General features: G+C 44.3%; 2 protein-coding genes and 1 long non-coding RNA gene across 8 annotated transcripts in view; 1 reads left to right on the forward strand and 2 right to left on the reverse strand.

Moving 5' to 3' along the window:
- Positions 1–14146: 14146 nt before the first annotated feature.
- Positions 14147–31563, forward strand: LOC144116130 (uncharacterized). 6 transcript variants are annotated; one of them, XR_013311753.1, is made up of 6 exons: positions 14147–14524; positions 19162–19229; positions 21983–22153; positions 24808–24964; positions 26249–26406; positions 31386–31563. XR_013311753.1 is itself a non-coding variant. In XM_077650825.1 (6 exons), exons 2-6 carry the CDS (start codon positions 15922–15924, stop codon positions 31480–31482), a joined length of 561 nt encoding a protein of 186 aa, XP_077506951.1. In that variant the 5' UTR covers positions 14147–14524; positions 15866–15921; the 3' UTR covers positions 31483–31563. The 6 variants fall into 6 exon arrangements, 3 of the variants coding, with proteins under 3 accessions (XP_077506951.1, XP_077506949.1, XP_077506952.1); XR_013311754.1 differs by having other exon boundaries at positions 21983–22142; XM_077650825.1 differs by lacking the exon at positions 26249–26406 and adding an exon at positions 15866–15989.
- Positions 31564–47956: 16393 nt separating this feature from the next.
- Positions 47957–49800, reverse strand: LOC144127964 (histone-lysine N-methyltransferase PRDM9-like). Its single transcript, XM_077660988.1, has 2 exons — positions 49627–49800; positions 47957–48318 (listed from the first exon to the last, which is right to left on the reverse strand). The coding sequence occupies exons 1-2, from the start codon at positions 49798–49800 to the stop codon at positions 48031–48033; spliced, it is 462 nt and encodes a 153-aa protein (XP_077517114.1). The 3' UTR covers positions 47957–48030.
- A 17112-nt stretch (positions 49801–66912) lies between these two features.
- LOC144105895 (uncharacterized) overlaps positions 66913–72089 on the reverse strand; it is a 10735-nt gene continuing 5558 nt past the window's right edge. The window contains exons 2-3 of the long non-coding RNA XR_013308912.1: positions 71873–71922; positions 66913–66972 (exon numbers count right to left, since the gene is read on the reverse strand). This is a non-coding gene — a long non-coding RNA (uncharacterized LOC144105895). The remainder of the gene's footprint in view (positions 66973–71872; positions 71923–72089) is intronic.

A 72089-nucleotide genomic window follows, 5' to 3' on the forward strand; every position in this document is an offset into this window, starting at 1 on the left:
GTCTCGACGGCGATACACACAAGCGTGCTCGGTTGTCACCGGACTGAATGTCTGCAGTTCTTGGCTGTGGTCAATTTAAAGGAGGCATGGAACCTTTGAGATCAAGAAGCAAAAGCAAGTACAACAATCTGCAAAAATGTGGAAGCATTTGTACCTGGCCACGATCAATTGAGATACGTCTGGTCACATCTGGCGTCACAAAGCAACGTGATGAAGCCGCGAGCGGGCGGCTTTGAGTGTCAATGAATAAACAGTGCAGTCTCGAAACAGACTTGAGAAATAACTACGCTTTCCGAGAATCTGAGCCATTTCCGAAAAATTAAGCCTATTCTACGAAATTGACGCAACTGCCAGCAGTTGACATCTTTCCTTCCCTTGCATCTGCAATTCACTGTCGCCCTACTATAATCTTTCTGTCCCGGTTAGCTCAGTTGTTAGAGCAGCTGCTTCGGTGAAGCGGTGGTCTCAGGTTCAAACCCCTGACCGGTACGAACTTAACTGAGAAATTTCTGATTTTACAATAGCCTTCCTTTATAGGCTAAGTTAGCGCTTGGGTGGCGTAATTACTCCCTTATTACCAACATAAGAGGTATTGGAATCAAGATTTTATGCCATACTTTGAACCGCATCGAAATGTAAGTAATGGACAAAAGTCTTGCCAAGGCGACGTCCTCACGCGCATTCTACGCGGCGAAAATGGAGGCTGGTTGGTTAGTGTTCATCGTGCAGGGAACTGTGCAATACCATGAGCACATGAGCGTACAATTATTGTTAATTCGTACGGCTTTTGTTTTTAACCAGTTTGGACGGATTCCCTTTACAACGAGTGCATTCTCTCTACGTGACAGTAAACTGACACCCGAATGAATGCGGCACACTTTACCATACAGGAAGTATGTGGTAGTACGCATCAAGAATGGGCGAGGATGCCACTCGCTTAATTTCAGGGCGAATAGAAACAGCAAAACTGCGGCTTCCTGCCCCACTCAGATAACTGTATAAGTCAGACCTATTACAAGAATTCGATCCAAGAGGAAGAGCAGAATATATCTATTTACATATCTGCGAAAAACATTTAAAAACATTGAAGGCTTGTTTCTTTTACTCCAAAGGCCAGCATCTACCAGGTAATCTATTCACATAAAGACGAGAAAGAAAAAAGTGATGGCTCCTTTTGCTCCAGTAGACCAGAATGAACCAGGACATCAGTAGACCAGAAACTACATTGCATTATGAGCGCATAATCATCACGTCATTACCGTGTGTAGCCAATTCGCAATTAAGCCAAGCCGGAGACTGCTTCCGCAGCGCCGGTAAAGTGATCAAATGTTCAAGTTCACTATAACGCCGACTCAAGCAAGCGACTCGCACGTGCGCGTTGTGGCACGGTGGATAATTCTCAGAAAAGTGAGTGATGCCTTTGTAGATTGTCACCGAAAGTCATGCGCAGAATTTTCGCCGCACAAAGAAGCGACGCGTTGACGTTAGCCTGCAGCTCTGCAGCTCCCTGCGTGTACCGAAGCTACTGCTGATCGAATATCAAAACAGTGCAACCAGCTACACCGTGATGTGTGTGGAACGGAACATTTTGTGCCCGACACTGAGGATGTGCGGAGCCCTGGCCCCAGGAGTGAAGATGCTGAACCTGGTACCTCAACGGTTTTTGTAGATTTAAGCGCTTATTGACATGATCACGACCTTTGTCCTCAGGTTGATCATCATCATCATCATCAGCCCACTGCAGAGAAAATGCCTCGCCCATGCCTTTCCAATTAACCCTGTCCTTTGCCATCTGCATCCACCCTTTGCGCGTAAGCTTCTTAATCTAATCCGCCCACTTGACCTTCTGCCGCCCCCTGGTACGCTTTTTCTCTTAGAACCCACTCCGTTGCCGGTAAGGACCAACGGCTATATTGCCTTCGCATTACATGTCCTGCCCAAGGCTATTTCTTCCTTTTGATTTCGACTAGTATGTCATTAACCCTTGTTTGTTCTCTCACCCACTCTGCCCGCTTCCAGTCTCTTAACGTTACACCTATCATTTTTCTTTCCGTATCTCGCTGCTGTGTCCTTAACTTAGGCTCAACCCTTTTCGTGGGTCTATACGTTTCTGCCCCGGAGGTGAGTACCGGTAAGATGCAGCTGTTGTACACTTCTCTGATTGTGAAGCCGATCATGAAAGCGATGACGAGGACATAGCAACTTTTCGGAGCAGCTTCAAACGTGGGCAATGGAAACTGGGTGTTCGCACTCCGCGGCCACGTCGCTTTTGGAAATGCTCAGTAGCCACAGGTGTTTTTGTTCCCGACGTAGGGCCGAGCAGGAGCCTATGCACAGCCGGGACCGAATTTGAATTCGCTTGCCAAGTGGCCCGCTATCACGTGCGAACACCAGTCGAAGTAAGAACCAATGGCTTTGAGACCTCTATCTAATCACCCACGGACATTGCACCGGCAACCGATGACAAGCTGTATTAATGCGGCTCTGTCTTGGATCCCTCTCCTTTTTGCTCTTGTTAACTTGAGAGCTTAGCGGTGAATAATAACCAATATTTACACACTCGCGTTCAGTGGCCTTCAGCTGGCTCATGGCCTGCTGGATATTGAATGTCAATCAAATCCAGCAAGCCATGAGCCAGCTGGAAGCCACTGAAGGCGGGTGTAGCAACTGCTTGATATTCACCCCGAATATTTGCCACTTGTTTGAGTGCATTGACGCTGCAAAAAGCAAGAACCACACAAGGCGAACGTCTACGTAACAATAAGTATTCTATTGCGTGAAGAATACTTAACTGTTGTGCACTGATTTTATCTATGCAGGTAATGAGCTCATAATGACAATAATTTTTCACTCCATCACTTCGTTTACTCTGCACAACTTTAAAGTGCGTTTTTTCACACTGCACAGCAGTAATTCGGCTTTCGTTGTACATGAAAATAGAATGCCAGGCAGCACAAGGTGAAGGAGCAGGAACACGCAAGCGCGCCGAACTTGTCTGGAGCAGAATACTGGAAGCAATTATGTTATGTTTACAGAGAAAGCCAGTAAAACCACCAAAAGGCCTCTGCAGAGATGTTTCACTCATTGCACACTGTTGTAGCAAGATGGGAATGCTCTTCGACTGATCCAAAACAGCAGGAAAGGTGACTTAGGAGTGCCCACATGTTCAATCTCCAACGCTTCTGAAAACTTTCGAGTCAACAGTTCTGTGCAGCTTCTGAGTGGAGGCTAAGATGACCACTAATCCTTTTCTGTAGCTTTGTCACTGACCTTTTAAACTAGTTTACTGCCCGCTCTTTGCCAACAACTGCCATGCCACAGGACAACTAAACAGCATAAATCTCAAGGAATTTTAAAAAACCTGTAATGAGGCTGCTTTCCAGAGAGATTGCGTGATGGTAATCCCCACAAGTCTACAGATATTTTGGCAAGCTCCTGTGTAACGTAAAATTGTGATCTAACTATGGCTCCTTAGCCCCTTTCTTTTTCAAAGACAGCGAACTGGCCCCAACAACCGGAATTACTCCCTTGCTTCCTTCACGTGTTTGTTCCTGAAGGTCTGCCCTATTTGCTTCACTGATGGCGAATTCCAATCGCAAGCCCGGAGCGGTCTGCACGCTATATGACAGAGTGCCTGAATCCGGCGGAGAGCGCGAGAACTGAAATTGCGATTGCAGTACACTTGCTCTGGCTAGAGCATGTAGGTGGCGCTCGCGAACTGCTGGAGGAAGTGCCCGGCATTCCTAGCGCTTGCCCGCGCTTTTCGCGTGCGTCGTCGTCTGCTTTTGACCGTTGCGGCAAGAGGTGAAGACTACACCCGCTGCCTTTCGAGATGGAGGTGACGCCTGAAATTTATGCTGTGCTGTCAGCCATTTTTGCACAGCCGAGCGTGGACACGCACGGTAAGAGTTCTTTGACACTTTTATTGTAGAAAACAGTCGCGATTTGCCATTTTCATTCTTCCTGAGCAGAGCTGTAACTGCACGACTTTGAGTTTATGATAAGATCGATGCACGTTGCATGTTTTCGCGAGTAGTTTGCACGTAGTCATTCAGTCCACTACATCATTTGTATCAGGAAGTCGTACTACGGTTTCATTAATATTGTTTTGTACATTTCAGCTCACGCAAGCAGCTGTAGTGAGGAGGACAAAAAAGAAGGGCTTCCCAGTCAAGGTAATTTTGGCGCGCTTTTTTAATCAGAAAAACAATATACGCAGTTAAGTTTGCAACTACTCTCTTGCTTCGCACGCGCAATATACGTGTATTGAATTTTTTACAGAAGCGGCTGGGGGAAGTGAAAGAAACAGTAATCGCAGTTAGTATGCACACATTATTTCGCACGAAAAGAAAAGGGTACAAAGCGTTTCCCAGTTACCCTTGGGACCCGTCCTTGAAAGCCGATCCGGTTCTTTTAGGAAAGGTTTCGAAATATGTACATCCTGGTGCAGCTTTTCCTTTATTTCATTCCTTTTTATTGCCCAGCTTGCATTGTTTTCTATTTTCTTGCGGTTGAGCCGCGCTCTTTCCGTGCAGTGTTCGTACAAAGGTGATTCGTTCGTTTCGGGTAAATGAAAATATACGCACAGACTTTATCAACTAATTTAATCAGTGTATATTAGACGTAACAAAACTGTACAGATTGAACTGTAAAAAAAAACTGGGAGGTGCAATATCCTGGCCCGAAGCGACACATAGGCTATAACGGACGCGTAGTGCTGGGCTTGGAATTAATTCTCTGTTTCCGCTTCTGCTTGTACAGGTGGTCGAAATTATTCCGGAGCCCTCCACTACGGCACCTCTTCTTCCTTTCTTCTTTCACTCCCTCCTTTATCCCTTCCCTTACGGCGCGGTTCAGGTGTCCAACGATATATGAGACAGATACTGCGCCATTTCCTTTCCACCAAAAACCAATTATTCTGCTTGATTCAACGTCTCGTACATTTCGCAGTTTTTCACGCATGCATTTTTTATTTTCTTTCCATCTCAAGGTTGCGAGTGGACAAGCGGCGAAACAATATTAATGTTGGATTAATACGAGCAATATTTCCCTCAGATCGGACCTAAGAAAAAATTAAAAAAGGAATGTTTTCTGCCATGGGAAAAAATATTTCAGAAACATTAGGCATAATTCGGACGGGAGAACAGTACTGCACCCGGTACAAAACCATTCTAAAAATAAAAAGTGCGACCAGCCAGCACAGCCGAAAATCCGGAAACTCTCCCTGCGACCTTCCTTTCGAGGATGAGCTCGCGAAAATTAGATGGCTTGATGATAGCTTAGACCCTGAGGAAATTAGAGACAGCAGCGGAATTATCTACAAAAAATTTAAACGAAACGACAGCTCTTCTGAATACCCAGAAAGCCTGTCTACCAAAAATATTTACCTAAGTATAATTAAAAAAATAAGCTTTGAGAAATTATACTCAGGTGACTTATGAACTGATAAAAGCAGTAATCTTATCAGTACACTTATTAAAAATGCATATTTAAAAAATACGAGAAAAAATTATAGATATAATACACGACCGTCTTTGGGGGAAATATCATGCAAAGAGGGTCTCCCACAATGTAAGAAGATTAATGGTTGAACAGCGCAGAAGGACGGGACATGCGGAAAAAAAAACACACAACACAGGCACTGACTCGCAACTGATTTTTATTAGGAGAAACTGCCCTTATAACGTTTTCTTTTTATAACTTTTTCGTTCAAGAAAAAAAACGCACCAAAAGTCAGTGAAAAAAACACTTTTACTCATCATACAAGTTAGGGAAAAAAACAGATTGCTGTGGTGCACCACCACATGAAGTTAGAATGATAAATGATGGTAGTTAGAAAAAAAGATGATCGTTTTAAAATTAGCTGGAAAGTTAGAGTAGATTAAATTTCGCATGGAGTTGCACCGCAGCGATGTGCTCCGTTTTTTGAACGTCATGTATGATGAGTAGTATCATTCCGCCTTGTTTTTTTATATTTGATGTTTGATGTGTTTTTTGCGGAAAGGAAACTTTATAAGGGCAGTTGATCCGAACAAAAATCAGTTGCGAGGCAGCGCTTATGTTGCGTGTCTCTCTTTTATGTGTCCTATCTTTCTGCATGGTTTGACAATGTGTCATTACCAACTCTCCCGAATCGCAGCTTTAAGTATCACGGAAAGATTGTCCAAATCAAAACATCACAACTGAAATCAGCCAAAATACAAAATGGTATTCGTTTTCTGTATGCAAATGACCTAATGAGCAAATTATTACCTCAATAGAATAACTACAGAGATTGGTTAAATCTCTGGTAACTGTACTAATATTGTATCAAACACTAGCTCGTTGAGCAGCACTACACTAAGCAGTCAGGATAGCCATGGTAAAATATGAGAAGGCTAAAGCTCCTCTAACAAATTTTTGCCCCTCAGGAGCAGCTAAAGTGGACTAAATTTAGTTGAAGGCATCACCCTAAGCCTGGAGAACTGCATTTAGGTTGTCAATAATGAACCACATTATAAAGTGAGGATCACTACCAATGAAACATTAAAAATGCCCTATTGCACTTCTTATCCAGTGTCCAAAGCTGCCTTCCAAACGTCATATACATGCTGGAGAGTGCAATACTTAACAATTCTGGCTTGCTATAGAGCTTCTCAAGCGGCACTGCATCAAAACCCCTATAACTTTCCCGCACTATTAACCTGAAATATGATTTTTGATGCCTGTTGCTACAGAGTAGTGTAAAGGTAGGTCTTAACTGTGCAACTCCAATTTTGATAACCTGCTGCCACTTAGCAGAAGGGCCGGTCTCACCATGAGAACACTGCTTCAGAGTGCACATTTTAATTCGCTTCTACCTTTGCAGCATAGGCACCATGGGCCAACAAAGCAACTCGTAATGATCCCTTAACTAGAAGGCTACCATCTAATTTTAGTTTTTAGTAATTGGTGTGCACGGCCTGACAGATCTACGCAAAGGCTGCTACATACTGTACAGTGTGCTGGTGGAGAAGCTTAAAAGACTTGCAGGAACGTTGACACCTACTAATGCGCACTCTTACCGAGATCGAAGGCCACGATAATTATAGTTTTCCTTCTATGATTTTCCTCAGACAATTTGTAAAGACGCTGCTTGTGTACACATCGATACAGCTAACTTAAATGTCTATAGACACCATAAATTTGCTTGTGTGCTTCTTTCTTTGAAATGATGCGTTAGACATTAGTAATCAGAGACCAATCCCTGGTATTCCTGTGTTACCGCCAAATCATTTATGATTGAATTTTTTCTTGATGCTGTTTCAGTTTCAAGAATCGAACAAGGGCTTTGACCTGAAGGGGTGGTCTAAATATCCTGAAGCATAAAAAAATTTAAATACAATCACTACAACCACATCCAACACAAAAACCTCACAGCCATACGTTCGTGAGGCAGGGATTTAGCTACTAATGTGATCTCCTTTTCCCTGCTCCCATTCTCCCATGAACTTTATAAAGATTACTCAACCATCTTATGGTATAGTTTTAATTCACTACAATGATTTGGGCAACCCAATTCAAGAAACGAAATGTGCGAAGCATGTACCTTGCCATGTACGTTAGGGACGACTTTAGCGAAATGATTCAAAAGCTCCCCTGCATACTGCGCTTCACTTTTTGTGCCATTAGGCATTGAAGGAATAATAACACTGAATGGAAATCTATAAAATTTTCAAAGATCTCTGACAGAAGATTTGATTATAGCAGCGCGCGCAACCTTATAGCAAGAAGAAAGCAATCTCTGTGGGCTTCCGCCATTCCACATGTGAGAGACTACGCGGTCTTCTGTTAAATTCACAAAGAACAAACTGTACGTCTTTGACATTTCTCTCTGAGAGTTCCATGCAAACTTTGCTGCCAAGCTTTAAAGCTTTCGGGCCACAGAACCACAACACAAGCAATTTGTGTCCCGCACCTAGGCGAGCGAAGTGCGTGTAATCTAACTGGACATCCCTCACAAGGTCGCTTGGCTGCCCCTCTACAAACTTCAACCAGTATGACACTGCCCCTGCGCCCAAAGTGGTGCTGGAGTACTGTCGAAAATCGGCTGTTCAGTGGCTTCTGGTGGGCAGCTGACTAGATCGGCAATACAATCTCAGCAACTGATCAGGCAGCGAGCATGTGCCAGGCTGCTTGGCTGAAGGCTGGCATCAAAGGTCGGGCCAAACTTCAGCGCTGTCGCAAAGCCAGCCGTCCCTCAAAAAGATTAACACAAACAGATGGCCCGATGTGGAGCCTACATGCACCTCCAGGCTACTTTTGCAACGGCATCTAAACACTGTGCTTTGGTTCCATTCATAGCTGTTACGATACATAAAGTTATTTTCGTGGTTTAACATCGAAGTTTGAAAAACAATTTTTTGCCAGCGCTATTATCAAGCTCTTTCTTCTCGAAGCCATGATCGCAGTTTTTGTGGTTATGGCTCAAGATTAGATGTAGAAAGGCATCCATGCGCCCACCCACCGGAGAAGCGCGCTCGCTTCCGCATGTGCTGCTTTCTCGAATTGTTTCGAGAACTCGACGCCATCGTGCTTCAAGGTGAGTCTGTGCCTGAAAAGAAATAGCGTTTTTGTGCCTGGGTGATAAATGAGCTTGTCAACCATACTAGGTATTCTGATTTTGTTTGTTCTTATCGGTTTCAAAACACTCTGGGATGTTGCAACCATGGCCGATCGCCCGTCGGCGCTTGTGCGCCTCTTGCTTTATTAACACGCACTTCCTTTATTAAAGCGCATTATCTTTTCGAACGGACGCAGCGGTGACATATTACGTCACCGCTTTGAGGGGGTGGCAGTTGTGTACTTAGACTTAGGCGCGCCAGCCAGCATCAGGTGGTACCGGTTTGGGCGCAGAGCAGGTGTTTCTTCTATGACGGCTCCAGCTGCTTGTGTGACATTAGACGATGCGGCGTTGCGCACAAAAACATGGATGTGTTCCCCAGTGCATAGGTGCATTGGATAGGCAGGCGCCGTTGTGTAGTTTGTGCTATCGTGCTGCAGTTGTGCTGCAATGTGTACCCGCAGCTTTGGGGTCAAGCTTGGGGAGCTCGTGTGGCGTGCTATCCAATACTTCAGCTTCTACTTTGGTCTCATCACATCTGAGTGTGAATAGCCCTTTGTGCGTAACTTTCACTCTGTCGTGATTTAAAATACAGGTTGCACATCATCACATTTTGAATTAGCAAGCATAGAATTGATACTAAGTTCTTGCGGGCCGGTCGCCCAGAACCGCTTCAGGCATACACATTGTTATCACTATCTAGGTGCTTTTAAACACGATGCGCTTGCAGGGTGCAAATCTAGCTGACTCAAGCCAATGAATTAAGCCTTTTCTCTTCTGTATGGAGGCAGATTATGAGGTAAATTTGCGCTTGCTAGGTTTATAAAAAGCTCCCTTGATAGCGCTTTTACTAGTGTGTTTCACGGCAACCGTGAAGTCCTATGTAAAGTTCAACCGGCATGAGTTGGTTAAACACTATATATATATATATATATATATATATATATATATATATATATATATATATATATATATATATATATATATATATATATATATGTGTGTGTGTGTGTGTGTGTGTGTGTGTGTGTGTATAGCAGGCCATTAACACATGAAAACCATCTGCACCTGTCTTCAGCCTTTGATATATATCGTATTGTTGGCTGCCAGATTACGGCCGGTAGCTACTGTAGGACTCGTGACTACTGTGCAAATTACTGCACAGTTGAGTGCTTTGTCAGCTGCTGCATTTTTTTACTGCCATTCACGCTCTATGGGCGTTGAAGGAAAGGTTCCCTTACTTGCTTCAGACACGCACTATTGAGGCTCCCCTAGTTTACAACGTATATATCGTTGTTTCCTTACCTAGGCTACTATGCAGATTTCTCATGAAAATATTTTAGTTGCATCGTTCGTCACAAACTGTATTGTCGACTTGTTGGCATGATTATCAGCTGCGCCTGCCCCTTCCAATGTTTGCAATATAGTGTGCCAAAAACATGTGGGCGAATGTAGTGCAATTCTAGGTCTTCAAGGAGCTCAGCAGATGTATTTAAAATAAAAATAGCACCTATGCAAGTGCTGCTTATAGCGACATTTTGATTTGGTTACCTGAATAGAGAATAGATAAAGAGGAATTGTTTTACGGACCGTTTACCAATCGCGAAAACAAAGTTTCTTATTATTTATTGCCACTGAATTTAACTAAGGGCATTGTCTACAGCAACCATCCAATGCTAGCGTTTTCAGCGTTGTAATGTTATCAAGAAGGACACCTACCAGTTATATCCGATGCTTCTCAATAGCAGTCCGTGTCATCGCTTTCTAAGGTCAGGCTGGAACAGTGTAGTCATCTTCAGTCATGCCACGGTATAGCTTCGAGTAGAATAAAAAATATACAACCTTATATTGAAATAAAGGGGCTATTATTCACCCTTCACTTGTAATTTACGTTGCTTCCGATATGTTATTCGGTAGGGAGTCTATTCTAATGGTAGCGAATCTATTCTAATTGTACTCTTCAAGGGAAATGCACTTGCTTTTCCTGATGCTTCGAACACGAACAGTATCAATGTGGCTGAGTGCTGCTTGCAAACGATCACTGTCATGCGTAAGCAGCAACATAGTGCCGTCTTAGGCAAGTATTTCCGATTGCTTTGGTGAGCATCTGTGGCCGCAGCACCGTGTACGTAGCCTCATTCTGTTATTTAACTTCATCAACTAGCAGAAGAGCACACGGCACAAGTGTCATACAACATAGAAATGAAGCGAAGATTTATTTAGAACAGAAGTGTTGTAATGCTTCATCTCGTGAAAATATATTGTTTTGTTGGTGCTATATTCCTAGTCCGAAAGCCGTGCTATTTTAGAGCTGCGGTCGTGGCTGCCATCAAATTCTGGGGTTCTATTTTCTGCACATACTCAGCTATTCTGGACCGAAGGATTTCTGAGCTGGAAACCGTTTATGAACGCAATTTTTAACGCGTTTTTTTCTATTCGAATTTTTCTATAGTATTTTATGGCAGCCTTAACCATTTGATGCTATCGCTGGAGACACTTTAAAAGAAAGATTTTGCTACATATTTGTATAATGGACCATTACCTTAAAAGTTTCCGCGGCTGTGTCTAACAATTTTCAAATTTTCTAAATATTTGCCTAAGAAATTTGGACTTTGTCTGGTCATTCTTTCCATCATCAATACATTTGACAATGGCCAAAGTACTCGACTCGTTAGTGCACTAATCGCAACAAAAATGTAGTCATTTCCATATTGCCTATCTAGGTCATTGAAAGACTAAGGCATGCAGGCTACATCATGAATTAGGGTTGACCAATCTCCAGAACCGAAGACTTTTATTCATGAACGCATATCTAAAAGCGCATATTTATTTCCAGGCTCTAAATGCGCGACTATCATGCAATGACTAAATTTAAAGAGTACAGAGACCTATATAATTTTAGCCGCATGTTTCCTTTTCTTTAATTATGCTAAAATCATTAGAATACATTGTTCACCACGGTGGTTTTTTTTGCCTACAGCCACTAAATAATTAGTAACTAAATTTCTTCTCTCATACTGTTTTGTTTTATCAACCGAACGATGGCTTTGAGGGAAAAGGATATTTTAGTTTATGTGAGGCATGAAAAAAGTTTAATATTGAATATAATCGCTGGTTAGTTTGTTCTCATTTCGGCTCTTGACGCTGGCTTTTCAAAGAATTTTAGTTAATTAAAACTACCAGACTCTTGAGCAATCCCTAATAAATAGACCCCAGTAGCACAAGGTGGCGGGCCCATGCGGGCCCGACATGGGCAATGAGGGCTGGTGGCTGCCCGCAATAAACCTACATGGGTCCCTCGTAGGCTCAATGCTGGCAAAAAAGTTTTGGGTTGCCCATTTTATGCCTGAGTGGGCCCCTCGTCAGCTACGCATGGGCTTAAAAAGAGCGGCCAGCCCACCTGGGTCCTACCACAGAAACATGCGGGCAACAGTGCGGGCTCTATCATGGCGAAGTGTGGGCAGCCCCTCTTGGGGCTGCCCCTGCAGCGCCTTGGGGGAACCACGGTGGTTTTGTGTGGGCAGAGAGATAGTATTCCCGCCTTCGCCCTACATGGGTCCTGTGTGGAAAATACAGGGGCTAAACTTTGGGCTGCACAGCGGCGAAGCGTTGTAGGCATGCACTTTGGGCTGTCTGAGCAACGCCTACATTGGTCCCGCATGGGCTAGGCGTGGGCACATTTGTCATTTCCGCATATTCCCCGCGCCTCTATCCTAAACAGGGTATGAAAGGGCTAAGTATGGGCTGTATGCATGCCACCACAGATACATGCGGGCAACAGTGCGGGCTCTATCATGGTTCAGTGTGGGCAGCCCCTCTTGGGGCTGCCCGTGCAGCGCCTTGAGGGAGCCACGGTGGTTTTGTGTGGGCAGAGAGATAGTATTCCAGCCTTCGGCCTACATGGGTCCTGTGTGGAAAATACAGGGGCTAAACTTTGGGCTGCACAGCGGCGAAGCGTTGTAGGCATGCAGTTTGGGCTGTCTGAGCAACGCCTACGTTGGTCCCGCATGGGCTAGGCGTGGGCACGTTTGCCATTTCCGCATCTTCCCCGCCATTATCCTAACCAGGGTATGGAAGGGCTAAGCATGGGCTGCATGCAGTTCGTGTGCATAAAATATGGGGTTACATAATGGTGAAGTGCGGGCAAACCCAATAGAGGCGGCCCCTGCAGCACCCTCAAGGATCCAAGGAGGCTAGCTGCGTGTGGCCAAACATACAATATTCCCTCCTACAGCCTACAAAGGCACTGCGTAGAAAATACGTGGACGGCGCATGGGCCTATATCAGCCATTCCCACACATTCCCTACATATCTGGTAGAAAAGCGCTATGTGTGGACTAGGCAGTGGCAAAATGTGTGTGCGTGAACCTGGGCTATACGACGGTGAATTGCGGGCAACCGCGACGGGGGCTTGCCGTGCATCACTCTGACGACACTGTGTGTGGAAGCAGGAGTATATTTCAGCCTGTAGCCTTCGTAAGTCCTGCGTCGATTATTCTGGTGTTTGCGGTGCAGAAACATCACGCGTAATGTTACCGATCGTTGCCCGGCGACACCTATGGACATGTAGTTCCACTTACATTAGCCTGGCTGCATATCCTACATTACATGTAAAAGGGCTGCATGGGTACCACAGCGATGGAGCATGGGCGCATGGGTGAAGTGCAGGCATATATATATATATATATATATATATATATATATATATATATATATATATATATATATATATATATATATATATATATATATATATATATATATATATATGCTCAGTATATGGGCTGCCACTCAGCACGTTGAGGAAGCCAGACGAATGTGGGCAAATAGCTTGCATTCCCGCCTTCAAGCTAAATATATTCTGCATAGAATATGCAATTAAGCATGTAATTTAAGTTATATGCGCTTCAAAATGGCAAAGCATATAGGTAGACGAATTCCGGCTGCCAGCAATAACTGAGGCGGTGCCCTCTTCCGACCTATACCCTGGTACAAATGGTTCTTGTCAGTTTTGTTGGAGGTCATTTGATAATTTGAACTTTTTATGGTTCCTTGGTGTTCGATTTAATGAGATTTTGCAGTAATACACATTTTGTTGAAATCTACAATAGCACCTTTGAGATTAACCTTTTTTTTTGAAGTTGAGTAAAGCAGACTTGTTCTGCAGATCATATCTTTGTAGCATAAGGCGAAATGTGGTTTACGAGAAACTTAGTGCTGTGCTAAAAAATATGCAGTGAAAGCTCTTTAATCCGGTCGGCAAAAGACCAGAAAGAAAAGAGAAAAGCTAAGAAAACAATTTGTAAAGTTGTTCTGCAAGAAGCTGAAACATTGTCGCTTGCTTTTGACATGAAAACTGCACGGCAATGATGCACGGAGGCGCGGAGCGCCTTAGTCTAGCTGCAATTTTGTAACAGTTTGCAGTATATATTTACCATGACGCCACGCTAATAGCCACGCGCCAGCGCCTAGCGTGCTTCCCAACGCCGTTCAAATCCAGCGCGCTGCTGCCAGGTCACGTGGCAGGACGCAGCACACCCTCTTCCCCTCCTCTCCCTCGGTGCATTTCCAGAGTGATATCCGGCTAGGCCTTACGCCGCGCCGTGCCGTGCTCCGTGCTGCTGCTGTTCGTGTGCTGTTTGTGTCTGATTTCAAAATCGTTCCTTCAAACTTCCGTTTGGATTTTTTGCTTATAGTAGCTTGCGCCGCGTGTCAGCAATGCAGCCGTTCGCGTACTTTGTGAAAAGTGACCACGCCGAGAAGCATGGAGCCGTTTCATACAACACGTTCGGCTTCAACCGTAGCAACCGCGAAGCAAGAGAAGAAAGCGGTTACTGGAATGCGTCGAGTCCTCGTTTCCACAACACGTTCGACTTCAACCATAGCAGCCGCAAAGCAAGAGAAGAAAGCGGTTACTGGAATTCGTAGAGTCTTCGTTTCCAGGTGAGACCCATATTGTAGCGCAAGAGTGCGTGCAATTTGTGACCGCGAAAATAAACGAGCGAGCGCAAAGGCGAGAAGGAGCGGAAGGGACGAGGCTCGTCAGCTCTGTCCTGTTCGTTTCCCTTCGGCATTGCGCGTGAGTCACTGGTTGTTTCCGCGGCAGCAAAGTGCATTCCACATCGAATCATCAATATTATTAATTAATTATTGGTTTTGGGGGAAAGGAAATGGCGCAGTATCTGTCTCATATATCGTTGGACACCTGAACCGCGCCGTAAGGAAAGGGATAAAGGAGGGAGTGAAAGAAGAAAGGAAGAAGAGGTGCCGTAGTGGAGGGCTCCGGAATAATTTCGACCACCTGGGGATCTTTAACGTGCACTGACATCGCACAGCACACGGGCGCCTTAGTGTTTTTCCTCCATAAAAACGCAGCCGCCGCGGTCGGGTTCGAACCCGGGAACTCCGGATCAGTAGTCGAGCGCCCTAACCACTGAGCCACCGCGGCGGGGCAAACTGCTGGTCCGTCAGTGTTCACAGTGTATGCGTTGCGACGCGAGCGCCGAGGTGTATGCATAGATGCGTTTGCTGAATGGCAGGCGCGCGTAGGAGTCCTAAATGTAAATGTGGCAATTGTATACCGCCCAGCAAGGCGCGTGACTATGTTTTGGGCTTTCGTTAAGGTGGTTGCCCGACTTCCTGTTCATTATTCGACGTGGGGCGTGATCGTGCACTGCCTGCACGCGTGTTTTTGACGCCAGTATCGGCCCGTTGCGAACTGCCGATAGCGTGCGCCGCTCGGTCTGTTTAGCGTTCTGTTATTCGCTACGCGTATGTGCGTCTTTATAGTAATCTGATGTGGCGTCTTAAGGTTATAACACACCTCTACGAGCCGATTACACCAGCTGTCAAGCTCAGAGTGGGAGGGGTGTGACGCGTCAAGCCATGCAAGCGACTGAGTGAATTGAAGCGACGTGTCACTGCGATACCACAACAGGTAGCTGCCTGCTCGATCACTTTTGTAACATTGGTACCGTTGCCTGCAGCTGTAAAGTTCTTTTAGTTGCTGGCGGCCGTGAATAAAAGTCATTGCTAAATGATGACGAAGAAGTAGCCATAGAAAAAGAGCGCTTTGTAACCCTTTCAAATTAAGTTGTTTTGAATAATCTAAGTAGTACAGAGCTGATCATAAAAACTAGTGTGGGCAAGTGGCGTTATGTATTTGAAGTTTGGCTGTTTAAACATTTTCTTGTGGTTGTGTGAAATGCCAGCAATACAAATAATTATCAGGAAGTGCCAGGCATTGTGGGTGCAAAATACACAGCTGGAAATTATGTTATGCAGGTGAAGTGCCTTCTCTTCAGTAATGAAGAGGTCTGAAAAGAGCTTCATCGGAGAAGATGTCTCCACTGTCGAGATTTGGAGCTGTTCTTGTCTGTGCCTGTTCAGCATACATTGCAGAGCACAAGTATGTGTCGAGTTTTCTCAGATCTGTTTTTTTTCACCTCTGCATTGAGATCAGTGTGTTGCAATGTCTGCTTTGGACCAGAACGTTGATGGCATGTATTGGCATTCCCCTATTCAAAATAACGTGTGTGTCTCTTCTCAATAGGTCATCATCAGATAGTGCCAGTTTCATGCTCAGAAAGAAGCAGTGCTTATATACAGGGGTGTCTCGGCTGGCCTCGGAACCCTTACGGAACTAACGAGGAATCTGAGACTTCCTGTACTAGAATGCTTATAAGGAGCGTATGAATCCGAAGCAATCAACCAATTTTCTTTTTCTTGTTAGTGGTGGTTGGAACATTTCTCCTGTCATTTCTAAAATTTCGTGGTGATTTTTAGCAAGAATCATTAACACGTTTTCTTATAGCCAAAACGCAAAAAATGCAACGTTGACAGCACAACACACAGGGTGGAAGAAAAAGGGTAACCCGCACCCTCATACCACGATTGAGTCCAGAGCTGGCTGCTCAACTCCAAGGCTACAAAGCAACAGCGAGCACAATGGCATAGCCTCAGCTCAGCCGCTTTCTCTCTCTCCCTCTAGTTCCCTCCCCACCCGTTCTCGAGTCACTAGAGGCCCCCTTCAATGCAGCCAGGCTTTAAGAAATGCGAATATGAAGTAATGGGCTACAGGGCAGCATTCTAAGGTGATATTACAGCATGAGAACAATGCTTTTATTCTTTTTTCCTCTAGTATCCATCTCCCATGGCACTCCTCATAGACACTCATAGTAGAAGGATAACCATGTCAAGCTTCTGCAGTAATGCCGGTGTCGCATGGCACTCCTCAGAGACTGGTCCAGCAAATACGTTTTATTTCACTTGATGAAAAGAATATGAATGGTGTTATATAGTGCAGCTATGAATGCACCTCAAAGATGAGAAACATTAATTGGACTTGAAGCTTGGCAGCTTCTCTTCTGTGGCCTCTCACTGTATAACGAAAGTAAAAACAGCGCTAATTTTTACACAAACCACACAGAAAGAACAGACAGGACAGCGCCCGTCCTGTCTGTTCTTTCTGTGTTGTTTATGTAAACATTAGCGCTGTTTTTACTTTTGTTACACAATGTTACACCAACTAGTCCAGCAAGAGGTACTGTTAAATGAACGTTTCACTGTAGTTGCAATATTTTTACTGCCTCTAGATCTGACTGGAAAATAAGCACCGTCTACTGCAAACTACTTCAAGGTCTGTTGAATTATAGCCTGTGCACAAAAAAGCTAAAAGTGCTAAATGAAAAAAGGTGAATGTTCACCATAAATTGTTACCTCTGTGATTATCTTGGTCAGTTCTGATTTTTTTTTGCCATTTCACTTCCTTGGTGATGACACTGTGCAAGTTCAGTGAATATACTTGCTCTGTTACACTTACAGGAAATTAGGAGCTTGTAGTGACCTGTTTGACTCAGCCTTTCGGCATGCTACCTGATATCATAGTTCAACAAAGCTTGAAAGAAACTGCATATACTATGGACACCAGATGTTTGCTTGCGTCTTTTTTCAAGTGCCTTAGACATTAATGTGCAGGCGCGGACAGAAGTAAACGAAGCGCGCCGCACAAGAAAGAACTGCTTTTCAGCGCCGCCTAGCAAAACCACACGTAAGCTCAAAATCGCGACACGCATATGCAGGCCCCCTACCAGCGCAACTCTCATTGCTCCGCTCGCCTCTCATTCGGCCATAGTCAGGGTCACGCTGATGATGGTTATGATCAGATGGTTGCGCCCTTAGTAGCGAGCGGGCATTTCGGAGCGCACAGACCGCTGCCTTGAAGCCAAAAATCCCGCGGGGGCGACGCTATCATTATGTCGTTTCATCTGTGACAGCTGTGGCGCGTTTCCATTGCAAATAGCGCGCGTCCTTCGAACTTTAGTTGCTTCTGGGATTCATTTCCATCTCGCTATAGACCAAATAAACTCAAAAGCACTCGATCCACCACCGCAGTTTCGGGATCTTTTATACAGTTACCGTTCATTTTCGGCTTGCTCCTACGAGGAACCGACGGAGCGGCAAAGCATGCGCCCTGTGTGTCTGTACTGCACCACAGTGCTCCTGCATTGGAACCTCGCCTAGGAGGTCAGCTTAAAAGGAGATGAAACAGCCGCTCTTGGCGCTTTTTGCAGCGCGATCCAGCGTCTCAAGGATAGTGACTGCTTCCAAATGTGCTGGATGCAGCTGTTGGGTTTTCACACCTATATTCTCAAACAGACCAATGTCTATATGTAACCGGTAGCTGTGAAGTAATACAGCTCGTACAGAAGAGTTTGGATCACTTGCTGGGTTCTGTCGTGGCTCATACTCTGATTAGTGGGCGATCACGGATACTTACATACCGAATTTTGCACGCGGGGCACGCAACAGTGACGCACTGCTGCCGCGGCATTCATGTGGGTGAGACAGCGGGTGCTTGTAGTCATCCTAAGATCCAAAGGTGCATGCAAAGTGATTACCATGAGCTCTGCTTCGCACATGACAGCGCGATACGCAGCGCACTGTCTCATTGGTGATAAGAGCAGGATCCATTATAGGGGCAGTTTGTTTCGGGGGAGACAGGCAGGGTGCATACACTAGCGCTGCGTCAGCGCCTGGTAGGAACAAGGCGAATCATCAGTGATAACTGTAGAAAATTAACACAAAACGGCGGCAGTATGCCGAGTGTTTCGAGCGCGTTTGCTTGCGAGTGAGACGCAGCAGAGTCCCAGCGGCAGCAAAAGTTCGAAACATGCGGGTTGTTTGCGGCGCAAACATGCCTCCAGCTGTCTCAAACGAAGCGGCTTAATGGTAGAGCTGTCCCCGCGCAATTTGCCTTATCAAGACAGCGGTCTTTGTTTTCCGAAATGTTCGCTAGCTACACAGAGCACGACCATCCAATCATGATCATCATCAGCACGACACAGACGCCGGACGAATGTGAGGCAAGCGGAGCATTGAGAGGGTCGCGCCGGAAGCGGGCCTGCACATGCGCGTGGCGATTTCCAGCTCTCGCCTGGTTTGGCTGGGCGGCGCTGACACGCAGTTCTTGTGTGGCACGCTCTGTTTACTTCTGTCCGCACCTGTACATGGACCACCCCGTGATATTTGCTCTATGACTGGTAAATAATTTATAATTGTCTTTCTCTTTGTTGTTTCAGTATTATCAACCGAACGATGGCTGCGACGTGTAGTTGGTTTTCAGGTCACGGCAAAAGCAAGAAAACTGGTAATATAACTGCTGCTATGGCATTTGTTGTCATTCCAGCTTTTGAAACAGGCTGTTTTAGGTGTTGTAGTGAATTAAAACTGCATATCAACATTTATATTGTAGCCTTTTCCATGCCTCAGCAGACCTAAAGGCCAACTAGGCATCACAGCCATCAATTGGCTGATCAAGCCTAAACAACATCAGCGAAGGAAATGGAATTATAAATTATTTAATGATAGGCAAATACCATTTGGGGATTCGTGTATTCTAATGTGTAATGCAGCGTTTAAAAAAATATGTGACCAAAGTTGCATTTTTATAGTCCTTGAAACTTATTTTTTAGGTGTTTTCTATTTCACTGCTCTCAATTTGCAGAGGCAGCAGTGTTCAGTACTGCTTACCTTCTTTTTGTTGTTCTCTTTTCATTCATTGGTTGGGCCCTGTTTTCCTGTGTTATTTTGTGTTCTGTAATCGCATAGTGCATTCCTTCTTTTTTGTTTGTGCACCGCTTCAGTTCAGTGTTTTTTTGTGGCAGGCCTCATGACAGCTGGCCGCTTTCCTTTCATTTTTGCCTTCTCCTCTGACGGTGCTCATGGTACTAGACAAAATATAGTTTACTGAAAGGCTGAATTCTAAATTTTACAACATCATTAAGGTGCCCTCTTCCTTTTTAGCACATGCCATTAATGGTGATGCCTACTGTTGCCAAGAATCTTACATTGACAAAAATTTGTTTCACAAGTGCAGGGCATGCTTTGCTCTCATGTAGAGTTTGTGAATTTACAGTGTATAGCTTGTACATTGTCTCTTAGTTGGTGACTGACAGAGTGGCCTCATTGGTTGGCTTTTAAATTATTATGAAGGTTAGAATTTGTTTTTCTCACTGCTGATGAGCTTTACAGGAGCTTATGATGCCTTCAACAGTCATGTCTTTTTTATTGCTTTAGTTAGGATACTGAGGCTCAAATGAGCGAGCATCTGAGACCAAAATACCAGTATAACTTCGCGCCGTTTGTCAGCTTTCTTTATGATGTGCATAACTGTTCAAATAGGAAATAATTTCAGGTCTTAGTGGTCCTTCATTTTCTTTTGCTTTTCAGCCTTTATGCCAGATGTCAGATTTTGGAGGATAGTTTGTCACATCCTTCATCGTTGAAGTAGGTAGCACAATGTACCAGCCGTGGCAATTGGTCATTATAACTAAGCACCCCACCTTCCCTTTATGAGCACACCAAAGCTGAGATCTGATGGCAACTTTGATGAGTATTTACACCTGAAGTTGTCTTGTTACAAGCATAATGTTACGGACCACTTTAAAATTTCCTTAAGCTATTAGGTTCAAATCATGTTTTTGCTTGCTGTCAAACTCGCTCAACGGCACTTTCATTGTGAAAATTAGTATAACACTTGGAAAAGGCAGCCAGGTCCTTCATTGAATGTGAGTGGTGCACACTGGAATCCTGCTCCTGCAGCAAATCATGTGGGTCATATTGGAGGTTGTGTTAAAAAGTAATGAAGCATAGATATGAAAATGGTGATACACAGTTATTACCATTTTGTGGCCCTTGACCAATTTCTGTCTTTTAAAGGCACTGTACTAAAAAGAAACTGAAGTGCACTGGAGCCGCTGGAAACCTTTTGTGTGAAGAAAAGGCATAATGACTCTGCTCATGACAATTTCATGATTGTGCAAAATTTCAAAATGACCATTTTACTACTTCTTTATGAATATGTACTCTCTAGTGTCACATAAGGTGTAATGACAGAACTTGTCTCTAATTTTTCGTTGCACTTCAGTTTTGTTTCTATTTATATTTTGTATTTCTTACCATGAACAGCACAGGCCATGCACTCCTGTATTACTTTGTATAAGGAAACAGTGGCAAGTCAAGTGTCTGCGTGTGGGCCCCTCGTTGAACACTATTCTAAGGCACTAAGTTGTTTGCCTTGGACTCAATAGTTCATGCGCTTCTAGCTGAAAAAATAAGTAATGTTTCGTTCAATTTTGACTACAAGAACTTTGCTAACTAGGCAGCATGTTGAGGATACATTAGATTTACTGCAGGTCAACCGGCATTAGTGCCTTGCTTGACAAGGGCATGGGCAAGAACTGCAATTAGAAAATTGCTCTTAGCAGTCACTGCGAAGCCGCCGCGGTGGCTGAGTGGTTATGGCACTCGGCTGCTGGCCCGAAAGACGTGAATTCAATCCCGGCCGCAGCGGTCAAATTTCGATGGAGGCGAAATTATTGAGGCCCGTGTACTGTGCGGTGTCAGAGCACTCTAAAGAACCCCAGGTGGTCGATACTTCTGGAGCCCTTCATTACGGTGTCCCTCATAGCCTGAGTCGCTTTGGGACGTTAAACCCATATAAACCAAACCAGTCACTGCGTGTTGATTTAAACACTGGCAGTGCTCCTATTTTTATTTTCAGTATTTGCTACCACACATACTAATCTGCGATTTTCAAGGATGAAGTCAATTCCTTTTCAATAATTGTGCAGTTAAAGTTGCATGTTCTAAAATTCGAAGCAAGCAGTTGCCTTTTGTACTTCACACTCATATCAGAACTCACCACTATTGCATGACACCATCAACATCAAGGTGCAAGTCTTGTGTTGGTAATAAACGAAATGGTTTCTACTTTCTTGTTTCAACAGGCGTTAAAGCATACTGCTGTTGTTGCTGTGAAGCATACAAATACAATTATTATCATATTCCTGGCTGCAAATATGGCTAAGAATTTTTATATGCGGTTTCTTTTTCCTTTAGGTGCATCTGAATTCAAGGTAGAGAAGGCAATGTATGACACCGTGAAGGGAATCCCAATTTATGCAGTATTTCACAAGAGAACTGCCATTCCCATCTGGTCAACAGAAGCAGTTGTACTCTGCAGTTCCAGTGGCAAGTGCTCAGGAGGTGACAGCGGAAGGCAAGGAAAAGGTTCTCCACAAGGCTCAGAATAGAGGGCTGGGATAGTCGGTTCTGGGAAGAATTATGAGACATCATTCCAGCGCACAAAAATTATGTCCGGTGTCCGTGGTGTCTATCCTCTTCGTTCGTGTATTTTTGTGCGCTGTAGTGTGAAAATGGATGCACTGAGAGGTAATTGCTAGCTGTAGCTGGATTTATCTCAGGGGCATATACTCACTCCATCAGTGTATGTGAGAATTACGACTCAGGTTTGTTAGTGGTTTATAATATGAAAGCGCCAAACAAAGGATAATGCCAGACATACAAGACGTGATCAAATAATTGTAGATGTCTTCATGTGAAAGTTTATTTACAGGAGGTTAATTGATGCGTTCAGTTAGCTCGTGTGAGGATAAAAGCAGCTTAAAAGCCTAGGCTCTATGTTCAGTGCGGCAGTGCATAATCAGTGAAATTACTCATAATGAACAACTTTTAGTGAATATGTACTTCTCATGCCATGGAAACAGAAGATGGACGGTACTTAGCAGTCATTTGCCCTGAAGCTTGGATTTTAGCTACTGAAGCCTAAGTGATGCTGATTCAGTATAGGCATACGTGGGTGCCGCCACATTTGCTATCATGAATCCTCTGGTTGCCTCTACTTAACAACGAAAATTTGTATGTTATAACTTGTAGCCATCACTGAAAGCATTTTGCATGAAAATAAGCTTGAATTGAATGCTAGCTGGCCTATTGTTTAACAGTCAGATGCCATGATGGAAGTGACTGTTAGAGTCCATCATGTAGCCCATAATGAACCCCTGTTTGCCCTTACCTTCTCTGCTCTCTTGTCGAGCTGTTATGCATACAGTTTTACAAGTCATGTTCTAACTTCAGCTACTTCATTTTACATGTAAAAAGATTTTGGCTACTTTTTACTCAAGCATAGGTGTGCTTGAGCACTCTTTTGCTAGCATTGCTGCATGCTTTGTAAAAATAGTTTGTAGCATTGAATATGACAAAGCATATCTTAGCCACTTTTTTTCACACTTAGCAGGGATGGCCAGCGGGGCCTGTAGAGATGGCTCGAAGCGGTTGCAATATTTTGTTGCATACATGTTGGGAGGAATCATGCGACTAGTGAGTTACGTATATGTGTGGCAGTAAACATTGCTACTTTGGAAAAGGTGCCGGTCTGCCATACAATGTCAGCGAAGCTTAACGAACCCCACTTGGTCTAAACTAATTTGGAGCCCTGCACTACAGTGTCCTGAAGCCATTATTGTTTTCTGCCTTGCTGTGAGAAGCGGATCTTGCAAGTTATCTGCCTGCTTAGAACCAGTCAACTTGTTAAGCTTATTCACTTAACTCATAATCAACTCAGACATTTTTTATAACTGGAAGCTTAATGCTTGGATGCACCAAAAGAAGTGCATCTCACTGGAAGACAGGGCGTGCTAGGCACTATAGTGGGCAATGCACAGTACGCAGAATCTAGTGTGGGTTTTGTATGTGTGCAAGTGTCTGCAGGTACTCTGCAGTCAACTGCACCAGAGGCTCAGGATGTGCATAGCAAGCTATACCTAAACAAAACTCGTGCGCTCAGGCAGCTTTGGTTTTAATACATTCAGCAGGAAAAATAATCTGGCAGCTTTTTTTTGCGCTTCTGTTGGGGTTTTACCGGTGCCAGAGTTCATCGCATCTTGTTTAGGATTTCCTTTCGAATCATTAACATTCCACCCTTGTCATTTTGTATGTGGCATTCAGCTGAAAATAAATTTCCGCAGTCGGCTTTTTATGATTTTCTGCCACTTTTTTGGAAGAAATTAAGAGGAATGGTCTTCTAAATAGATGCAGCCAGCCATGCAGGGCTTTACAGTTCTGCACCCTGTGCGCATAAAGTCTCAAAACATGGATTTTGTCACCCTGAAATATACTCGCATCAGATATTTTTTTTAGTCGAACTACATCTTGTCTCCTTTTGTGCCCATCTTTATGGGCATCTTGTAATCATTGCTGTAATTCCTTAATTTCTCTTATTTTTGTTTTCTGCAGCAGTAGAATTTCCATATCAATTTATTTCTCTAGGCTACCAAGTATTAGTATCTCTGAGCCTGGTAATGAATCAAATTACCGGAGATGCTAGAGTGCTGTTGATTGTCTCAGAAAGCCTGACTGTGTTGGAAGGACTGTCATGCTCAATATCAGCTGCAATGCCAAAATATGACGAATTCAGATTATGATGCAGGCATACCCAACTGTATTGTAAATATATGCAGTTAGCTATGAATACAAAAGAAAAACACAACGCAATAATTCACACTTTCATTCACACAGCATGATGATGAACAGGGGCAAGGGAGGAGGGACCTCAAAGTGTTTTTCGGTGTCTTCCCCCTTGTCCATGTTGTACTGTGTGAATGAAAGTGTGAAATACTTGCTCATCCAGATACTGATTTCAAGCAAATTAATGCAAGTGGGCTGCTTTATGTGAGTAGCATTGATTTACTATAAAGCAGAAGTCAGTTGATTTACTGTAGAGGCATTGCGAGTCGTATTGAATGTGTACTGTATAATTGCACCACTGAGCTAAATTTAATAGCAGTATTTGCTGGTTGTCTTTGCACCGTGATTATTATAGTGTATTTCACACAAATTCGTGATTTTGTTCTGTTGTTCTTCAGGCATTGTGGCTACACAGCTGGAGTCAAGCTGCTATCAGGGAAATTCAACCTATTCGACTTTGCCAGAAAAGACGCACGCTATGATGCTTGGGGCCTCCATCTTGACTATACTGCCAATTTTGTCTACCAATGAAGCTAAGGACGCTTTTGTGCAAATGTGAGCATTTTTTCTTTCTTTACGATACGTGCTTGCTCTTCGGCAAGAACAGAAATGATGTGGTTATGTGCATGCTCCAGTGTACAATCATGTGAAAAAATTATGACGCTGCGAGTGTGTGCCATACTATGCCTAACTGCGTGCAGGTGCCATCTGATGAAATGCTCGTGCCATCAAGGCCGGCGCAGCGAGATTGATGGATGTTAGTGCACCTGACTCGACATCAGGAGTGCTTGCTGTTTTACACCATTTGGCATGCATTCGCTGGGATCTCTTAATTTTTCTCACGATAGTATGTCCAAACTCACAGCATCTCATTCAAGACATTCTACGGTATACCAAACACACCAAATCGAATGGTACATCGACCACACCAGGAAACACCAAACGAAACCACACCAGAGCCGGTATTAGACAACCGGGTCACAGCACAGAAAACCAGACCAGAACACACTAAAGCACACCTCACTACGCCACATCAGGACCCGTGTCTGAAAATCCTGGTCTGGTCGGAACACCAGACACGGTCACACCAGAACCCGTGTCTAAAAAAGCCAATTTGGTGTAAACACCAGAAACGGGCGGGTGTTTTTTTTCGACTGGGTATATGGCATTTCTTTCAATTGTGCCTATGAACTACTGGCAACGTATTGATTCCTTTCAATATAATTTTGATGCATAGTGTTTTGTTCAGCTGTAGGTTAATTTGAGCCCTCTACATATGGTGAGTCCACTTCAGATTAAGTCGGGACTTCGAAATTGCCTCATGTTGCATTTGGATTTGTAGACCTGAAAGCTTCATTTTGTACAAGTGTATTTGAAAGAGAATTTGCTGTATATAATATCTAGCCTACTACAAGAAATTAGCACAAGCGTTAGCCTTGCTGTTCATTGTGGCAGCTGACGGTTATGTTCTTACATCACTCATTTAGCTACAGACTACAGTTTTGCCATGGTTCAAGGTGGCCTTAAAGTAATGGCTTCACTTTTTCCCCCTTGTCCTATTGTTTGGGAAGTGTATGCCATTGAGTCGTGCATAAAAGGAAGTTAATATGATGATGCAAAGATGGGCATTTCGAAGACAACAGAGAATTCTGTTATCATTAAGCTGAGTCACACCACTGTGATCATAGGTTTCAGAGTCCTCTGTATTATCCTGTTCTACATCCTTCTGATTTTTTGTTGACTTGCACATGGTTCCTCGAAGAGGGACTCTTATGAATGGTTCAATGTATGGTTTTCGTGGCATAGTTCACTTTGTATAATCTGTATAATCTATTTCAGATCAAAAAGCTAGCACTCATTGGGAGTGAGCCAGCTGATGAGGCTACAAAACTTATTATGAAGACTAGTGAAGACTCCTGTGGCCCTTATGTACACATTGAAGAGGCGGGGCGGAAAAGAAGCGTTTAAGAACCTACGGCTGTACAGCGCAATTTTTGGTGAGTACATGCGAATCTTCTGAAGGTTATAGACACTTTGTGAACACACCATCTAATTTCAGGAAAAAGCTACTTTCAATCTGTCTGGTGTGGTTTTCAGCACTTCCGTTATCAATTACTGAGTAGCCATCCAAATATAAAGGACTATAGGTACCAAATTTTTGCTTGTGCGTTTTTTTCTTTCAAACCATGCGTTAGACATTCTATACATGTACGACCACGAAATAATTTATTATTTAATTGCATAGTGGTGGTTCAAAAGTGCCAACACACACGGACCAAGAGACGAGACACACAAATCAGCACTGATCTTACAACTGATTTTTTTTATTAGGAAGAAGCACGTCATATATATACACACGGAAAAACAGCGCACATGTGCGATGTCAACAAGACTCCTAGTGCTAGTAAAAGGCAAAAACCGCTTTAAAAGCGTGTGTGTATCTGCAGAACCGCTACCCACTATGTAGCATATTGACTTCTCGAAGCGATAATATAACAGATGATGTACTCACGCACCCATTACTTTTTCTGATAATATGAAACGCCTCAGCTACTTCTCTAGTGGGCTGGTCAGAATGAGCGAACAAGACATCAGTATCGGTGCTAGAAATTTTCTTTAGTGCTAAGATGCACAAGCTTAAAGTGCGTTTCCGGGCAAGCGTATCTGAGCACAATTCTTGGCAGTTGTTTGTGTCTATCTATCTTCGCAAACATTTGTCGTCACTTCGCGTAAAGGATCCGTTTCTCGTACCTACAGTGGACTCCTCTTAAACGGAACTTGAAGGGGATTCAAAGTGTTCCATTTATCAGAAGTTTCATTTAAGCAAAGCACATATATTTCATGTAGAAATATTTATTTACACTGCACCAGCCCTTACTGACCTGGGCGTGAAGAAAAAAAGGAATCAGATTGTGGTCTGTTTTACATTCTTCAGTTGCTTTTTAACAAAGTAACTGTGCATATTTGAAAGGCTTTGCGAAAATTCTGCGCTCCCTTCACGTTCAAAGTACTGTAGCAAAAGCGCAACTGCATTCCTAGCTGCGCTGTCTGGCACCGCACTGGGCACAGGGTCCTCGCACTCATCACTGGAGGAAGAGTGGTCCTCGGCTTGCACTTCTGCAATAATTTCTTCAATGCTTTCCTCGCGACAGGTGCATACATTTGCATCTATGTCCTCATAGTCTTGTCGTCAGAAAGGGGCAGAGGGCACTATTTGATTAAGTATAGTGTCTGCTTCTTCATCAGCAGTACCTGCCTCTTCATGGGCTATTGGATCGTGTGCTTCGAAGCCTGCATGGTGGAAGCACTTCTGCACTGTTGTTGCCTGAACTTGTTCCCAGGCACGGGCCAATATGTGGATAGCAGACAGCAAGTCAATGACATAATCCTTTCCACTGTCAGCACAAAGCAGCATGCGGTGAAGCAGTTGGCGGCGGTAGTGAACCTTGACGTTCTGGATGAATCCTTGGCCCATTGGTTGGATGACAGCAGTTGCATTGGCAGGGAGGAATTCAAGGCTGATGGACTTCAGCCCTCCGTCCTGGCCACGGGCAGGGCAATTATCTACGATGAAGACAACTTTCCTGCCCTGTCTCGTAAACCTTGCGTCCTCCTCCCGCAGCCAATTTTCGAAAATTGCTGTTGTCATCCACGCTCTCCCATTTGCAGTGTAGGCCATAGGTAGATTTCAAATGCCCTTGAAGCAACGTGGGTGTCTCGATTTTCCTACCACCAGCAGCTTTAAGTTTTCATCGCCTGCCATATTAGCGCCCACCAGCACGGTAATGCGCTCTTTGTTGCGCTTCCCACCTGTACAGGCTTCGCCTCTGTAGGCGAGAGTCTTCGATGGAAGCTTCTTGTAGAAGAGGCCCATCTCGTCGACGTTGAATACGTCTCGTGGCTCATAGCTGTTTAAAATCTCCTGCAGCCGTCCGCGTTGCCAGTCAGCGCAGACTTCTCTATTCACTGCATTACTTTCTCCTGAGATGGTTTTGAAGACTAGACCATGGCGCTTTTTAAATCTGCTAAGCCATCCGTCGCTGACGCAGGAATTCTCAACCCCATTTGCAGGGCTATCTCCCGCGCCTTTTGCTCCAAAATTGGTCCACTTATGGGAAAACTGGCACTCCGCGCACGCTTAAACCACAGAAAAAGAACCTTTTCAAGTTCTTCATACGGTGTCGTCCTCATACGCATCCGGTTGGAAGCGAAGGTCCCAGACTTGACAGCTCCTTGAATGACGTCTTTGTTTTTCATGATCTGCGAAAGCGTCGACTTCGGGATGTCGAACTTCTTCGCAACTTCTGTTCTTGAAAGGGAAATTCGAACAAGCTCCTGCAGAATTTGTAACTTCTTTTCAAGCAAGAGCGCTTTGTGCGGCCGCTTCTTAACGCTTTCCATCACGTCGACGCACCGACAACACCGGTCGCACGTAGGCCTAACGCAGAACGACAACAAAAACAAGATTATCAAGCGACTTACTGGATTGGCTTGTCCCGGCTATAGCGTTGGCTGCGAAGAATTTGTTCATGGTTGCGAGACTGCCGCTGACATATGCGAGCACAAATACGCTCGGGAGGATTCAAAATTTTTAACTTTTGTGCCGTTTAGCCGAGGGTAACACGTTAGTGGTGTTCCAATTATCCGAAGAATTTTACTGCTGCAGATATACGAAACCAACCAAGTAACCCTGCTTAATTTTGTTTATCCGTAAGTTTCATTTAACCGAGTTTCGTTTATTGGGCGTCCACTGTAATTCTGAGGCAGTAGCGGATTTCCTCTGAAATCAGAGGCGGGCACTATGTGATGGTTTTAGTGTAGATGTGGTTGATTTGTTTTATTCTCTTCCACACTTTGAACTAATCCAGTATGTTCAGCATTGTATTACGGATGAGAGCGATGAATGCGTGTTCCAAAATGAGTGTGGAATCACAATGGGATTCTTTCTTTAACTCTTATCTTACTACCTGAGTAACACGTTTGTTGAGTGGGATGGTCATCTTTATATGCAAAAATGGGGTGTGTGCATAGGTGCCAAGGTAGCTCCCATTCTCAGTAACATTTATCTAAGCAGGGTTGATATGAAAGTTGAGACTGATCTAGCCGGTTATTGCATATGCATTTTCTGTTATGTGGATGATTACCTGGTGCTGGCTAGGTCCGTGAATCCCGAATTTGTGTCAAATGTTCATAGTTTTGCATGTAATTGGTTGGAGCTGAGGTTCACACATGAAGTCCTTCAAGAAAGAGTCCTGCAGTTCCTTAATTAAAATTCTCTTTCGAACCCAACCATGTCTGTTGGCAGTATTCCCCTAGAAGTGAAAAGTCCCTTTCGAATTACAGGTCCTTTCATTCAAAGCTTGCAAAAAGTGGCATCGTTACGGGATGCTTAGGCATGGCAGTAAAGAAATCTTATCATAAAATGATGTCCTGTCTCTTAGCCCAAATAGACAGATGTAGGTAAGCTGGTTTCTGGGACTCAGTTCTCGTTTCAAGTGCAGACAGTCCTCCATGAGCTGAAATCGTCTGCAAGTACCTCAGGGCTGGAAAAGAGTTCGGAAGAAGGGAGAAGAAAGGTAGTGGGTTATGCCATATGTCCACACGCTATCGCACCGGATTAAAAAGAGTGGGAAGCAAGCATGGGGCAAAGGTTCTGTTCCCTGCACATAACAAGCTAGAGAGTGGGGGCAGCAGTTCAAAGAAAGCATGAAGGGCGCAGAAGAAATGCTTGCAACATAAATCATGAAAATAGATGGCGTAGAAGAGAAGACTGGCGTAGCATATCAAATCCCTCAGTCCTGTGGCCTTACCTACATAGGTCGAATTGGCCGCTGCGTTAACGTGCGGCTCATGGAGCACGCTAATTCTTTAGGAAAGAAACTAACCTAGCTAAGCATTGTTTCACGTGCAAACGTACGCCATTTTTTTTACGATACTGATGTCTTGTTCACTCATTCTGACCAGCGCACTAGAGAAGTAGCTGAGGCGTTTCATATTATCAGAAAAAGTAATGGGTGCGTGAGTACATCATCTGTTACATTATCGCTTCGAGAAGTCATTATGCTACATAGTGGGTAGCGGTTCTGCAGATACACACATGCTTTTAAAGCGGTTTTTGCCTTTTACTAGCACTAGGAGTCTTGTTGACATCGCACATGTGCGCTGTTTTTTTCGTGTGTGTATATATGACGTGCTTCTTCCTAATAAAAAATCTGTAGTAAGTTCAGCGCTGGTTTGTGTGTCTCGTCTTACATTGTCCGTGTGTGTTTGCGCTTTTGTATGGATCAACACCAACTAGCGCAATGTGCAGTTTTTCTGCAATTTAATTTCTTCTTGACGCTGTTTCGGTTTCATCAGTCGAATGATGACTGTGACATGTAGATGGTGGTTAATTCACATGAAGCATAAAAAATCGGTTATTTTATTGCCGACAGGTCATTTTTGTCATTCCAGGTCTTGGAAGAGGCTGGATTAAATGTCGTAGTCAATTAAAGCTACATATCAGTGATTGTATTAGTTTTTCTAGTTGCATCATGTGACTAAAACATCAACTTGACGACAGTCAGTCGGCGTTCGGTCGATGAAACCAAAACAGCATGAGAGAAGAAATTCGATTATAAATTATTTAGCGGGGTTGTAGGCAAGTACTACCTGGTAATCCATGTATTTTATTATCTAACGCATCATTGGACAGAAGAAAGCACGCAATAAATTTAGGTGTCTATATTCCTTTAATGGCTCATGCACCTTTCGGTTATTCTTATTATGGATATTTATGTTTAATATGGTTACGGATATTAACAGCAAACGAAATCTGCTGATATTTCAAGCATTGCACATTGTAGCATTGCATACGGCTTTGAAGCATTTCCTGAAAGATGTGACTATAATACTTTGGAAAGTGATTTTTATCCACCATACTGAATATCAATTTGATGTGTGTGTTTATTTGTTCACTTTTACATCTGCTATGCAGCGCAGAATCCCAACAGCCACCATGGAAGGCAACAACAGAGTGGCTGCGTTCGTGCTGGGGGCGAGAGACTGGGATGGTGGTCGAAAAGTTCGGATGAAGGGGCAGACCCTTCACCCCAGTAATTGGGGCTTTGTATGCAAGAATGCCCAAAATGTCTTGCAAAAACAAATAAATAAATAAGAAGTATTCTTACTTGCATTGTGATTTCAGTAGTAACATGTACACAAAAAATACTGATGAAGTGAAGAAAGCCTCTCTGGGTTGGCAAGGTGGGCCTTAAGTCTAATTGGGTCGGTGGGCCCAAAGGCATACAGCTATTGGTTTTATATGGGTTACCTTTGTTGACTTCCCGCAAGGTATCACCTAAGAAGCCCACTGGGACCAGAACGGCTAAACCACAGGGGCCCAGTACGGGCTTGCCCACGGGTGCCCAGTACGGGCTAGCCCACGGAGGCCCGACACGGGCCAGCCCACAAAGTCCCGACACGGGCCAGCCCACAAAGGCCCGGCACGGGCCAGCCCACAAAGGCCCGGCATGGGCTAGCCCACAGAAGCCCGGCACGGGCTAGCCCACGGAGGCCCGGCACGGGCCTGTTCAAGGGGATCCAGCGCGGAGCCTTGTGGGGCTATGCAGTAAGCCAACTGGGCAGCCCTTGAGGGTCCCCCCTGATGCCGAGTTGCAAATCCCGCACATATCCCACGTCGGGCCCCTATGGGCAGCCCGTGCTGGGCCCACAAGGGCCCGCAGTTCAGAGCCCCATTTGTGCTACTGGGGGAGCTGCTACAGTGCCTGTTCATTGGAGAGTGGGAGTAAGCAAAAGGAGATCGCATTAGGAAGTAAATTCCTGCCTCATGACCGTATCTCCTGTTCACGACCATAGCTTTTGTTCGGTTGTTGAAACCGAAACCGGATCACGATTAAATTGAGATATGAATAATTTAATGGTTACACTGGAAAACCAGGAAATAGTTCCTACATACTGATGTCTAAACATTCATTTAAAAGACGGAAACACACGACCAAGATTTTGGTGTCTGTAGACCTTTTAGTTAGTTGTATCAATATGTACTCGAGCAGAGTCATTACTACTTGTGCCAGGATAGCATTACTATCATAGTATTTCATCTTTGTAAGAGTACACATTAGCAAGTGTCAGAAACTCAATGTTCCTGCAAGTCTGCTATGCTTCTTCCATCACACACTGTACTCTCTGCAGCACCCATTGTGTACAGCTGTGAAACAGTGCACACCAATTGTTAAAACTGAGATTAGACAGTAGTCTTCTAGTTAAGGGATCATGATCATTACGACTTGCTTTGTTGGTCTAAGCTGCTTTACTTCTGCGCAATCGTTTCCTGTAGAATCTAGCAGCTTGAGTGAGGGTTCACTTTGTTTGCAGGGCAATGTGCTGCTTGAACGTTGTACCCCAGAGTGATGTAGATTGTACATGTTGCTGTCGCTCAGCTGGGTAAATTTTATGGGAGCTAGTTTCTGGCGCTGTTTTTCTCTGCTGTTGCTTTACTTACAGATATCAGTTAATTATCATTGACCCTGTGAGTAAGATGGCCTTACAAAACATTTCTCAGTTACCTTCTTCAGGCATGCTGCTACACAAGAGAAATCTGGATGCTCAGGAGCCTCAAGACAGTTTTAATCCAGAAGGCTCCACACCCAGCACCTAGCACTTAGGATTGGCAAATTAGGTAGAATGTAGTCAAAATGTGCGCTCTGAAGTAGTGTTCACATCATGAGCCTAGTCCTTCTGCTGTGGCAGCAGGTTATCAAATGTTTAGTTGGACAATAACGACCTACCTTTACACTACTGTGTACCAACAAGCTATTTCATGTTAATAGTGCGGAAAAATTACAAGAGTAGTGAGAAAATATTGCCTGACAAACTAGAGGAAGCCAGATCTGTTAAGTGTTGCAGTCTCCAGCATGCATATCACTTATAAAATCATAAAGTTGAATGCCACAAAGGAACAAACACAGGAAGACACTGAGACAAAATGAGCGAGCGCCTTTCTGTCTCTTCTGGGTGTCTTCCTGTGTTTCTTCCGTTGCGCCGTTCAACATTGTGATGAACCAACCAGCCCACCAGCAAGTAATTTTGAAAGGCAACGTTTGACACTGGACAAGAACCGCAACAGGGCATGCCGGCAAGTAAATTTAAATTTGTATTTTTTTGCACTCTTTTCAAAGCTGCTTGTTACTGTGGTACTGACCTCTATTGGATTTCTGTTAGCCTACTTTGAAAGTAACTTGCCTCTCACTACAGCATTTATAAAGTTTCAATTGGTAGTGATCCTCGCTACTGTGCTTCATTACTGAGATCTCAAGCTTAAAGGCACTTGTCTGGTCTGACATTCATGCCTTCAAGTAAATTTTGCCCACTTTAGAAGCTCCTATGTGGCCAAACTTTGTTAAAGAATCTTAGGATTGCTGTGTTTTCACATGTCTATCTTGACTGCTTAGTCGAGTGTCGCTCAATAAGCTAGTGTTTGACAGAATATTCGTACTGTTTGCAGATATATACAATCAATTTTTAGTTATTCTAATGATCTAGCTAAGTTAATAATTTGCTCATTAGGCTGAGTTCATAGAGACAACTAACGTTATTTTGTCTTTTGGACGTCTTTATTTGTGATATTTTGACAGGTTACTTAAAGCTGCGATTTGGGAAGTTGGTAATGATTTATTGTTAAATACCGCCGAAAGATACGACATGTGAAAGAAAGACGCGCAACACAGGCACTGCCTCGGAACTGATTTTTGATCGGGAAACTCTCCTTATAAATTTCTCTTTCCAGAAAAGAACGCAGGAAGCACCAAACCTAAAGATGCAAAACAAGTAAAAACAATCCTACTAATCATACATGACTAAAAAAACACCGCCACGTCGCCTTGGTGCAGCTGCATGTGAAAGTAATCTTTCACCTAACTTTCTGACTAACTTTTTAACAAGAACCTTTCTTTCTGCTATCACCTAGCATTCTACATTCATGTGTGCTTGCACAACAGCGGTGTTTTTTCACTGTCTTTTATGAAGAGTCCTGTTGTTTACTTCTTTGCTTTTACGAACGATGTGTTTTTTCTGTAAAGGAAAACTTATAGGGACAGTTTCTCTCATTGAAAATCAGTTGCGAGTCAGCATATGTATTGGTTGTCTTTCTTTCATATTTCCCGTCTTCCTGCGCTGTGTAAAAACGAATCTTCCTTTCTTGTGGGAGCATCCTCTCCGTGATATTTGTGCCCCTAATAGGTCCTCTTCTATGCTTATTTTTCCTCATATTTTCTTAAAAACTCCTTTCTTAATAACTGTACTGTTAGGATTGCTGATTTTGCTAGATTCTGTCACCCTATAATTTCTAAAGCTTATTTATTTATTTTGAAGTAAAAATGTTTGGTAGACAGGCTACTTGGTTATTCAGAACAGTTTGGAGAGGGCAGAGTTTTATTATGACAGAGATAAGCTATGTTTGATCTGAAATTTGTTTTGTTTGTAATAGTAAAGAATCGTTTCTTGTGAATAAGCTGTGTTTTACGTGTAGAGTTCCAGAGTTGTTTGAAGACGCGAGAAGTAATGTTATATTTTATGCCAGATTTATTGCCTCAGGGCATAAATGATGGGCGAAGGTGTAATGAAAGATGTAGTAATGATTTATTTTTATTGAAAAAAACACTAGCTCATTTTATGAAGTTCAGTAGAGAGCGATGGTATGGTCCCTGCGTCCATGCAATTTATGAAGCAGGGTTGCTCGGTTAAAGACCCACTACCTTCAGGTGCCGGATTCTTGTAGGCTTTTGAGCAGGGCAGTCCCACAAAAAAGTGGTGAATGTCGGCTTCAATGTCCTCGAGTTTACATATCGGACACCCAGTCCGAGCAAAGAAATCTCGGTACTGAGATGACTTCCAAATGACGGCAGGTGTCAGGGCAGCCCCGACCCGGATCCTCGAAAGCACAACCTCCTCTGCACGGGCAAAACCACGGGGGAGGTTTACCGCACACGGAGAGACGAGAGCACGTGTGCGGCACCAGAGGAGTTCCTTTCTTGATTAAAGGAGGGATAAATTGTTCAAATGAACGCGTCGAGACATTGATAAGCTTGGTGTCCCGAGGCGGGTCGTTAAATCTGCCTGGCTTCGAGATGTCAGAAGAACCCGTGAGACCCACTCAATACGTACCGGCTGCGGGATGCGTTCTGCGAGCCGGTGAATTTCCTGACACATCTTTGGACCGCGGCAAACACGTCGTAGCAACCGGGCTACTTGAAGGGCGCCAGTGCGGATGACAACGTGGGCCACAGGCAGCATAGCTGTGGCGGCCACGGAGCCGAGTGCTTCTTGAACTGCAACGAGCTCAGCACAAAAGGACGAAGCGGGTTCCGTAAGCTGAAACCCAGCGGTTTGATTCAGGGCAGGTCTGCAGGGGCAGTAGATTGCTGTTGTTGCTTCGCAAGCCTGAATGCTTCCGTCTTCGTAGAAAACAATGGATTCTTAAGGCAGGCAGGCATCTTGTTTTCAAATTTCTGGCGAAGCAACGATGCTGAATTAGCACACATTGGTCAGCAATTCTCTGTTGGCTTTTTGTAGCTGAGCCATACAAACTTCCATGGTTGAGGAACTTGCGTTGGCGGCTGAACAATGGAGTGTGACGTTGCGTAAGTCCCCAGTGCATGCGTGGAGTGCGATAGACTGTACTTAGGGCAGCGCGCATCACGGCGCTGCTGCACCAGCTCATCAATGGTATTGAGCTGCGTATTCTCGTGTAAAGCTATGACCGGTGTGATGCGTGGAAGGCACGTAATGGTCCTCATAACCTCTCGGTTCACTGATTCAAGGCGATCCCATTGGGCTCTTGTTAGATGTTTAAACTGGGCTTGACAAACAACACGTGGCTGAAGAACTGCCCTCACCAATAGCCCTGCAAAAAACGAGCCTGCACAACTCGTTTTAGGAGCTATTCTTCTGATCAACCCCAAAGTCTAAAAAAATAGTTTGCCTTTTTTGCCTGAGAAAGCCATGCAGTCGCTGATCCTGATTGGTGAATCATTAAGCCAAGGATTTTCACACTCGGACTTTAATGTAGTGGGGTGCCTGATAGACAAAGACGCATTGGTCTTATAGCAAGTTTACGGCGTCCCCAGTGGTTGGCGACCGACGTGTATGTTGTTTTATGCACGGAAAGCTGAAGTCCGAAGGATGATGCGTAATTAGAGGTAACATCCAAGGCAGATTGAAGGTAAGCCTCTTGAGTACGCAGATCTTGGTGAGTACTCCACACTATCATGTCATCAGCGTACTGCAGAAATTTTATGTGACGATTGTCATGTAAGCGCCAAGCCAGTGGGATGAAAGTACTATTAAATAACGTCGGCGACAATAGTGATCCCTTGGGCGCGCCACAGAGAGGAACAAATGATCCAACCGCTTCACCGCTGACGCATATTGCAAATTTCAAAAAACGGTTCGATAAAGCTACGCACTCTCAGCGGGAGATAAAACCTGCCAATGTAGTTCAGAACGGCTGCGTGACTGATGTTTTTTAATTGGTTTTGGGGGCAAAGGAAAATGGCGCAGTATCCGTCTCATATATCGTTGGACACCTGAACCGCGCCGTAAGGCAATGGTAAAGGAGGGAGTGAAAGAAGAAAGGAAGAGAGAGGTGCCGTAGTGGAGGGCTCCGGAATAATTTCCGACCACCTGGGGATCTTTAAAGTGCACTGACATCGCACAGCACACGGGCGCCTTAGCGTGACTGATGTTGTCATATGCATTTTCAACGTTCTTTGCTTAAACGGTACTCACATATTGGCTGCGTGTAGATGACAAAATTGCAGATGCCAAGACAGCCAACCCGTCCTTTGTACCAATAAATGGACAAAATCCACTTTGTGCTCGGTGATAAAAACCATGCTGCTCTAGCCATCACAACAATCGTGTGGCTAGCATTTTTTTCTACTAGCCTGCACAGCATAGGAGTTAAGTTTATCGGTGGTAAGATTGCAAGGACCGTCGGAGGTTTTGCTGTTTTCGGAATAGGAATCGCGACAGCTGATTTCCAGCTCTCAAGCACGATGTCTTCCAGCCACTTTGTTTAAATTGTCTAGTAGTTAAGGGAGTGCAAACCTACTAAAGTTCTAGTACACCTCGTACTGAATACTAAGGTTTCACTACTCTTTGTGCTATTTTTTTAGGTTTTGCAGCGTCAGTGAGCATTTTAGGTTTTAAAAGGGTGTCAATTTTTTGTCAATGCGGTTTTTTATTGGTGTGTTTGATATTTCGGCACAATCACCACTGGAGCTAAAATTAAATGAAAAGCAGATACCCTCTTTGGTGCACTTTTAACCTAATGTTCATCATTTTTCTGCAAGGAGTAAGTGATTCCTAACGAAGCGTGCAGAAATAATGCGGCTGATATCACGAAAAGCGAAATGATGTTGTTGGCAGTCTGTGAACAAAATGTGTTTTTTTTAAACTGGTGTTATTATTGCAGTTCCTTAAGTGAAGGCCTCCATGTGAAGGATGTTGCACAAGTGATTTTTAGTCGCTAATGATTAGCTGTCAGTTCGCCGAAACGCGCCACGCCTCAGATTAAGGGAACTACAATAGAGCCCTTTAAGGACATCTAACAAATCAACAGTGCTGTTGTTTACCAGAAGTCTATATCGTGCTACCTAACTTTCGCTAGCCTGCGTATGCTTAAAAACCGTTTCGGGGAGGACGATGCTCTTCTGCCCATTTGCCTCTCGCACGTTTTCGCATTTACCTCCTGCAGCAGCTCGATGCCTTTGGCCACCGAACCCAATCTCGCGATATCAAATCCTGGCAGGTGCAGCGCCAATTTGGTGGTGGTGGTGATGGTAAAACTTTATTGGATGCACTGGGACCGGTTATAGAGGAGAGTGGACGGTTTGACCGCTCCCTTGCCTGGTCCTCATTCCCGGACACCTTTGGCGGTAGCCGCTGCCAGCGCTTTTTGAACCATAGCCCTCTGAGACTCCAGGTCCCAACAGCTGGACAAGGTCGCATCCCAGTCCTTTCTCGTTCAATGATTTACTCTCTTTATTTGGGGATTTTTCTGGCAGCCCCGTATCTTAAGACATGTGTCTGCCCACATCTGACATGATTTACAGTACCCTGAAAAAGGTGGGTCAATGATTTTGAGAATAGCAGCGCTCAGAAACGACCGTGTTTTAAGCCTTCTGATGTGTCGTTTGCTCAGTTCTATCATGGCCCTTGGCGTGCTCTGGGAACGTCTGGCTACTGAGGTGTAGATATGCGGTAATGTCCGCATATACGGTAAGCGGATTCGGTACACGATTCCAGACAGAGTCTTGGAATTCAGTGGAACTCCGGGAGGGAGACGCTCGAGTGGCTATGTGAGCAGCAGCGTTCCCTTCTATTCCCTTGTTTCCGGGCACCATACCAATTGTTCTGTTCACTGCACTGACCTATGTTGCGCGTTTGTTAAAATTTTGCTGGCAAGTGGCGCTATTCTTCCGCTTATATAATTCCGACAGGCATGTGGACAATAAGAAAATTGTGCGAGGCGCCGGAGTGAGTGGCTGCCAGTGCTATCGGCACTTCCTCGGCTACCCCAACTTAACTAGTTTTCACCGAGAGTCAATCCACTTGCTTCCCCTCGTGATGACCACAACGAAGCAGTTGCCCTCTTGCGTAGGGTTCCGCCACGTCTACATATTACGTGCCATTTTTGCTGCCGCAATACTTCTCTATAGTTCTAACTCTGGCTTCTCACCTACCTTGATTGTTCTAGGCATGCATGTTTTTTACACTGATTTAACTAGTAGTTTATCTCTAAAGTCCTTGGGAATACCCCTTCTGTCTTCTGTTGCTGTTGGCAGCGCTTATTGCAGATCCTCAAGGAGTCGTGTATTAAATTTGTCGTTGATAATCGCAATATTTGGCTTGTTTGGCGACCTTCGAATAGTTCTTCCTGTGCGTTATGCATTCCTAGGTGGAGAAGGTGCTCAGTGGACGTCTTGGAGGGGAGTCGAAAAGCCTTCTTGGCGGCTAAATACATAAGCACTCGTGTGCTGTGCAACTCATATTCCACGTTAAATATCCAGAGGTAGAGGTAAATAACTAGAGGTAGAACGGCTAACCTGGAGCCGTCCATTCCTGCATTCCACACAGATGACATGCAGGAGCACAGTTTAACCAAACTAATCCGAAGCCCTCCGCTGCACCTTGACAAAAAGCGGTCATGCAGCTTCGGGCTGTTAAACTCTATTTGCCAATCATCTTACTTTCTACATTTAACTACAGGAGGGGACTTCATTGGCAAGATTCCTCAAGAGGCTGCGTATGTTCATACTGATACATTTTCACGGAGGAAAATATGCTCACGAATCTCAGTGAAGCAAACAGGGCAGACCTTAAGGAACAAACACATGAAGCAAACAAAGGAGCAACTACTCCTTTGTTTTCTCCGTACGTTGGCGCCACTTCGCAGTTTTGAAAAATGAAGGGGCTAAGGAGCTGTAGTTACACCAAAATTTTCCGCTCCATGGGGGCTTGCCAAACAATATGTAGACTAGTGAGGGTTACCATTCCTCAATCTCTCTCGCAAGCAGCACCATTACAGGTGTTTAAAATTTCTTGAGATTTATACTGTGTAGTTATCCTGTGACATGGCAGATGTTAGGAAACACCGGGCAGTAAAACTATTTTAAGAGATCAGTGACACAGCGAAAGAAAATTATTTATTGTGATCTTGGCCTCCACTCAGAAGCTGCATAGAGCTGTTGACTCGAAAGTTTTCAGCAGCGTTGGAGATTGAACATGTGGGCACTCTTAAGTCAGCTTTCCCGCGGTTTTCGATTGAACAAAGAGCATTCCCACCTTGCTGCAAAAGTGTGCAATGTGTGAAGCATCTGTGCAGAGGCCTTTTGGTGCTTTTACTGGCTTTCTCTTTAAACATAAAATAATTGCTCCCAGAATTCTGCTCCTGGCAAGATCGGCGCGTTCGCATGTGCCTGCTTTTTCGCCTTGTGCTGTCTAGCATTCTATTTTCATGTACAACGAACGCCAAATATTCATTGTGCAGTATGAAAAATCTCACTTGAAAGTTGTAAATAGTTAACTAAGTGATAGTGTGAAAGATGATCGCCAATATTATTTCATTACCTGTATAAACAAAAGCAGTGCACACCAGTGATGTATTCTTCATGAAATAAAACTTTTTATGGCTACATAGACGTTCGCCCTGCGTAGTTCTTGCTTTTTCCAGCGCCTATGCACTCAAACAAGTGGCAAAGATTCGGGGCGAATATTAAGCAGTTGCTACACCAGCGTCCAGTGGCTTCCAGCTGGCTCATGGCTTGCTGGATTTGATTGACATTCAATATCGAGCAAGCCATGAGCAAGCTGCAGGCCATTGGACGCGGGTGTGTAAATTCTGGTCAATATTCTCCAGGAAGCTCTCAGGTTTACGAGAGTAAAAAGGAGAGGAATCCGAGACAAAGCCGCATTATTACAGCATGCCATTGGTTACTGTTTACTGTCATATAGAGAGAATGCACATCGTTCTACATGAAATGCATCTAAATTGGTTAAAAACGATGACCGCACAAATTATTGTATGTTCATGTGTTCATCGTATTGCAAGCAGTCTACCACAATTCCCTGTACAATGAACTTTAACCAACCTGCCCCATTCTCGCCGTGTAGAATGCGCGTGACGATGCCGCTTCGGGAAGACCTTTGTTCTTTACTAACATTGCGATACGGTAATGTATGGCATAAAATCAAGATTCTCATGCCTTTTAGGTTGGTAATAAGGGAGTAATTACTCATTTGCATCCAGCCACGCTCAACCATACGGCTCTAAAAGAAGGCTATTGCACAACTTTTTTAGAAACTTCCCAGTTAAGTTCGTCCCGGTCGGGGGTTTGAGCCTGGGACCACCGCTTCACCGGAACAGTCGCTCTGAAAATTGAGCCAACCGGCACGGAAAGCTTATGGTAAAGAGAAAGTGAATAGTAGATGAATTACAAGAAAAACGTAAACTGTTGCCAGCTGCGCTAATTTCGGCGAATAGTCTTAATTTCTCGGAAATGGCTCAGGTCCTCTGAAAGCGTAGGCCGCTTTCGACTCTTGTTTCGCCTCCAAGGCAAGGTCCGCGGAGGTATCGCTAGAATCCGCCCAGCTTTCTTTCCCAGCGGAGCGGAATTTACGAAGTCGAAACCCGCCCTTCTTAAGCGGTGAAATAGGGACCTTTCTGGAAATGATATCGGTGAAAGAAGCGCCAACGTATAACTATAGAAAGGCAAGAAAAAAAAATTTTATTAAAACGAAGTCGCTAGGCAGGTCTTGTGTCAAGATGATTCCGTAGATGACGCCAGCTACCCCACCGACGGGCTGTAGCTATCGAGCATACAAGCGCAGAAAGGGGCCAGGCGGCCAGGCGAACCGTCTTATGGACGAATTATCTGATGGGGTGTCGGATTTACGGAGCCTCTAGGGACCCCGAAACATGGGTGTCAAGGAGGGCACTCACCCCGCCCCCCAACATATTTGTAGAGGGGGAAGCGCCTGCCTGCCCCCTGCCTCCAATTTCTTCCACTTGGAGCAGATTTCTGACAATTGAAACACTTCTGTTCTAGGACTCTTTTCATGGAAAGCGCAGTGGGGCTGAGCTATTTTGTTTCGTAGCCTGTTGCGAACATTTCGTATATGAATAAGCTAAAGCAGTGATGTCCCAAGAGAAGTCGACTGTCTGTCCCATGTATATTATATAATTAGCAGAGATTAAACTTTGCACAAATTTTTCTAATGCAGTTGATCAGTCCTCGTGTGCGAAGCTTCCAGTCTATAAAGCTTCCATTCCAATTCATTTTATATTGCCATGAGTATTTGCACTGTTTGTTCGTTCGCACTCAAAACCACTGGCACGCGGCTTTATCATTTTGAATTGTGGCCCCAGATGCAACCAGACTTATCTCCATTGATGGTGGCTAGGTGCGAATGCTTCCACATTTTTCCATGTTGTTGTAGATTGTTTTGGTTCTTTATCTCGAAGGTTCTTTGTCTCCTTTAAATTGAGCGCGGCCAAGAGCTGCAAGCATTCAGTTCGATGACCGCCGAGCACGCTTGTGTGTAGCCGCCATCAAGTCATTCAGTTCTTTGTGGGCGCGAGTCAACCCTTAAACAGTTTTTTCAAAGCTTTTTCTTTGTCTTTCTGACTGCTGCAGTGTCGTCCCCACATCATGACAGTTTGCATCAAAATTTGAACATTGAAAAATATTTATTTCCAAAAATTTTGTAAATGAGCAAAAAATACCTAACAAAATAAGCTCCAAGTCTTGCCCCCCTCAAAAACAAGTTAGGGAGTCCTAAGAAAGCTCCACATTTAACCTTCCCTTCATTGTCAAGACAAGCTGTCATTGGGTGTGATCACAATCCGGGGCCTTGTCTATGGCTTTGTCTTTTGCATTAACGTTTGAGTTGACTTCCTTTTGCCTTTCAGTTGAGGAAAGAAGTCGTAAAGTGTATTTGACAAAAAGGTTGTTTATTCAGGACAGAACGCTATATGTCGCTACATCTCGCTATATCGCCCACGCATATTGCGCTGCCTCTTTACGTGGTCGACCTTGACCTTGCTACACTCCTTGCTGCGGTAGTGGAACTCGTGTAAGCTTTTACGCTCTCGGCGCTGACGCATCTTGCGTTACTGCTTTACGTGGTCGACCTCGGCCCCTCTTCACTCCTCCTTGCAGCGGCGTACCCTCCGTTGTGTTTTGCGGTCGTACCTTTGGCGACGTTCCGTCTGCCCTTAAGCGTGGCCGTCCTCGGCACCGCTTCAATCCTTCTTTATCCTCCGTGGTGCCAAGCGGCTTGCAGGTGTGGTGCCTGAGCTTGAAGACGTCCTCGGCACCAGCCCCGCACCTCTGGCAGGTCAGCGGGTACCGGCGGAAGTGTATGACCTCCTCGTGGCTCCTTGCATGGACGCGTTGCCTGAATCTCTTGCCACACTGGCCACACTCGTAGGGCTTCTCGCCACTGTGGATCATCATGTGAACCTTGAGATGGTCCGGCTTGGAGAACCTCTTCTTACACACATGGCACATGGACTTTCGCTTGTCAACATGGGTACGCGCGTGCCTGATGATATCAGCCCTGCGTACATGAAGGGTAAGAATAAGCAGAATAAGAGACGACTAAGAATTTCTGCTCCGGATGCCTCCGTAAGTAAGCACCTTTAGCATATCATGTACCATGTTACCGTTATCGGTACCGTACCATTGCACCGGACCAATCAGCGTGCATTCACAGGCGGTAGGCGGCCTGGCGGTACTTCGATAACGATAACGCTGTACTTGGTAGGCGAAAGTTGTCTAGTTATGTCTGCACATCTCTTTCAAGGCTATGATTTCGCCAATGATTTTCACACCTTCCACCTCTATCACTGCCGCGGGTGTTAGGCGCATCTTTGCCTGTCCCTGACGCAGCTCTTCCGCGTGAACGATTGTCTCACGCTGACACTCTTTCCGCTACTGTTGACATTTCCTTCCTATTTCCTTGCTAAGAGAACCTCGCTTGACCCATACTTCGGTTGTAATGTGTGCGACTCAGCAGTAATGCTAATTAGGCTTATTGAGGACTTTCTGAGGCACCACAGCTCAGTTCAGCTCTGCAAGTTCTCAACACGCATGCACAATATCACCCTCAATTCTCTAGCGTCCAGTAAAGATCAGCGCTTATGAGGGGCTGGCCACGAGGCGACCATATTTCGCGGGCGGCTCGTAGACTTGCGCCAGTCCTCGTGAGAGGCCTCTACAACAAGCACCAGCCGGGCCATTTCGTACACAGGAGATTTGATCAATTTTGACACCGAAACAGCGGCTTCAGACTAGGAATTTTTATACGGAGGGGGTCGGCGATCAACCAATAATAGCGATTAGAGAAGTTTGAATAGCAATCACTTGGCGTGTCTCGCTTGCCTAGCAGATCACGGGGCAAGCGTTACCAGCCCAATCTGCTCTTCACAATCTGCGCTGCCACGGTGAGTACAAAACACCCAGACAGACTGTGCAGTTGATACGTTCTGCGCGTACTTGCGCCAGCTTCACAGCCGCATGGACCCAGGCATGGCAGATGACTGTGACGCACGAGTAGTTTGCGGCAACGTGTCGTTATTGGGAAGCTGGCCGGACCGGGTGATTTCGTTAACACCAACATCAATGAGCCACGAACTGATGAAGCATTGTTAGTAAAGTACGAGCACTCCCAGACTGTCAGGAACATTATGAAGATCACGAAGCCGAAGACGACCTATTGCCTCAACCTTTATTAGGTATGTCACACCCTAAAGCAGATTGCTGGCGACAAGGTTCTCGGTGGGGAGAACATGACCACCGTGGACAGCTTGGAAAGCACCTTGATAGGGCTTGCTTTCAAGTATCAGATGCACGTAACTCCCAAACAGACTATATGTACTTTTTATCTGCTTTTTATAACATGGGTGTAATATTAGAAGTTCACATACAACGAAATTCGGATACAACGAACACAAACAGTACAACCGTCAGGCTCGTTTGGACTGTAACTGTTAGCTTCCTGGAAAAAAGTGGGCAGTTTCTTGATGGAATAGAACACAAAACGCGCCACACAAGTGCGAAGAGACACTTTCGAGTGTGCTACTGCTACTAATCATGCTGATGGCTGCATCCTGCTGTGCCCGAAAATCCTGTCGTTCAGGCATTCATTGTGCACTGGTACGGGGACTTCACGATTTGTGCTTTCTAACATATTTATGGCTTGAAAAAGTGGCTAGTCAGCAGAAAGCACAGTTTCCGAGTTGACTAGCCATGATGGTGTCAAGCAAGGAACGGCACTGTAAAACAGTTTCAGGCCTACTTGTGACTGCGCTTGTTGGGGCAATGCGTGCCACGGCGGATTCCCTCCGTCTTATGCCAGTGTTTCCGCCGGGTATGCGTTTCCGACTTGTACTGCGTAGAGAAGAGGTCACCGCACTTCTCACAGGCATGAAGCAGGCTCTGCAAAGGAACGATATTGACGTCCTCTGAAAAAGAACAGAGCAGTGCGAGGAGCGAATGAGCACATGTAAAGTGAAGAACTGCCCAGAGAATTCAGTGTTCTTAATGTGTACCGTGGCAGTGAGGAAAATGCCAGCCGTAGTACTTTTTCACATCAGCTCCTTAGTATCAATTCGGTGCATGGTAGTTTCCTTAAAATAGTAATAAAATAGTACAAAGGCAGTGTGACGGTACTAACCCGCACAGATCTGTCAATACGTATTATAACCATTCATTCTAAAAAGACGGTGCCTTTTCTGGAAGCGCTATCGACCAGCTTCGTGTCGGTACACACACATCAAATGAGGAGTTCTCTCACAAGGTTGAGGTCCTTTTCATGCACTACGAATATATACATAAAAAGCAAGCATCCATTATCTTTTATCCACAATTTAATCTTCCTGCTTATTAGGCAATGTTGCACTGTTCCTTCACCAATTCGACCAGATGCCCTCACACAAAAAGGTCCGCCATCCCTGCTGACATTCAAAGTGTTCATAATCAAGCATAATTGAATTAGCTTAGACTTGACGAGGTAACGGAAGAAGCTAGTGAAGAGGAAGTCCATTAATGAGTTAGCAGTAAGAAGAAAATTCAGGATATCGCTGCCAAACAGATATTTACCTTTAACTGATGAAGACGATCTTAATGTACATAGAGTGGACGATAATCTGACAGCTTTCATTACGGAGTGCACAGTAGAAGTAGGCAGTAGGTGAGTTCAACAGGATACCAGCAAGCTTTCTCAAGAAAAAAAAAGTTTTATTAGGAAACGCCAAATCATGAGGGTGCCTTACTCACCGACAGAATAGAACTAGCAGAACAATCGAAGTTAATAAATGAGTGCAAGGGGTTGTAGCCGACATAAGGAAATTTATTATGCAGAAAATCGAGCATGCTCTGAAGAACGGAGGAAGTCTAAACTTCGTGAAGAGGGAGCTAGGCATGAGTAAAAACCATATGTATGCGTAAAGAGACAAGGAGGGAAATGACGTCAACAAATTGGATAAGATAATAAAATTAGCAGAAAAGTCCTATACAAATTATAAAGTAGCCAATATAATCACGACAATAATGAGAGAGACAGTAGCCTGCACCAATGCGTCATCTCGCCAAAAATGAAAGAGGCAGAAAAGAAAGCCTTAGGAGGGATGCAAAGGGGAAAAGAAACAGCTGGGGATCACGTAACTGCAGATCTGTTGAAACACGGAAGGGAGATTGTGCTAGAAAACCAACCAACCTGTATACGCAATGCCTTATGACCTCGACCGTACCAGAATTTTGGAAGAACGAAAATATCTCCATTTATAAGAAAAGAGATGCCAAGGACTTCAAAATTTACAGGCTGCTGAGCTACTCTCTGCTGCATACAAGGTATTTATAAAGGTATTTACCTCAATTAACCAAATGGTCAGGCAGGTTTTCGTAAATGATACTCCACAATAGATCATATTCACCTTAATGTTCAGGTGTTAGAAAAATGCGCGAAATATAACCAACGAATATAAGTAGCCTTCATTGATTACGTGAAAGCGCTTTGACTCAATGGAAATCTCAGCAGTCATACGGCATTGCGTAATGATGGTGTAGAAGTGCCTTATGTCAAAATACTTTTACCTCAATTAACCAAATGGTCAGGCAGGTTTTCGTAAATGATACTCCACAATAGATCATATTCACCTTAATGTTCAGGTGTTAGAAAAATGCGCGAAATATAACCAACCAATATAAGTAGCCTTCATTGATTACGTGAAAGCGTTTTGACTCAATGGAAATCTCAGCAGTCATACGGCATTGCGTAATGATGGTGTAGAAGTGCCTCATGTCAAAATACTGGAAGAGCTATGTAGCATCTGCACGGCTACCATAGTCCTCCACAAAGTCAGCGAGAAAATTCTACTAAGCACGGGTGCCAGGCAAGGACACACGAGTTTGCCAATGTTATTCACCGCCCGTTTGCAAAAGGTATTGCAGCTGATCCGGATCATAAGAGGGAAATAACTAGAAGGAAAATGATGGGGTGGAGCGCATGTTGCAGGTTCTTTATATCAGGAATGGCAGTTTACCAATATCTCTCAAGAGAAAAGTGTACAACAGCTGTATCTTACCGGCACTCATCTATGGGGCAGAAACTCGGTGGCTAACGAAAAGAGTACAGCTTAACTTAAGGACAATGCAGCGAGCCATGGAATGAAAAATGGTAGGTGTAACGTTATGAGACCGCAAGCGGGCGCAGTTGGTGCGGGAAGAAACGCGCGTGAATGATATCTTTGTCGAAATCAAGACAAAGAAGTGGGTTTGGGCAGGGCATGTAATGCGAAGCCAATATAACTGCTGGTCATTAAAGGTAACGGAGTGGATTCCAAGAGAAGGCAAGCGTAGCAGGGGTCAGCAGAAGGTTAGGTGGGCATATGAGATTAAGAAGATGGAAGCTATAGGCTGGACACAGCAGGCAAATGACAGGGTTAATTGGAAAGACGTGGGCGAGGCCTTTGTGCTGCAGTGGGTGTAGTCAGGCTGTTGGTGATGATGATGATGAATCAGGCATATCCGCAACTTGCATACGCTATCAACCGATTATTATCTAGCAGCTAAGGAATGCAGGATAAGTTTCTCCTCACCTCCGTTCAACGCCCCTGGTTCTCTTGGGTTCCCCAGCAAACTTTTGGCGAATGACGTTGAATATCTAACGAGCATTTCTTCGCCTGGGCCGACGTTCTTTAGCGTTCGGTAGTAGATGTCTCCGTTCACGAACAAGGCCACGAGGTTATGTCTACGCTTGCTGGGAGAGTAGTTCACGTCGTTCATCCAGTGGTTGCGCTGTTGCGGGCGGCCGTCTACCACGAAGAACTCTCCACATCGGCGCACCTGCACAACACAACGTTTCAACCGTCTAAATGTTCAAGTCAAATTCTTTCGCAACCGTGCTCACGGGAAATAATGGACGCAAAAAAACTTGGCGTGAGTTTTATGTGTGCGGAAAAGGGCCAGTATTTCGTGTTCTAATCTTATACCTCTCTCAGGTGGGCATTTCGAAGGCCCTCGAACCGACCAGTGTACGCACTCTAACGTTACTGAGCGCTGTTACACGGACTGTTTCTGTGGCCATCAAGGCACTGTCAGCACACCGTGTACCCTGGTACCATTACTGAAGTACCAGAAACTGCCACCGCCTGCGAGCACGTTGGCCCGAATGCTGCAGACACGCGCGCAGCTTACCGGGCGCCATCTGGTACCCCTCTAGGGAGATTTTTGTCAATATGGAACTAACAAATATACAGCCTATTTTGATGATCATGATTCTGACTGAAAACGTTCATGGCGCAAGGGCTCTGAGGCCAAAGTACACTATGGAACAATGTATTTTGGTCTACTGACAATGAATTTGGCGGAAAAAAAAGGACAGCCCATGCCACCAAACACTGCAGTCCGTATAGTGACATTGTCAACGATATAAAAAAACCAAAATCAGCTTCCTTAAAAGTGCATGAATGCTACTGCATTCAGCTTGTCCAAGATAGTGGAGTTCCTTTCAAGATTATTAATAATGTTCAAGTAAATAAATTTTTTTCAACCTTTTAGCTTAGCCTTCAGCTTATGCTAAAGCTTCCAGCTTTGCTTGGGAGTGCGACTCTTGTACTGTACGCGGGACGGTTTAGGGTGCACCAGCACTGGTAGCCATACCTGAGATTTCGGGAAATTTTTTCAGGAAAATAAAAAAGACCTTAATGGTGGAACTGGTGACTCAGCGATGTCGCAGGGTTATGTCTCTCTTTTCGCGTGCCATAGAAGTTTGGCAGAAGGTTGAGGCACTGAAAACCATATGTTAACATGCTTACACATTTTTTCTCTTTTTCCTCTAGCATTATAATAACTCGGCCCGTAAGTGCAGGCGTACAGTATAATACAATGACATTGGAAAGCGCGCATGTTCGTTCAATCCTATATATGCGGTTTGCAACTGTAATCATCCACTGCAATCTTTCCCTATCACACAACAAAGGCACGTTTTCCAGCATTATCTGTCCCAAAGAAAAAACTCACCTCGAATGCACTTGTAAGTCCGGGATAGAGTAACAATGCGAGCAGCGTAGTGCTCAGGTGTTTCGAACATTTTCTATAATAGCCTTAACAACCCGAGTCTGAGTGTTCTACACATTGGCCGAGCAAGCTTACCGGCCAGGTGCAGCCGCCATTTTCGATGTCGTCCACCTTTACTCCCTGATACGGGCCGAAGTGCAGTCCCTTGGGCAGCGCCTTCAACGTGAACACTCCCACAGGGCAACCATTGACTGTGGACTTGCCCAAGGTCAGTAACTCGGGGCAAGCTCTCACCGACGAGACTGGCATCTTGTGATCTCACCTGCGTATATAATTCCGTTGCGTTTACCAGCCGCTCCACTGCAAACTGGGGGCTGGGGTATACAGGTTAAATTTTACAGCGCTGATTGTTAAAGCTAGGTCGTCGTCGTCATCCCGATGCGAATTTGCGATTTAATGTCCGGTAGCCGCCTACCCCCTCTTTCAACTCCCCCATCAAAATAAACGTACGCGTGAAAATGGGTTAGTCGGGCAGCCCGCCATAAGAGTGAAATTGGCGCTTCTGAAGTTTGGTAGAGATAGCTGCACCGGCCGAAGCTTGTGCCCACCAAAAACGCATGAAAATGTGTACACGGAGGGACGATTAAGTATATATAAAACATAAATTACCAGGCACTATGATTTGGCGAGTGATCTGATACGCACATTAGGTGATCAATTTTTGTACTGAGTATTGAGTTCAAGCAGGTTTCGCTACGTTTTTGAAATGTACTTGACATTTTTTTCAAGATTTATCCGATTTATATCGTGCTTATCTAGAAAAAGCTATCAAAATGCAGTCGAACCTCGTTAAAACGAAAGAGTTGTCAACGAAACAAAGGATATAACGAAGCAAAGATGTTCCCATTGGATCTTCGGTCAACACGTTCTATAACAAATCTATGTCTATAGCGAAGTGACTGCCGAGCCTTTCAACGTCGTTATAACGAGGGTAAGCTGTATGCCTTACGAAAAGCTCTTCCTACCGTAAGGAAAGGAGGCAGCGGCGGCCGCACTAAGCAATGCCAATTGCAGCTAACAACTACAGTGAAACTTAACAACAATCAGGAAATTTTATAAAATAACGGCAGTTGATAATTCATCGCGCTCGTTCCATGACGTGCGCCAGCGTAGCCGGCATGACTGCGTATATGCGATCTGTATATCTCACAACACTTTTTTTTTTCAAGTCAATTACTTTACCCCGAGTAACGAGTAGTGAGCATTGTCTCTTCTCTCGTCCGCAAGGCCGACTGGCACATTTAATTCGTGCACGAGTTTTCCGCTCCGCACAAATGCGCAGGCCGGAACTCCGGTTTGTCTGAAGACGGTCGCTGCCTCACCAGTCACACTGACGATCGAAAACAGTCTAAGGGCATTTAAGATTAGCGCGCAGAATCTGCAGGTGCAGCAGCAAACATTTGGCGATGAATATGGCGCTGCCACGCATTTGCTACGGTGCCAGAAGGCAGACCAAAGATCACGAGATTGTGTCATGCAGCGTGTACCGCCTTAAGGAAACTGATGAAGTTCAAGACGCCCATCCGCCGAAATTTTGGTGCAACATATTGAAGCCTAAGTGTTCAAAGTTAATCCAGAAGTTCAAACTGGACGCCCTCATACCTGATGATATTTGTATGACCCACACAATTTCCTAAGCGCCCCCCGCGGTGGCTTACTGGTTATGGCGCTCAGCTGCTGACCTGAAAGACGCGGGCTCGATCCCGGCCGCAGAAATTGAATTTCAAAGGAGACGATACTGTAGAGGCCCGTGAACTGCGCGATATAAGTGCATGTTAAAGAACACCAGGCGGTGCAAATTTCTGCAGCCTTTCATTATGGTGCCCCTGATATACCCTTACTCTCTTTGGACGTTCAACCCCAATATAAACAAAGTAAAACAAATTTATTAAGCCTTTAAAAAGAGCTCAGGCCATCATGTTTGACTATGCAGTGCAGATCAAGGCAAAAAGGGCAGTGTGAAGATGGAATGCTGTCCTCACCTCATTGGGCTCGACAACCATAGGTTCCTCTTCTCCAGTGCGGACACCTTGGACGAAATGCATGAGGACATGAATAAGGTGTGGCAAAAACCGCAGGCGTAAATGCTAAATGTGGGATGCTTAAACGAAGCCGCTTTGCACAACATACACCCATGTATTTATCAGCTGTAATGAGAGAATTCGGCCCATCATGTTACACACGCATCAAGCGCACCACCAGCTCTTATGGGGTCCATGTCGTTGCAAGTTTATGGAGCCTGATCTGTCATTCCTACATCGCGGACATTGCAGCTGTATTTGTTAGTTGCCTAAACGTGTTTTCTTGGGGCAATTCTTAATGCGGTAATATTGGCAGCCTAATCAGAGACAAAAATGCGTCTTCGGTCTTAAAATTCGCTGAACGTCAGGAGAAAAGTGATGTCACCAGGACAGATATTGGCATTGGCGGGAGAGAAGTGACGTCACCACTCTGGAAATTACACCACTGCCGGTAAAGGCATTATTAGCGCCTTTCTAACGCTGTCGCAGTACCAACACTATGTGATTAGGGGCCGCTGTGCAATATTTCTCTGCATAATGCTGCAGACATCTTAACCGCGTTCAGGAAGGAAGGGCGCAGAACAGAAAAAATTGTTTACATCTGCCATTACAGCAAGCCTTCGAGTAACGGTAAAAAGACCCTGTTACGCAATGTGAAAGAGAAGGCGACAATAAAACACGCACAAAAAATTTTACATATAAATATTTACTTGATGACCTGAAGAATCCTCTCATCACTAAACTTTTACAACGAAAATATTCTACTCGTTAAGCCTGCATGGAAAACAGCGAAATGAATGATTTATTTGGGCAAAATATGATGCTGTGCTGTAATTGAGCTGATGGCAAGCGCTGTGCATTATTAAAAACTGAATTGAGTGGGGGACGTTTGTAGTTTACCGTTTATTAGCTGATAGCAGGCCAGCTTTACGCAAACACTAATAGGCCTGATTTTGAGCTTTTGCCATTCATAAATTTGGAGATTAGGTTCGTTTGTACTTGGTTACTATCAACCTTACAGCGCGCCGCTGTACGTTTCCCAGTTGAGCTGTTCCCATCTTCTATAAAAATGCAAATCATATATAGCCAGAATTTAGCCAGCCAATATTCTCGGAGCTTTTTCCTAGAGTGCCAGGTGCCCCTTTTTGGTTGAAATAAAGACTGATTTTATCTGATACTTCTCAATTTAATAGCAGCGTATTCAATTTCAGAGCCTGTAATTATGCCAAAAGACGTCCTCCTCCCTCACCAGCTCCGCTTTTTAGAAGGGAGGTCTCCACGGAACTACGTCTCAGAGAAAACCAAAACAAACCGCGATAACCCTTCACGTCTTTGTCCTTCGATGTACTGTCGTCTCGTAACTATTGTCACGTGGTTGGCACGACAGCGAGGACGCAGGTGCGGATGTAATTAGACAAAAGTCTCTCGGTAAACACGAAATGTTTATGAGGTGAACTAGCACTGGCAAATACAACTTGCTGACGGTGAAGAGCAGCAGGTGTGCTCGAAGGTCGACGAAGGTGAGGATAATCATCGCTCTAGGCAGCGCTGAAATTAAAAAGGTTACTAGGAACCTTCGAGATAAGGTCCCTGAATAGCTTAGTACAATTTTGAACATAATGAAAACACCTTTGTGCGACTACAGTTATTTCAGGTGAACCTTTCTACTCTAGGCTGCGCTGAAATTAAAGAGGTTACTACGAATCTTTGAGATAAGGTTCCTGAAAAGTTAAGGACAATTTTCAACATAATGAAAACACCTTCGAGCGACTACAGTCAATTCTGGCGAACTTCTCTCTAGGCTGCGCTGAAATTAAAGAGGTTACAACGAACCTTCGAGATGAGGTCTTTAAAAAGTTTAGCACAATCACCAACTTAATGAAAACACCTTCGTGTGACTACAGTTATTTCAGGCGAACCTCGTCAAGTCTCGTGTAACAGAAAAAGACAGGAGCGCGTGCTCGTGGCTGTGTGCACGGATCATGAACAACCACCGCATTTCTATCGTGCTCGCACTGCATTAACCTTCCAGTGAGCGTACCATAAACGCGAAAAATGTGGCGCCTTCCCGTTGCACTGTTCGAATATCTTTTGATCGCACTTTTACTTGGGTGGCAAGAAAGGCCGACACCATCTGGAAGACGTTGAAGTAATGAGCGTTAGTTGTTTTGTTTACTAGCCGAAGAAAGCGAAGAAGAACGCTCCACTCGTCTCGAGAAACGGAATGTAATGCCCTTTGAAACGAGGTGGAAATCCACCATGGTAGGCTACACGTGCACGCACAAAGCCAAGCTGACCTATCGCCGCCTAGCGCCATCTATCAGAGTAATTACGGTGCACGTGTACTCATTGCCGAGTTACATTCCTCAAGATACTTAAAAAACGGAATTTGCTCCTTTGGGGGGTCAAGGTGGGCCTAGAGTTCGGCTTGCGGTGCGATATGGTAACACTTCAATTAGTAATTGCATCTATACAGTGTTTATCGATCATTTAATTGGGGTTTTCTTTCTATCCTACAACCCATAGAGTTTTATTTGCCTATCAAATTCGGTATACAACTGTCCCCAGATGGGTGCCAGTTGTCGGAGCAGAACGAATGTATACATGTATAGCGGTCCTGTAGCAAGACAGTTTTCCTACCTGCTTTAGGATATTTTTTGGTAAAGCATGAAAAAGGGATGAGAGGAAACAACCAATTTTAATGGCCGCCATCTTAGATTCGAGAAAGGAAAACTATGCCGCCAATTCACCCCCTGACTTCATACTCATATATTTGCAACTCTATCCACCATATTGCACCATGACGTCACCATTAGCACGCAGCAGGTGGTTGTTTCTATCACGCTATTGGAGATGGCGCTACAGGTCTCAATGCGAGAAGAGCTGTTTTCTAGTTGCAGCAACAGATAGTGCTTTGATCTTACAGTGGTAGGAGAGCTCATGAATTCTCGAAACGTGATGAGTCGTTTCTGCCACAGATGACGGTGTGATCAAGAGTGGTAGCAGACCCCACGAAATCTCGAAACCTGATGAGTGAAAGCTTACGCTCTTAAAAATGGCAATGGTTTCACTTGGCAAAGCCAGGAATTCAGCGAAAAGCAAGCAGGCTTGCTAAGCGTCTGACGCTTGTCCACGGCAGCTCCGCTACATGCTCGTGACAGCCGTTCTATATATAACCACACAACCACGTGGCTATGTCGTGGTATCACGTGGACTTACGCCGCCCCCTAATAGGTTGCCATCACATGCTTCACATCCTCCATCGGACTTTCTTAAAGTCAACGGTCAACCCAAAGATCACCCATTGCCACAGGTCAACTCAAGCTTAGAGGTCAGCGCAACTAAGGTTCTAGCAGCGATCAGAAATTGTAAATTACATGTTTTAACTTTTAAAACGAGTACAAACTTACCTTTCCTTTCCTTTGTTGATGCATCTTTGTCGACGTTCCCGTAGCGCTTCTTGATGTCTTCAGGGAGTTTACGCCATGTTTCGTCCGAGAAGTATACAGGCTTCAAGCTATAGTGTCCTTTGGTGGTCATTTCTGCTAACAATATAAATAGAAAAGGAATAGCATTGATAAATGTCGCACATAAGATTAAGTATTAATATACATTTTAAAAAATACGTGCTCAATGTGTTTCTGATGATAAGCCATGCTACTGCTTCCTGGCATCTACAGCTTCTCAGTCAACAGTGAAGCGATGCTGCTGCAGTGAAGCAGGGTAGAGTCCGAGCGGCAGTCTCTATTGAATATCCAAGCAAATGCAGCATCGCTCGTATGGCAAACGCCGTTGCTTATATATCGCCATGCACGACCAAATGCTTTAAAGGACACAAGCTCACATGACAGTTCCCGCAATGAAGTCGACAGCAGCACGGTAAGGAGTTCCCTGAGGAGAGGAGGTTACGAACGAAGGCAAGCCGTTTTAATCGCGGGCACCTGCGTCTACTCTGTGAACGTTCCACAAAAAAGTATTCAAGAATGGAGCGCCACAATATTTGCGAAAATCAAAAATCATCCACACCTTAGGACGTGTCGTGAAAACGCTCGCACCGTCATCTTTCAAGTGGCTGCTGTCAACACACAAAAATGTGGATCGTAAATGGCGTCAATTGGATCTAGCTGCAATGATGTATATTTCAGAGATAAAGTATACCCCCTGTGCACTGTTTACAACTAAGGAAGCTCTCTTTTGATGCACGAAGTGGGAATTGTAATAAATCAACAGGCCTCGTGGAGAAAAAAGTAATTCTAGACATCACACTTCTAAAAATTCGGACTTCAATGGACGCTACAAAAGCCCCTGTACAGAGAATGAAAGCAGAATTCCTGTACTCTATATTTTTGTAAAAGGCTGTACCGTTATCGGCACCACATTGCCACCGTGACATCGCCGCTTGCTCGCGCCCGCGCTGGTTTCTTTTGCAATTCGCCCTTTAGATTAAATATATTTCAAACCTGGCGTTCGTCTTATTCGGCTCGAGCGCCGATGCCCTAGACTCGCCTATAGAAACCAAGTGTAGCCTCTCACATACCTAATGTGTGGTGCATGTCCGTAACTTTCCTTATAAGCTTGTGCTGAACACAACCAAGGGAGGAAAAACGGAGAGGACAATAGAAACAAGTGCCCCACGTTTGCCACATGCCGTGAGCTACCGGGAGCAGATTTTTCGAGAACCAGACAAAGCGTTGATATCGGTGTGTACAATGATTACTAATGTCAATAAATATCATGAAGATAACAGTACCACTGGATCATGATGACATGTAATAATAGATGAGTACCAGTGCAAAGAGGCTCAGAAGGAGATTTCGCAGCAATAGCTTTTAGTGCCAATTCTCTCATTTCGTGGCATGTGGAAGTGTCCACATAACAAGGCATATGAAATCATTTAGAAGGCGGCATTACTGTTCGAGGTGCGACACACGCCATGTGCAACGATATGAAGGCAAGCTTTAACTGCCCATCATCTAATGTTACTGACATGCTTCGACGCTCCTCTTGTCCGAAAATGTATAGCTAGTAAACCGGGAAATCAATGAGGGCCAGATTAAATGGTCGCCGAGCACACAGAAAGGAGCCTACAGAAGGCAAAGGCAGCACAATTTATGCATCATCATCATCATCAGTCTGATTACACCGACTAAAGGACAAAGACCTCTCCCATGTCCCTCCAATTAACCCTGCAAATTACCAGCTGTATCCACTCCTTGCCTGCAAAATTCTTAAACTTATTCGCCAACCTTACCTTCTGCCACCCCCTGCTATGCTCAGTTTCTCTTCGAATTCACTCCGTTAACCTTAAAGGGACACTGAGAAGAACTCTATCATTTTTTTTATTAGCAAAATCTGATAGTTCGGCATTTCATGACTTTGTTGCCGCTTGTCCTGGCGCGAAAGATGCATTTATTTCAAAGAAATTTGGATTCGAAGATGAAAAAGTTTTTCCCGCCGCTCTGATTCAAACTTAGGGATTTCTTATGACGCCACGGCCACTCTTATGACGTCTCAGAAAGGAGTGACATGAAACGTGACGTTAACGCAGACTCCGTGATTTCTGACGGCTAGCGGTGCGGTGCGCAACCTTCCTTTGCCAGCCTCAGAGATTCGTGGCTACCATGAGGTAAGGAAAATTCCTCCAAGGTGACGCCTCTTGTCCTATGAAGTCATCACGCTTGTTCTTGCGAGATTGGCCTGTGGCGGCGACACCTGTTTTTTGGTTCATGCTATTTTCTACATTACAAGAACTTTGTTTTCAGTAAGAGTGGTGTTTTTGTGATCAGGAGCTGCTATTCTATCGATACAAGCCAACTTCAATTTCTCCTCAGTGTCCCTTTAAGGACCAGCGGGTATCTTGCCTTCGCCTTACATGACCTGCCCAAGCCCATTTCTTGCTGCCTATTTCGACTAGAATGTCATTACCTCGCGTTTGTTTCCTCGCCCACTCTCCCTGCTTCCGGTCTCTTACCGTTACAACGGTCATTTTTCATTCCATGGCTCGCTGCATTGTCCTTTAGTTAAGCTGAGCCCTTTTCGTTAGCCGCTGCGTTTCTGCCCTGTAGGTGAGTACCAGTAAGATACAGTTGTTGTACACTTTACTCTTGAGGGATATTGGTAAACTCCCATTCCTGATCTGAAAGAACCTGCCATATGCGCTCCATTCCAATCTTTTCCTTCTACTTATTTCCCTTTCATGATCCGGTTCAGCGGTCACTACCTGCCCTAAGAATTCCTTTGCCACTTCATGCGCCTCGCTGCCAATTGTGAACTCCTGTTCCCTTGCTAGAATGTTGACATTACTTTGGTTTTCTGCATGTTAATTTTTAGACCCAGCGTTCTGCTCTGCCTGTCTAACTCATTGGTCATGATTTGCAGTCCACCTCCTCAGTGACTCACCAAGGCAATATCATAAGGGAATCACAGATTGTTTAGGTATTTTTCATTACCTCTTATTCCCAACTGTTCCCAAGTCATGCTTCAAACATCTCCTGTAAACAGGCGGTGAATAGGAATGGCGAGATGCGTCTCCTTGCCTGATGCCTTTCCTTATTGGAATTTTGTCGCTCACTTTTTGCATGACTATTGTAGCTATGTAGCTGATATATATATATTCTCCAGTATATTGACTTACGGCTCTTATACACACTGATTAGACAATGCCTGTATGACTGCTGAGGTTTGCAGTAAGACCATTTGGTTGATTAAATTCTAAGGTTGCCCTGACTCTATTAGCGATTTCCTTAGTAAATACCTTGTAGGCAACGAATAGTAAGATGATTGGTCTGTAACTTTTCAAGTCCTTGGCGCCTCCTTTCTTGGGAATTAAGATAATGTTTGCATTCTTCCAAGCTACTGGTATGGTCGAGGTCATAAAGCATTGTGTATACAGGGTGGCTAGTTTTTCAAGCACCACCTCCCCTCCGTCTTTCAGCTGATCTGCTGTTACCTAATCCTCTCCGCCTGGTTTTCCCTTTTCCATTCCTCCTAAAGCTTTCTTTTCTTCCTGTTTCGTTACTGGCGGGATGACGCATTGCTGTGTGCTACTCCCTCTCTCATTAACGTTCTGATTACATTGACTAATGTACAGATATATGCAGAACCCCTCGGCTACTTTAGCTATTTTATCCATAATCCCAATTACATTGCCCCGCTTGTCTCTTAACGCATACAGCTGGTTTGTACCTATGCCTAGTAGCCTCTTCACCGCTTTTAGGCTACCTCTGTTTTTTAGACCATGCTCTATTCTCTCCATATCAAACTTTATGTCGGCTGCCTTGTGCTTATTTATTAACTTCTATATCTCTGCCAGTTCTATTCGTTGGTAGGGTTAGACACCCTGATGCTTTGGAATTTCTCAATCTGATCTTTCGTCACTTGAGGAAGATTGCCGGTATCCTGTCGAACTGTCCTACCGCCTACTTCAACTGCGCACTCCGTAATGATATATGTCAGATTGTCGTTCAGTGCATGAACAACAAAAACGTATATATATATATATATATATATATATATATATATATATATATATATATATATATATATATACAATCAACGCAGTCACAAGTTCGGTGAGCTTAAACTGTTGGTTCTTCAATCAGCCTTTAAATCTGCAAGGGACAAAAAGCAGAGAGACATTCCTAATCCACAACTTTAAAACCTTACAACGAGCAAGGATTAACATACCCAGAGGAAACATAGATCTCTCGTGTATTGTAGCACTGGTAATTTTTTAAACAGATCTTGAACATCGTTAGAATATTTACAAGCACTTCGTACCTCCGCTTTATCGTTCCTTTAACCCTACCTTTCCAGCCGGCCCCTACCAAGCTCCCTCAATGACAATTTTTTTCTCTCCATTCCTTCAATTTATTTTCAGCTTCTGCTCTGCTTCTCTTGATATCATTTAACAGGGACACTCGGCTTCGGCATTCCTTACATGCATTCTATGAACCTATTTCCATATTTTTTATTTTTGCTTTATTTTATTCCTTTTTAAGGTCTTTTGTTCAGCCCTGCTGACTAATGCCTTATCTGAGTTTTTCAGGTCAATGCAGCCAGGCATACCAAGCCCACTGATGCAGCCCGACACACAGCCTATCAATCCTACACTCTATCTCTCCACGCTCCGCACTACGGGATTCCTTTGTCCTCAGCCGTCCATTTTCTTTCTACAATTTTGCAGGTCAGCTGCTTAATCAACTTGAGTAGCCATCAGGCCTGGACAAGATTAACCCTCCCCATCCTAACGCCATTCCCACCTCATGCCTTCCTCCCCCTCCAGACACCTTCCTCCTCGAAGTGATGACCTTAATTAAACCCTTCCAATAATCAACGCTTTGCCCTGACGAACACAAGTCATTATGGCTTAACGTTGGCAAGCATCCTGAGCTTTTCCCCCTCTTGTTCACTTTGTAATTATCAAGAACCACCTGATCAACCTCTCGCTAGCGAATAATCAGGCAGGCTTTTATAAAGGGTACATGACGATAGGCCATATTCACACTAACTATTAGGTGCCAAGGAAATGCACTGAATATAACACAACACTATATACAGCCCTCATTATTACGAGAAAACATTTAACTCAGTGGAAACTTTTTCAATATGCAGGCACTGCGGAATCTTATGTAAGCCTTATGTGAAAATATTTAGATATATCATAAACAATTTCTGAGCTACCATAGTCGTACTGAAAGCCAGCTACATAATTCCAATAAGAAGAGTTGTCAGGCAAGGAGGCATGATCTCGCCAATGCTATTCACTGGCCGTCTACAGGAATTATTCCGAGGCCTGGATTGGGAACAGTTGGGAATAGGAGTTATTGGGCAATAACTAAGTAATGTGCGATTAGCTGATGACATCACCTTGCTTTATTCACCAAGGAGAGAAAATGCAATGCATGGTGAATAAGTTAGACAGGCAGACCAAAAGAGTGGGTCTAAAAATTAACGTGCAGAAAACCAAGCGAATTTCAACGGTCTCACAACAAAACAGTAGTTCCCAGTTGGTAGCAAGGTACCGGAAGTGAATACGTTTACTTAGGGCCAATAGTGACTGCTGATGCGGATCATGAGAGGGAAATAACGAGTAGAATAATAATCAGCTCTAACAGATATGGCAGGATCTCTGAGAACAGGAATGGTCGTTTACAAATGGCCCTCAGAAGAAATGTATGCAACACCTGTATCTTGGCGGTACTCACCTGTGGGGCATATACGTGGAGGCTAACAAAAAGGGTTCAGCACAAGTTAAGGACAACGCTGCGAGCCATGGAAAGAGAAATGATAGGTACAAATTTAAGAGACCGGAAGCGCGCAGCGGGTGAGGGAATAAAAGTCGATTAATGACAACCTATTCGAAATTAACGGGACGAAACGGTCTTGGGCAGGGTTGTGATACGAAGGCAAGACAACCGCTGGTGCTTAAGGGTAGCGGAGCGCATTCCAAGGGAAGGCAAGTGCAGGGGGGTGGCAGAAATTTAGGTGGGCGGATGAGATCAAAAAGTTTGCCGGGATACTGTGGTCGCAGCTGGCACAGGAGAGCGTTAATTGGAGAGACGAGGGCGAGGCCTTTACCCTGCAGTGTTCGTAGTCTGGCTGATGACGATGATGAGGCGCAAAGACGGGTTCAGGGAATTGTGGCGGAATTAAGATGGTAAAACTGCATTTCTTTTGCAACTGATCTGCGAAGGAACTGCATCGCATATGGCTCGGCTATTTCCCGATGCAGCTATCGAGCATCTCATAGATAGACTGTATTGTAGTGACTACATGCTTATACGTACAATCCAGAGTCACTAAGGCGACTGCCCTCACCTTCCCCCACGCGCGATTGTCGTGGGCATGGCGCCTCTTGGTCCTCATTGGTGCTGCTTGTTCCGGGAGCGACATGCTGGACTGTTGAAAATCTACTAGTGGAAGTTCCCGGTACGTTACTGGTCCAGCTGTTCGAGGCGCCTTGGGATGCCTGATATAACGGCACCTGCAGAAAAACATCCAAAAATTATCGCAATCTGTTTTCTTCCAAGGTACATAGATACCCATTGCTGAAAGCTCAACGCACACAAGGTGGAACAGTGTATTGGAGGCCCAGAGTAACAAGGACATTTTGCACATTTGTTATTCTAGGCGGTACTTTCTGAACGTTGCTCGGGGTTTTCCGTGGAAGCCAATATTTACTCAAATAATCGAGCAGGCGATTTCGCGCTGGTGCCGATTACCAAGATTTAAAATAAATGCACAGAGGAATAACTGGTCCCGCTTGCTATCTAGTGTTCGAATTCCTTATAAGCGTTATTCTCGTCAATCGGATGTTACACAGCCCTTACTAGGCACGCTGTTTTTGTATAACAGCGCTGCGAAAGTGTATTTGTAACTACTCGGAGACCGCTATCTTGAAGTCCTCCTATTCTTGATTGCAGGGGGTCATTGGACAATCAGCTTGAAACTAGCAGCGCTACGAGTCGAAGTCACCTGAGATGGTGCGCACAAATGGTAATACACAAAAGGAGAGTAGGATGAGGACGTCGTACAACGCTTTTAAATGATCAAAAGGTAGTCTTAGGCTTTATATGCCCAGCATTTTTGCAGAAAAGTTTCGAATACTCATGTAATGTCCCCTGCTGTTACGGAAATATTTTAGGTAATGGTCTATTATTCCGAAGCGCAACAAGATCTTTCATTTAAAGTTTCCCCATCGCTCTCATCGCAGCATTTAAGAATGCCTTAGAAAATTGATGGGAAACAATTTTGACGATAGGAAAAAAGGTTAATAGCGAGATCAGCAGGTATATATACTGTAATAGTGAAATCTTTCACTATATGACTAAACTGGTTTCAAGAAATGGTCCTCGTAAAAAAAGCTTCTGTGTAGAATTCTTGGCCATGATTCACTTTGCACCAAATATCTGCACCAGCATGAGGTGGCGTTGTAGCCCTGCTTGCCATTTATGGGTGTTTTCTGGTCGAATAGGATAGTGCTTGCATTGACAACTTCAGAAGCGATCCCATAGGCGCGGAGAAACACGCTCCTCACATAACGTGCTCATTTCTATCGACCAGATCAATATAACTACAATCTGCAGCCAGCAGGAAATGTCTGGAACTTAAATTTACAATCTAATCCTTAGACATCAACATTTCAAGCACTGCGAGTCGATCGCAGGACCTCCACTCTCCCTCTAATGAAACCTACACAAGGCGCGTTCTCATTTCACTTAAGGCGAAATTAAAAGTGCGCCAATACTCAATGTTTCGTACAGCGCGAAAGAAAAATTGGTTACTGTTTACCCACTTTGGCGGTTCAATGGCGACTGTGCAGGTTTTACAGAAAAAGAAACTATCTAACTCTGGACTTCATGTTTATAAGAGCAGTGCATAGATTTCCATAACATAGTGGAATGAGGCCCTCACCTGTATGGCCTTGGGTCCGACAATAGGCGGCAGTTGTTCGCCTGTAACGTAGATTTCTGGAACAATGTAACAGTGCAGATGAGTCCAGAGCGTTGCAGACAGTGGACTCTATTACGAACATGTGAAATGTTTCCACCTGCGCAATGCACTTGTCGCCAGCCACGCTAGAAGTGCCTCGCTCCAACTCCGTTCGGCCTCGGCCAGCCCAATTATTTTTTTACAATGACAAAAGAGGCTTCAGAACAAAAAAAGTCAAACCTGGTTGCCGGTACCTTGAGGGTAGCAAATAATTTCATCAACGTGATTTTTTATCTCTAAGCTACTACTATTTCGCACGCATGAAGAGAAGTGCTAGAGATGCTACAAGCTCTGAGTTTCTCGATATTAGAGAAAAAGCTGACACTTTTTCTGACATTTACCATGCAAAAGGCGCAGAAATGCCGGAAGCTTGAGCTTTCGTATTTGGCTTGGCAATTGTTAGCCATGAATTCAGCTGCAACAATATAAACTTTCCCGCGGCAAAACCTCGAAGTGCTCTCAAGTGTTCCACACGAGCCTTACACCTAAATAGAACTCGCGTTAAATGGATCGAAGTGAACAATTGCACGTTTGAAATAATTTATTCCGCGTACAGCCGTCAGCACTTCGGCAAAGCCTCCACATGTATCCCGCATTCGAGGCAGAATACACGTTTTCGACCGAACACTAGCGAAAGCCTCGTCTTCCGGCATTCTCTACGGAGATGAAGCACTGCTTACGAAATTCGCCCAGACAGTGGTGGGAGTTCTCAATGCAGCCATCAGTGCCGAACTCTAGAGCGCCATGTATAATATTCTGGGAAACATGGCGCCTCCTGTTTGAGCTCAAATGCTTCGCTTTCGTGTACATTTTTGTCAAGATGTACCCTCAGCATCGCGTGCAAACGAAATGCAACTTTGTTCATTCAAAGCAGCTCTTAAGGGTAAGAGTCTGCATTTTTGATTTAAAACGCAGCGTTTTAACTTAACCATTTCTAATCTCCGAGAGGGTGCAACACAATCAATGCCCGCTCTTTGTTCCTATGCTTCGCGCAGCTATTTTCACCGGTTTCACGCATTCGATGTTTCAAAGCAATCAAATATTGTATAAAATCTAAAAAAACAAGTTTTTCTCGAGTGAGTGACAGGCGTTTGAACCAGTGTCCTTGTGTTGCGGATTCTTACAAGATGTGTACTGTTTTCAGGGGCTAGATGCGAAATAAGAGGAGGCAGGGGGACCATGACACATGTTTCTGTTAGTCATCAGCATATTTGTGTGCTTAATGTATAAACGAGCGTGCCTAGGTTTTTCTGTCTGACATTCGCCTCAAGGCGGAGATAAAGTGTCCTCCGACTTAGGATGTCTCCTGAAGTGTCCCTGTCCAGCCCAATCGCGAGGGCTACAAAGCGCACCTGATAATAACAAAGCGTGTACGGTGCCAGGAAAGAGTATTGTAGTTTGGGAATATTAGACCCTCACGACACGAAGGAAAGAGGGAGATACAATTATGTCAGCCTGCTCCGAAACATTACACGCATCAGTATCCAACACTTTGTAGTTCTCGAATGAATGTGTAAAAATGGTCACAACTGCACATTTACTTCCTTTCTTGGCCAGCCAGTCCGAAGACAACGAAGTTCTTCTTTCTTTTAGCGATCAGCGCAAAGAGTTTTCATGATATTTAGCTGCTTGTACGTAGAACGCCCCGTAAGTGTTAGTGCATTTTTACCTTTTTGGTTGCTAAAACACACTTCACCAAAATACTGAATACTTCAGTAAGCCGCGGCTGCCAGACACAGTTGGCACGCCACTGGGTCTCAGCTGCATCATCCTCGGCTGCATCAGTTGTCTCAGCTGCATCGGGAAGCGCGGCTATCTCAGCTGCATCATCCTCGACATAGCATATCTCGGCCTCGCCTCAGCAATTTTCATTTGTTTGTTGGGCTGGTTGGTATAGCATACCAAATGCCGAAACCAGAGGTGAGGACAGAGACTAAGGAAGTTGAATTGACAAGCTGCACAAGACCATAGATTCGTTAAGGTAATTTGTCGGTCAACATTTGTCGGTCAACATCGCCGTCAGCATCGACTTGCGCAACGTAGTCACCAAAAGCAGAACAAGAAAAGATAAAAATCGCGGACACACAACCTACAACGCTTTTGGATGTTGCTTTTTTCACTGCACGCAATGTGGCGTAAGGAACCTTTATTATGCTCGGCGCTGTTCCCAAGGGGAGACGATGAGGCAGGCCTTTTCGGTATATGCCTGGTCTGGGAACTTGAATGATTTCCATCTCAACGCGAACCGGAAGGCTACTCAATGAGGATTTCGAAGTTTTCATGCTGTCGACAATATAAACTACGAATCGTCCTGTTATGGAGTGTGCGAGATGCTTGAAAGTTGCGGTTACCACGGCTGAACCTAGCAGGTTTAATTCACGCCAAAGGTACCTCGGTTGCTTTGTGTTCAGCATGCTTTCGCTCTCCCGCGCTATACCTCTGGGAACTTTCGTTAAAAGAAGTTTAAGTTTATTGCAAGTATCCTACCGCGGCAATTACTGCGCTTTAAGCAGCCAAATACCACGCCCACGCAGACACTGACATCCCTAAACTGACGTCTTTGGAAGCTATGCACTGTTATTGCAAACACAGAAATATGCGCAAAAAATGGAAGGCACCGTATTGGGTCACATTCTATAGGTAATGATGCATGGAAAGGACGTGGTATTGCTACCAACGACTGTTACCGCTTATTACAGTTTTGCTCGTCTTTAACAAGAGGAAATCTTCACTCGGTTCGTGCACCTTAAAAGACGCCGCTTGACTCCAGTGATTATCTACACAACAAGCCGCTCGTCTCAGGTCGGGCTGTCAGCTCACTATATACGCAAGTGATGCTGTATGCATTGTGCGGGAGATGCAATAGAGCGTCCCGACCATCTTAGGGCGGGTCCCTCATGACAGCTTTGACAGATAGAATGAAAGTATTTTTCAGCAACAATAGAAAGGTTCGAGAATATAGCCGAATCCCCGCACGCACTGCTTCTTACAATGACTGCCGTCTGAATAACAGCTAGTATATATTTCATAACGCGCCCATCTCTGCGAGTCCAAAAAATTGCTGATGGTCTAGCCATGGTTAATCTTGGTCGAAGGCGAAAAGCTCCATCTGTCTGGTTACGTTTGTGGCCGAGGAACTTGCGGTGCCTACCGCGTCACACACACCTAGCTTTAAGCTAAGTGCATAAAAGTTCACCAGTGTTTTATGCAGAACAAACATTGATGCCCTGCCCATGAGATTCCAGCAGCCGCTTTCCGGCTTCGCTCGGTCAAGGTGTGTGACGTCAAGCAGGAAGTAGGCAGCACACCTTGTATGCCTCCTTTCCTCCCCTCCGCAACGCGGTGACGGAGCGCACATCTGCTGCTCTCCATGGTAGGAGTGGCATCGATCACACCTAGCGTTCTGCTGAACGCATCAAAGTGCAGCGGAGTTTTATGCAGAACCCACTTTCATAACCTATGCATGCGATGCCGGCAGACGCTTTTCCGCTTTTCCGCTTGACCAAAGGTCAAGGTTAAAGGTCAAAGTGGAGATCAATGGTGCAACAGCCGCTTGTGTCGCCTGCTGTAGCTGACGACATGTTTCGAACCTGACTACCACCAGTTATGCTCATGGTTTCACCTCTAGCTACGTTACAGGTCAAACTTGCGGCCCCGCTGACCTGGATCTACTTTCAAGGCCAAGCTCGCGGCCCCGCTGACGGCTTGAAAAGCTGGCGCAATGAAGTTTTTTGCTCGAACAAAATCGCAGACACTCACCTTCCGCGACGCGCCACACTTCTCGCGAGCTTCTTTCCACTGCAGGATACGGTCTAACGTTTCCAGGACTCACTTGTGCGAACAGAGACGCAAAGGATGGAATGGCAGGCAGTCCACTGCTCTGGCTCCTCGCTGCAGCTCCGGGCAGCTGAAATTCACGGGTGCGCATTGCACAGAGGCAATGTTAATGCCCCAGCTGAAAGTTGGTCGCGTACAAGGCGGTGAAATGCCATAAGAGGAGTGAGTTTAGCATCACAAACAGAGCTCCAGAAAGTTATCTGACCGCGTGCGTGTTCACAAGCTTTCCGGAGCACACGCGTAAGGCCCATAACTGCCAACTAGACCAGAGTTGGGGCGTCGCACTAGCTCTATTAAATTCAGTGAGCGAGAAAAAAATTGTGCGTGGGCTCTGGAGGCTTTTAAATGATCAACAAGCCTGCTGCTTCCACTGTCTAAAACAATGTGGCAATTTGAACTGTGTGCAAATCTTGAAGGCATCTTTTGTCTTGCATAAATCACGTTTAAAATATTCTCACACGCATACAATGCAAATTGTATTTGTAATGGGAGGTGGTAAGTACCGAAAATTGCCTCTAGCTGACTCCCCTGAACACCTGTCTTCATACCACACACAGCGGCAATGTTCCTGAAGCTGAGAAAACATCGGGTAATTTATTCTCGCTTCATTCACCTAAAAGCCCTTTCTCAATAATTTTGTTTTTTTATATGTCTTGAGGGAATCAGAACCTTAGGTCAATATGGAATTTAAAAACCGTGTGTTTGCTCATCAATGACGTTCGGTGCTAAAGAGAGCATCCTGGTTATTCTATCGCAATCTTGCATGTCCCAAATTCCTCGCGAGCACACGTTAATCTGAAACATATCGTTTATCCCTGCCACGTAGCAATTTATCTCCTTCAGTCGGCACTCCACACCCCCATTCAAGCGCGCCTGGCTGACATCGGACCAACTCACGGACAAGCTGGCCTTGGTGACTCTGGCACAACAAGTACTCGACGCTTCGTGCTTTCTTTGAAGCTTTCGCTTCATCCCAGTGCACAAAAAAATGTATAGCGCAACACAGAATATAGTTGCAACTCAATTGTGTCATGGCAGTCTTTCTTCCTAATGTTTTCATTGAAAGCACGTGCTTGTTTTGGGTGGAAAATGAGCCATGTAAATGACCACTTATAGACATCAAATTCAAGAGTATGCAATCCCTCACGGTAGAACTTCCTGTCATAATTATAGGTGATTTTACATTAGCTTGCTTCGCCCATCACATGCATCTGGCACTTTCGTTGATATTCTGTCTTGTTATGACTTCTCCAATGTTATAAATGCCCCGACCCATGTCACTTTCAATACTAAGTCATTAATAGACATCTGTTAAGTTGCGATCACGAAAAACCAATAGCTGGTGTTCTTACCAGTGGCGTCAGCGATTATTTATCTATTTTCGGTTTTGTACCAAGAGGGCGGTGTATAGATTGTCGATGCACAAACACTGCACGCATTACTCGAATAATTACAAAGAGAAGTAGTGAACAGTGTCGATCTCTTGTAGCTGCTCTAGATTGGCACAACCTTTCGGCACTCCAAAACCCCAATGACTTGTACGAACGATTCCTAGAAAAAGTAGTAAAGTTATATGATATCGCATTCCCCTTTTTAACAGTAAAGACAAGCAAAAGAGCCAGGAAACCTTGGATTAATGGCGAGCTGCAGCTAAGAATAAAAGCTCGAAATGCCCTTTTTCAAAAATTTTTATCCTGCATAGATAAAGGGTTGTTTGCGGAATACAAAAAAAACCGCAACAAGTTGAGAGCAATATAAAAAAGCACGCATTCGCTATTATCCCAAGAAATTCGCTGACATTTGCTATGATACTGGAATGTCTTGGCGCGTTGTAAAAAGTTTACTTAATGAACGTCATACCTTTACACCCGCTGAATTAAATATCGGTAACCAAATGTTTGGCGATACTAATCTGAGCAATGAGTTCAATAGACATTTTTTTTACCTTTTGTATCTTTTACTGCTCGTGGTTCTTATGAGTTCGAGAAGTACATTCAATGTAAACCATCCAACTCCATTTTCCTTTACCTGGCCACAGAAACTGAAATTGTTTGCCTAATCACCGGGAAAAAAAATAGCAGTTCTGATTTTGATGACAATTCTGCGGTGCCAATCAAAGCTGTTTCTGATATTCTCTCTAAAGTTCTATGCCACTTAAAAAATCTGGTATTATCTATTGTAATATTTCCAGATAAAACGAATATCGCTAGAGTCATAGTTCTTCACAAAGGCGGTGCTGCCAACTGTATCAGTAACTACCGTCCAATATCGGTGCTCCCGCTGGTTTCCAAAAAAGTAGAAAAAGTGATTAATACAAGGTTAAGTAAGCAATGAACTGAAAATGCGCTTCTCTCTGAAGCCCAGTATGGTTTCCAGAAAGAAAAATCAGCTGAATCTGCTTTAATATTCATTAAAGATAAGTTAGCATATAACATAGAAATGCATCTGTTTACCATAGGAATTTTTCTGGATTTCAACAAAGCATTCGACTGAAACATTAAATTCTTTTACAAATATTGCCGCACTACGGAATAAGAGGCATAGCACTCCAGCTACTTCGCAGCTCTTTGTCCAACCATTCTCAATTTGTCATTTTGAATGATATTGCCTTGGATTCGGAGTTCATAAAATATGGGGTTCCTCAGGGTTCCATCCTCGGCCCTTTAATTTTTTATATATATATTAATGGCATCATTGCTATCCCTGGAACTACTAATCTATTCCTCTATGCCGATGACACTAGTGCATTTTTTGCCTCACAAAACTTATCCACTCTATTGTCTGTGCCAAACAAATGACTCGAAGATCTGTCGGAATGGCTTTGTGCCAACCTGCTTATGTTCAATATTAATAAAACGAAATATGCAACTTTTTTCAGCAGTCAATAAACCAATAATTAACTCTATCCCACTTTCCTTCCAGTGTAGCCACGTAGAACGTTTGTCAGTGCATAAATATTTATGCGTGCTGTTTCACGAAACCTCCGCCGATGTTACCAAGTAACCTTGTAACCAGCAAATCTGCCCGATGAATTGGTATACTAAATAAATTTCGCCCCTTTCCCCAATACATTTAGGAAGCAACTATATTTGTCCACGATCCTGTCTCGCGTGCAGTACTGTTTGTTAGTATGGGGAGTAGGCATGAAAACAAGCATAGAAAATATTTATATTCTTCAAAAAAAGGGTTGCGTTTCATTTATAATCTATGATGATATGACTCTATTTTAGCGTACTTTAAAATAATTGAGATATTAAGTATAACAACACTCTATAATCAACGACTGTCCGAAATTATATACATGCAATACAAAACTGATTGTGTTGCGTTTTTAAATACGTTTAACAGCAAAGATACACACTATGGTTTAAGAAAAGTCAACTTTCTAAAACCTCGTATAAGAACCGGGTTTGGTGAGCAGTTATATCACTGGCAAATCTCGAGCTTTCTGAATAGTTACCCTTGCATATTTGATCTTCTTAAACAATCATCATCCTTGTCATCTTTCAGGAAAAAACTAAACTATTCTTTGTGGAACATATGTGATTATTTGTGCCCTATTCCTGCTGTGTCCTCGCATTTCTGATTTTTTAACAGTTCGTTTGATGTACGTAAAGTGTTGTATTTTTTAAATGTTTGTAAATGCAATGTATCCGCGACCACTTTCTGACAGTTTTGTTTTGATCTATGCCCGGCATCTTGTGTTGCACATGTAATCTGTGGTGCCGAAGGCCGTGTCAGGTGACTTTTACATCACCGTTAGCATCGGTCCCATGGCAAACATGTATTTCCTAAAAATTTCAATAAACATTAAAGAGTATAAACAAAGAGTGAGGAACAGAGGGCCAACACAGTGCGGTCCATCGAGGAAAATATAGTGCTACACAGTGACGGATCGTAGGGCAAATATATAGCATGGTTAACAAGTAGTAAGCCACAACCAAGCCTTGATTGTGGTGCACTTGTTCCAACATTCGCATGTCGAAGTCGCCTAAGGATATTCTCCAAAACACCACCATCCCTCCTGTTGTCTACGCGTCCTATATAAAGTTCAGGCGCCCAAACAGCTTTTCCAGAGAACACGCTGTCCATCGCTGTAACTCTGTCACCATAACAAAAAAGGCGGCCTTTAGCTTCATACGCACAGATTCCGCATATTTTCAAGAATTCATTTTCAGGAAGTCATTCATTCTATGCACACTCATCGAAAGAAACTATTTTTCATTAAATATAGGTACCAAATCGAACACAACTAAATTTAAAGTGCTAATCTGTGGTTCGATGACAAGCAACTTAACCCACAATCCTAATGATGTCATCCTTTCTTTTTTGCATTCTTTCTTTTTGATCTGAAGACGCGCCTGTTGCGATGATTGATTACGCACCCTAAAATTTTGTTCCCATGCATTTGTTTAGTTTTAGCGATTTACCTATACTTATCACTTTATAATCTAGTGATAATACTAGCGTTGAAAAAAGATTTTTAGAAAATTAAGTAAAAAATTTCGCGTATATTTTTGTTTAGTTATTCTTGCTTGTTTTCGTGTGTTCTTTTAAGTATTATGTTGTGACGAATATTTGGATTTCTACTGCTCCTCCCCCCTTATGTAGTACCTTTGAAAGAGGAACCTTAAGGGTATTTTAATCAATAAATAAACGCACACTAATGTCACGCTAATATCAAGCTGAGTAGAAGTTCTCGCCATCAAGTCCTGCCCCGGGCGATAGCTCTCGCATTTCAATGCGTATAATGTAAAAACTGCAAGCATCGGGAAATTTCTTTGTGTGACAACTGGCCCGAGTGACTGCTGTAAATATCGATCCCCCTTTATAACGTGTCCAACAGGTCACACTGCTCTCTTGGGATGCAAAATTTATTAGGCACCAACAATTATTATCGACTGCTAACTTTGCACGTGACAGGCACAATGCAATAGGAGTAGTGCTCGTGGGCAATGCAAGGTCCGTACCTGAAAGGGCTTGAGTTCCTCAATAACCCAGTCAGATGAAACCAGTGAATCTGAAACAAAATGCGCAGAGTTAAGAAAGCAGGAGACACTTTATTCTAAATCGCGGAATTTGTAGAGTTAAAGAGGCACGCAATTCCCAGCCAACCGAACAGAGCGTTTTTACAAAGTGCGCTCTTCCCCCTTGATATTGATGGCTACAGAGGTGGCGTAAATAAAG

This window comes from Amblyomma americanum, chromosome 1, assembly GCF_052857255.1.
Source record: "Amblyomma americanum isolate KBUSLIRL-KWMA chromosome 1, ASM5285725v1, whole genome shotgun sequence".
Classification (NCBI taxonomy): Eukaryota; Metazoa; Arthropoda; class Arachnida; order Ixodida; family Ixodidae; genus Amblyomma; species Amblyomma americanum.

Bases quoted from the DNA above. Each gene is read 5' to 3' on its own strand.
- LOC144127964 (XM_077660988.1), bottom strand. From the start codon at position 49,800: ATGCCAGTCTCGTCGGTGAGAGCTTGCCCCGAGTTACTGACCTTGGGC. The intron at 48,319-49,626 runs GTAAGCTTGCTC...TGTGTTGTGCAG, and splicing joins ATGGCGGCTGCACCTGGCCG to GTGCGCCGATGTGGAGAGTT.
- LOC144116130 (XM_077650823.1), top strand. From the start codon at position 14,346: ATGGAGCCGTTTCATACAACACGTTCGGCTTCAACCGTAGCAACCGCG. The intron at 14,525-19,161 runs GTGAGACCCATA...TTGTTGTTTCAG, and splicing joins CGTAGAGTCTTCGTTTCCAG to TATTATCAACCGAACGATGG. The intron at 22,154-24,807 runs GTTCTCCACAAG...GTTGTTCTTCAG, and splicing joins CAGCGGAAGGCAAGGAAAAG to GCATTGTGGCTACACAGCTG.